A 72,089-nucleotide genomic window follows, 5' to 3' on the forward strand; every position below is an offset into this window, starting at 1 on the left:
GCAGGGGCAGCCTCCACCAGGCCCCCACCCATGTCTCCCACCACCCCCACCCCCCCGCCACCAGGGGCAGCCTCCACCAGGCCCCCGCCCATGTCTCCCACCACCCCCACCCTCCCGCCACCAGGGGCAGCCTCCACCAGGCCCCCACCCATGCCTCCCACCACCCCCAACCCCCAGCAGTGCAGGGGCAGCCTCCACCAGGCCCCCACCCATGTCTCCCACCACCCCCACCCCCCCGCCACCAGGGGCACTCTCCACCAGGCCCCCACCCATGTCTCCCACCACCCCCACCCTCCCGCCACCAGGGGCAGCCTCCACCAGGCCCCCACCCATGCCTCCCACCACCCCCAACCCCCAGCAGTGCAGGGGCAGCCTCCACCAGGCCCCCACCCATGCCTCCCACCACCCCCAACCCCCAGCAGTGCAGGGGCAGCCTCCACCAGGCCCCCACCCATGTCTCCCACCACCCCCACCCCCCCGCCACCAGGGGCACTCTCCACCAGGCCCCCGCCCATGTCTCCCACCACCCCCACCCTCCCGCCACCAGGGGCAGCCTCCACCAGGCCCCCACCCATGCCTCCCACCACCCCCAACCCCCAGCAGTGCAGGGGCAGCCTCCACCAGGCCCCCACCCATGCCTCCCACCACCCCCACCCCCCCGCCACCAGGGGCACTCTCCACCAGGCCCCCACCCATGTCTCCCACCACCCCCACCTCCCCCCCGCCACCAGGGGCAGCCTCCACCAGGCCCCCACCCATGCCTCCCACCACCCCCAGCGCCCACCATCCAGGGGCACCCTCCACCAGGCCCCCACTCATGTCTCCCACCACCCCCACCCCCCCGCCACCAGGGGCACTCTCCACCAGGCCCCCACCCATGTCTCCCACCACCCCCACCCCCCCCCGCCACCAGGGGCTGCCTCCCCCCGTGCCCTTTCCCCTCCCATGCGCAGCGGCTGTGCATGTGGTTGGGGATGTGGGGCCACCACCATGTCCACGGCCAGGCCCCGGCGTGTTGCAACGTTGTGCAGGACACATGCTGCCACTATGATCCTGCACACTACTGGGGGAGCGTATAACAGCTGCCCGCCAGAACGGTCAAGGGAGCGAAAGCGTGACTTTAGCACTCCGAATGTGCGCTCCACTATGCCCCTGGTTGTAATGTGGGCTGTGTTATATCTTACCTGGGGTGGCGTGGTGGGGTTCCGAATTGGCGTCATCATGTGGGGGCTGAGAGGGTAGGCACTGTCCCCTGTGGAGGTGGTGATTGGTATCATTGGTGGGGTTGTGACCTTGCTCAGTATCCAACATGCATGCATGTGCAGTGGCATACATACTCACCAAGCAGCCATGTATCGCCATGCCGCCCAGCATCTATGTCCCGGCATAGGGTGGACATTCGGTAAATGAAGCTGTCGTGGGTGGACCCGGGATAGTTGGCATATACTGAGGTGATGATTCCCTTGGCATTACATACTACCTGCACGTTGATGGAATGCCAGTGCTTGCGGTTCCTATAGATGTGCTCTGATGCCCTGGGGGGACGTAGAGCCACATGGGTGCAGTCGATGGCACCTAGCACTTTGGGGAATCGTGCCACTCCGTAAAAATCCAGGGCGGCAGCATGCCTTTCTGCAGGTGTTCTGGGCAGGTATATGTGCCTGCGGACTGATGGGCGTGCAGTCATGATGTTCAAGACCTGGTGTAGGCAGCGTGACTGGGTGGCCTGTGACACCCCACCCACTATGGCACTTGTCCGCTGAAATGATCCAGTGGCTAAGAAGTGCAGTACATTGAGGACCTTCTCCAGGGGGCTGAGTGCTTGGGAGCACAGGGTGGGTGATGTGAGGTCATCCTCCCACTCAGTCACCAGGTCCAGTATGATGTGTGGTGGAAACCTGTACCTCCCATACACCTGGTCATCAGGCATCCCGAAAAGGCTGGTTCTGGGTGTGAATATTCTGGCCCTGACTATCCTCCTCCTCCTCCTTTGGTAGCCCACTGCCACTGCTGCTAGGAACGGTATGTTCATCCTGGCGTCTGAGCTTGTTATTGTTAAAGTCCGCAATGTTATGCTTTGCGCGTGTTCTAGGCGAGCGTGTGACCCGCGCACCCCTGGAATCCAGTTCCCAGTCCAATAGCGTGTGGAAATTCACACGCACCACGGGATACAGCGTGTGACCCGCGCACCCCTGGAATCCAGTTCCCAGTCCAATAGCGTGTGGAAATTCACACGCACCACGGGATACAGGTTCGCTGACGTACTTGCGTGTGTAAGTGGCCGCGCACCCATTAAATACACGTACATAGGCCAATCGCGTGTACGCGCACTTTTGTCCAATTACACGCAATGAAATACACGTACATAGGCCAATCACGCGATGACACTCTGACGTGCAGTATTTCCACGTGTGTTCCGTCATCACGTGCTGAGTGGGGAACGCCCGTGCGGGTCACGTCAGACGCGCTTACGCGCTGAGGGACTCTGGTCCAATAGAATCGCTTATGCGTGCTGACGCGCTTACGCGCTAAGGGCCTTTCCTCGGATTTCACGCTGACGTGCAGGATTTTCACGTGCCAAATCACTCCGTATCAAGCTGGCCACCCGAAAACACACGGAACACCACGCTCCTGCCCAGAAGGCCGAGTTACTGCCCCCCAGTGCCCCGAGCAGCCTCCCACGTGCTATCTGCTGCTGCCTGCCTGCCTGCCTGCCTGCTGCCACCGTGCCCTGCCATTTGGTGCCTGCACATCAGCCATCTGCAGGGGTCCAGTTGCTGTGTCCACCCCTGCTGGAACTGAAGACTCCCAACTGGGATTACATCGCTCCACAGCCCAGCCCCAGGACCCAGTTGCCCACCCACACCTGCCTCTGGGGTTGCCATGTCGGGCACTTCCACATCTGGCACCAGTGGCAACCCCAGGCCAGAGGGGCACCAGCTTCACTGCCACCGAAGTTGGTGTCCTGGTGGAGCATGTCCTGGGGCAGTATGATGCCCTCTTTGGATCGTCCCGCGCCAGCAAGGAAGGACGGGAGAGGATCTGGGCCGACTGTGTGGTTGCCATCAACGCGGAGGGGGTGGCAACCCGCAACGTCCAGAAGATCAAGAAGCGCTGGGAGGACTTGAGGTCCAGGACCCTTGTGAAGGCCCGGCCCCTCGTGGAGGGGGGCCGGGGCCGCATGAGTTCCATCCAGAAGAGGGTCCTGGAACGCGTACGCCCAGCGCTCCACGCCCAGGTCCTTGAGAGGGAGGCCCGTCTGGAGTTGAGCGGTATGTGTCCAAGCATTACTGTGTGAGACAGGGCATGTTGCGGTGTGCTGGTTCTATGATACTTGCCTGTATGTGTGCCATGGGCCATGTATGCATGTATGTGTGCAGGGACATCATGGTAATGCATGTGCGACCAGTGATGTGTGACCCACATGGTTGTTGCATGTGTTGAAATGCGGCATGGGGAGCCCTATGCAGATTTTGGACATGAGAGCATGCCAGTCTCTGTACCTGGACATGGATGGGGGTGAAGGATGGGTGCTGATGCCAGGTACATATATGGTAGCCATGTCTGTGTGCCTGACCTGCGTGTCTGTGACTTGTGCATGCCATGGATGCATGACACATGTGTGTGACAATGCACAGATTCAGTGACGCACCCAACTTACCCTTGTTTCGCCTGTGTTCGGTGTGTTTGGGGCCAGATGGATGTGACTGAGGTGAAGTGTGTGCATGTGATATGCATGAGCCATGATGCATGTGAGTTACATATCATTGAATGTTTCTAGAGTCCATTGGACATGCATGGAAATGTCCATGGCATGCACCATGCCTGTTACTGTGTGTGTTTTGCCTGGACTGACCCATGTGTTGTGGAGGGACATGATGGAAGTGTACTTTGACAGTGGTGCTCATCTGCTATTGCTTCCTGTCTAGGGGACCATTGTACAGTAGCCTGATGCTTGTGTCCTTTGTCTCCCTCTACGCAGCGGCTAGTGAAGAAGAGGGCGGAGACGGCGCTGTGGAGCAAGGCGGCGGGGATGCCCCCACGGCTGCAGCGGAAGGGGTGGGTGAGCCCCCACAGGGGCCTGCTACGGCGGGAGACGGTGAGGAGCCATCCAGGTTGGTGGTTTGCACAGAGGAGGAGGAGGCCGACACTGGTGCACACATGGGGCCTGGTGGGAGCATCCCTGCTGGTGCAAGTGGTGCAGTCCAGGGCCAGGGGCAGGAGGCAGCACAGGTCACCGTGGAGGGGCCTGTGCATGTCACTGTCCCTGACCCTGTGAGTGCACCACCATGCACCAGCAGGGATGCCCCGTCCCAGGCCCGTCCGCAGGTAGAGGGGATGTCCATGTCACCTGACTCCCCTCCACCTGCGGACGTGGTAACCCCTGGCCGCGTGGAGAAGGTCCTGATTGGGGTCGCGATGCGCACGGCTGTGATTCGTGATGACGTGCGTGCTTCCCGGGAGGAGCACGCACGTCATCACGAAGTGCACCGTGCCGACGTGGCCCAATTGGGATCGGCCATGTTCGGGGGGTTCCTGCATGTGTTGGCCAATCTGACGGCCCTCTCCTCCTCTGTGCAGGCTATCCACCGGTCGTTCTCCTTGCCGTCTTCCGGCCCAGATGCCACCATGGCCCCCTGTGGACCTGCCCCGACCAATGCAGCCAGCTCGGTGGGGATCCCATCCCTGCCACAGTTGGGAGTCGGAGGTCCAGCAGGGGTGGACGACACAGCAAGTGGACCCCAGCAGATGGAAGATGTGCCGGCATCATCGGGCAGGGCACGTGCACGACGGCGTCGGTGGTTACCATCAGCCTGGATGCCGTCGTGCTGGCAGAGGCAGTGGCGTCGGAGGCAGCAGCGGGCTCGACGTGGGAGGCATCATGGCTCAGGGCCATCAAGATCAGAGGGGCAGGCATCGGCCGGAGGGCAGGGCAACCCTGGCATGGCGGTGTGTTCCGTGTGGGAGGAGTTTGGCCAGCGGATAGGTGCGGAGCGGCAGCGGGCGGAAGAGGAGCGGCTCGCCATGGCCAGGGCGGAGATCTCCATGCATCGGGCATTGAGGCGGGCTGAGTGCCTCGAGGAGGCTCGCAGGGATTTTGGTGAGCACATGGGGTTGTCCCTGCGAGACCTCGGGGCCAGGACAGAGTCCCGCCTCCAGGACATTGACATGGAGTTCGAGGATGCCCTGGCCAGCATCACCAAGTGAGCCGCAGGACTAGCCCGCTGCCTTTGTATATAGTTTTGTAGTTAGTTAGTGCTAGGTTTCCTTTATTTATTTTTATTATTTTGGACCGCTCGGACAATGGCCACTTTTTTGTACATATTTATTTTATTAGTTAGTATTAGGTTTCATTTGTGCTGTTGGGCTCATGGACCCTGGAACATTCCTGTATATATTGATATATTTTGGGAGATACATTTTTTTATTTTTTTATTGTTTACACCATGACGTAATGGTTTTTCTTTGATTTCCTACTACATGGTTTTGCTTTGGACAAATTCTATTGATTTTTTAATCCTTTGTTTTTTGGTTTATCATTTTTGTTCTCGGACATGGACCTTTTATTTACTTTGCCACATAGTTGTATGTTTTATTGGTTTACTTGATTTGTGTTTTTAATACATTTTTATATTATCTTACACTTGTGTTATTTTCTCTTTGGTTTCTTACATGTCATGATATGGGTTTTGACATTCACTTGCACCCATTGTGTATGTGTGTGTGACGGACATGTGTTCTTTTGCATACTTGGCATTGGGGTTGTGTCATGTGATTGCATTCACTATGTGGGTGGATGCAATCCTTGCCTGGGTGTTTGTGCTGGGTATGCTGGCCATTACTGCCATGATTGTGTATCGTCAGGACCTGGGGCCAGGGGGACATGTGTGGGGACCTGCTGGCAGGTTCCCCACAGTGCTGGGGGGTGGGGGTGGTGGGAGACATGAGTGGGGGCCTGGTGGAGGGTGCCCCTGCACTGCTGGGGGGTGGGGGTGGTGGGAGACATGAGTGGGGGCCTGGTGGAGGGTGCCCCTGGTGACTGGGGGGGTGGGGGTGGTGGGAGACATGAGTGGGGGCCTGGTGGAGGGTGCCCCTGCACTGCTGGGGGGTGGGGGTGGTGGGAGACATGAGTGGGGGCCTGGTGGAGGGTGCCCCTGGTGACTGGGGGGGTGGGGGTGGTGGGTGACATGAGTGGGGGCCTGGTGGAGGGTGCCCCTGGTGACTGGGGGGGTGGGGGTGGTGGGTGACATGAGTGGGGGCCTGGTGGAGGGTGCCCCTGGTGACTGGGGGGGTGGGGGTGGTGGGTGACATGAGTGGGGGCCTGGTGGAGGGTGCCCCTGGTGACTGGGGGGGTGGGGGTGGTGGGAGACATGAGTGTGGGCCTGGTGGAGGCTGCCCCTGCACTGCTGGGGGGTGGGGGTGGTGGGAGACATGAGTGGGGGCCTGGTGGAGGGTGCCCCTGGTGACTGGGGGGGTGGGGGTGGTGGGTGACATGAGCGGGGGCCTGGTGGAGGGTGCCCCTGGTGACTGGGGGCGTGGGGGTGGTGGGTGACATGAGTGGGGGCCTGGTGGAGGGTGCCCCTGGTGACTGGGGGGGTGGGGGTGGTGGGTGACATGAGTGGGGGCCTGGTGGAGGGTGCCCCTGGATGGTGGGGGGTGGGGGTGGTGGGAGACATGAGTGTGGGCCTGGTGGAGGCTGCCCCTGCACTGCTGGGGGGTGGGGGTGGTGGGAGACATGAGTGGGGGCCTGGTGGAGGGTGCCCCTGGTGACTGGGGGGGTGGGGGTGGTGGGTGACATGAGTGGGGGCCTGGTGGAGGGTGCCCCTGGTGACTGGGGGGGTGGGGGTGGTGGGTGACATGAGTGGGGGCCTGGTGGAGGGTGCCCCTGGATGGTGGGGGGTGGGGGTGGTGGGAGACATGAGTGGGGGCCTGGTGGAGGGTGCCCCTGGATGGTGGGGGGTGGGGGTGGTGGGAGACATGGTTGGGGGCCTGGTGGAGGGTGCCCCTGGTGACTGGGGGGGTGGGGGTGGTGGGAGACATGGTTGGGGGCCTGGTGGAGGGTGCCCCTGGTGACTGGGGGGGTGGGGGTGGTGGGAGACATGAGTGGGGGCCTGGTGGAGGGTACCCCTGGTGACTGGGGGGGTGGGGGTGGTGGGAGACATGAGCAGGTGTGCAGGGTAGTCCCCTGTTTTGTGGGCTGCCTGCAGGGGCCGTCGAGGGTGACAGGACCCACCCAGCCTAATCGCGTGTGTAACTTCGCACGCACCCCTGTAATACACGTACCAAGCCAAATCGCGTGTGATAATTCCCGCGCACCCCTGAAATACACGCGCCCAGCATATTCGCGTGTGGAAATTCCCGCGCACCCCTGAAATACACGCGCCCAGGCTATTCGCGTGTGGAACTTCCCGCGCACCCCTGAAATACACGCGCCCAGGCTATTCGCGTGTGGAACTTCCTGCGCACCCCTGAAATACACGCGCCCAGCCTATTCGCGTGTGGAAATTCCGCGCACCCCTGAAATACACGTGCCCAGGCTATTCGCGTGTGGAACTTCCCGCGCACCCCTGAAATACACGCGCCCAGCCTATTCGCGTGTGGAAATTCCCGCGCACCCCTGAAATACACGCGCCCAGGCTATTCGCGTGTGGAACTTCCCGCGCACCCCTGAAATACACGCGCCCAGGCTATTCGCGTGTGGAACTTCCCGCGCACCCCTGAAATACACGCGCCCAGCCTATTCGCGTGTGGAAATTCCCGCGCACCCCTGAAATACACGCGCCCAGCCTATTCGCGTGTGGAAATTCCCGCGCACCCCTGAAATACACGCGCCCAGGCTATTCGCGTGTGGAACTTCCCGCGCACCCCTGAAATACACGCGCCCAGGCTATTCGCGTGTAGAACTTCCCGCGCACCCCTGAAATACACGCGCCCAGCCTATTCGCGTGTGGAAATTCCCGCGCACCCCTGAAATACACGCGCCCAGGCTATTCGCGTGTGGAACTTCCCGCGCACCCCTGAAATACACGCGCACAGGCTATTCGCGTGTAGAACTTCCCGCGCACCCCTGAAATACACGCGCCCAGCCTATTCGCGTGTGGAACTTCCCGCGCACCCCTGAAATACACGCGGCCAGGCTATTCGCGTGTGGAACTTCCCGCGCACCCCTGAAATACACGTACCCTGCTGTAATCGCGTTTGGGACTTCCCGCGCACCCCTGTAAATGACGTACCCTAGTTTTTCGCGTGTAGGATTTCACGCACACCCCTGGAATTCCCGTAGCCTAGCTTTTCGCGTGTGAAACTTCCCGCGCACCCCTGTAAATGACGTACCCTGGCTTTTCGCGTGTGGAACTTCACACGCACCCCTGGTATCGACGTGGCCAGGGCAATCGCGTGTGGGACTTCCCCGCACCCCGGGATACACGTACCCAGGGCAATCGCGCGAGTGACTTCTCGCGCAACCCGTTGTACACACACGCGCGAATTTTTGAACAGTGGGTGTCCGTGTAAATGGCGTACACCTTTGCACATCATTAGTCCTTTGGGGTCACGGTATGGCCCATTGCTGTATGTGGGTGGTATTTGTTGGCGCAGGTTTTGGCGCACTTTCGTTGAGTGCGTCGGGACGCTACCGCCTGCTTACTTGTGGCGTACGTTTTTGGGCCTGTGCGCTGGTTTGATCGAGCGCTGTTTTGCCCTGTTCGAATCCATGAATACGTGTTGCCGGAGAGCGTGTGGGCGTTCCACGCACTTGCCTCCTGTACTTCCCCGTGTCGCCCACATTCTTCCCCATTCCGAGTGTTGTGCCCCATTTTATTCCCCATTCCGAGTGTCCCGCCCTGTGTTCCGCCTACTTTAGAGCTGTGCGCTGCGCTCGGAGTGATAGCGCAGTGGCCGTGGCGCACGCCGTTGGTTGACCTGTGCGGCGGCGTGCGCCGCGCACTTTTTCAGCGCACGTCCTATGCTTTTCTTACGCACGGACTTCCATGAATCGACGTGCGCTGGTTTCCCTGCGCTTTTCGCTATTTTTCGGCGCAGCGCACGTATAGGCCCCTCTGCGCCGGAATTTTCGGCGCACATTTATTCCATGAATCGGCCTGACAATGTCAACCATTACCACCTTTGAAGATATACCATTCAACAACACTGAGGAGATTCTTGTCAGTTTGGACATCAAGGCCCTTTATACCAATATTCCTCAAGGACAGGCCCTCGAATGTGCCAGGCACTACCCCACCCATCACATGTTCCAAAGGAGGGTCCTGGTTAACTTTAATATTGAGCTCCTGGAGCTAGCCTTAACCAAGAACTATTTCACATTTGATGTGACCTTTTATTTCCAGACCAGCGGCACAACAATGGGGGCCGTGTTTGCTCCCAGCCTTGCCATCATTTACATTGCAGAATTTGAAAGGGCACATGTTCTGAATATGACCAACACGTTCTACAACAACATCAAAACATGGCGGAGGTACATAGATGACATCATCTTCATTTGGAAAGGATCTGCCCAGGAACATCTTGATTTCTATGCTTGGTTGAACACCAGGTCCACAGCAATACAATTCACCATCTCTAGCAGTCCTGCAGCAATCAATTTCCTAGACTTTACCATCAAGGTACAAGATGCCAAATTAACCAGCACTCTATTCAAAAAGGACACTGATCGGAATACATTACTTCACTACAGAAGCAGTCATCCGAAGAACCTGAAGGATAACTTACCCTTTTGATAATTCCTTAGGCTTAGAAGAAATTGTTCAGAGGTGCAACAATATCGGCAACATGCCCAACAATTGGAGTCAAGATTACTAGCCCGAGGCTATCCCAGGAAGCTTGTGAGGAACAATCACAAGAGAGCATTATGTACTGTTGGGAAGGAGCTAGCGCCTTCCTTCATTCCCAAGCACTTTAGAATTAGGCAAGACTTCTTTTAACTGTTTCTAGGCATTGCAAAGAGACCATAGGGGAGGAGGGGCACTAACAAGAAGGCAATTATTATTTAAATATAAGGTGTAAATAACTATTTGCTGAATACATTTGTAAATGTTAAATTCTATTTAGTTTTAAAATCTCAACGCACTACAGAAGCAGCCTCTCTGGCAAAAGGAATGTGGCCTGCGCTGAAAATAGATTGCAGAGCTCATGCAGTGTTGCGTCACTGAGTAGCTCTGGCAGAGCACACGAAGTAGCTCACCAGCTGTCGGCTGTCTGTCAAAAAGCCCATGCAGGCTAAGGCTTGATGCACACAATGCAGAATTATGGAAAACAAGGTTTAAGGGGAATAACTGGACCAGATACAAATATGAGGAGAATGAATGAAATAGGGAGAGCAAGACGGGAAAATGTTTTTATATATGCATTTTCATAATGTAGCAAAAGTATGAAAAACAGGACCTATAGTGTATTCTTGCATAGGCTAGCAGTATGTTAAGTAGTATGTCCTAAACGGAAATCCGACCATGAAGGAAGGAAGACTACAGCACCCCTTGTAGGGAAGAAGGACCGTTTTGGATGGAGCCATGCCATATCCAGAGATGCCATTACATCAAGTTAAGAATATAGAGCTCCTGCCTAGCTCCACTCTGCAGGAGAATGAGACGGTTGAGGGACAGAGACGGTTCAGGCAGCTCCTATCCTCATCTCTGCAAAGAATACATTTGGTAGCCTTGCAAGATAGGCTTGTGGCCTTAATTCCCTAGAGGAGTGAACTTTAATCTTGTATGAGTGTGATTAGGAGTACCCATATAATTAAGGGGTACCCCTGTAATTAGGGCCTACCTTACAGTACTCCCCAGGATACACTTCTTCAACCCAGGATCAGAAGTCCCGGACAGGACAATATCACATGCGTCACCACTTTTAGCCCAGAAACAAATAAGATCAAGCGAATAATCAAACAGTTTTGGCCACTGGTCCAAGTGTCCTTACCTGATGAACCTCTTCCCAGGATGGCACTCAAGCACCCCAAGGATTTCAGCGAATTCCTCACACATGCCAGACTGCCAAAGAAAACAATAAGACCCACGCTTTGGAACCTCAGAGAAATATCAGGACTCCACTCCTGCGGTACCTGCACTGTCTGCAGGTTCGCAAGCAAAATCCAAACCTTCAAAGTGGCTGAGAAAGACTGGACTATCAAACATTTTTTGAATTGTAAAACCACGAATGTCATTTGTCATTGAATGCCCGTGCAGGCTTAGGTATGTAGGTCAGACCAAGAGACCGGTCAATAGATTGGGGAACACCGTTCCAGGATTCGGTGCAGGGTACTTACCGCTCCCTTGGCACCCCACTTCATTGAGTCCCAGCAAAGTCAAGATGAACTCAAATGGTGGGTACTGGATAGAGTGGAAGACAATACCAACGTCAGCAATGACCTGAATTTCAAAGAGGCCCGATGGATGTTCAAACTTCAATCTATATCACTGGGTCTCAATGAAGCCCAGCCAACGGGCCCGTTTGGCTGAGTGGGTCTGCACCACCTCGCTTAACTTCATAACACACATGCATCCCTCGCAGCACATTCCATTTATTGAGCTCCCCATTTAGGATGGCCCTCTTATAACTTCCAAGTTTGAGTGTGACAGCGCCCACTGAGCCCCAGCCTTTGTAGAGCCCCAGCGCCCACTGAGCCCCATCACTTTTCTCTCATGACTTCACCGGTACATGCAACTCTTACAGCACATTCCATTGCTTGTACCCCCAGATACTACAATGTGGGTTCCTACCTCCAACCTCAAGGTGCCATATTTTTCAACCCAGGAGTACTTGGATGGGCCCCCCTCGATTCCCCTGGACCAGGGATACAAAGCAGTCTTCCCATGTGTGCAGCGCGATGTCACCCTGCCCCACTTCATACATACCTGTAAACACCATTAGGGCTTTATCCAGACACGACTTTATGTACATGCCCACTTTTTCATTACACCTTATGCTGAGTATCATGTGTCTCTCTCTGCTTCTAGAATCAGAGCAGTCCGGTCTGTGTAATCAGCGGGAGGCCCAGCCTTGCTCTCACTGAAACCAAGTTTCAGTGAGAGCAAATACGTCAAGGTCAGTGTCTTCAAGGGGAAGGCAGATGTCAGCAGAGTGTTTGATGGCTGAGCGTGAGTTGAGGGTTGCCAGGTGGAAACGATCACTGCCTTTGAAGGTTTTTTGGGGCGGGCTATAGGGGCGTGTGGCTTTCGTTGGGAGTGGTGGAGTAGAGAAGGTAGAAGGGGGAGATGCAGGGGAAGGAAGGAAATTGATGAGAGATGGCAGGATCCGGTCAAAGAAAAGGAGGTTGGCCTGAGGGCCTTGGACCAGGACTGTGCCCGTGAGGTAGGCATTGATGCAGCAGCGAGATGAGAAGAAAACAGCCAAGAGGATTTCCCACTTGGTGCCGCCATTGATGGACGTGGAAGAGTAAGGTGGGTGGGTGGCACTGAGGTGAGAGGTCCATAGGTCAGGAGATGGGACAGAGAAGAGGATACCAGTGAAGAGTTCTCTTGAGGATGCAGTGACATAGGTGTCTGCAATTGGGAGGCCAGGGTTTGCAGCAAGGATGTCATTTTTATGCTTTTTCTGTCCAGATTGTGTGAGCGGGGGAGGATAGGTGATACTGTAGCAGTTGGACTAGATTGGGGAGAAGGAGAGTGCCATCTTGGAGCGACAGGAGGAAGTGAGAGGCAGAGAGAAAGCGAGAGGGGGAGTGGGAGGTGTGAATGCTGCAATACACAGTTCTGAACCAGATACACAGTTGGCCAAGTGGGTATTAATAGTACAAAGAAAACAATGCAGGATGAGGGCACATATACATGTGTTTTTTACACTAACAGACACATACAATGCAGGCTGAACGCACATATACATGTGATCTTTACACTTACAGACACATACAATGCAGGCTGAATGCACATATACATGTGATCTTTACACTAACAGACACATACAATGCAGGCTGAATGCACATATACATGTGATTTTTATACTAACAGACACATACAATGCAGGATGAACGCACATATACATGTGATTTTTACACTAACAGACACATACAATGCAGGCCGAACGCACATATACATGTGATTTTTATACTAACAGACATACAATGCAGGCCGAACGCACATATATATGTGATTTTTACACTAACAGACACATACAATGCAGGATGAACGCACATATACATTAGATTTCTACACTAACAGACACATACAATGCAGGCTGAACGCACATATACATGTGATTTTTACACTAACAGACACATACAATGCAGGCTGAACGCACATATACATGTGATTTTACACTAACAGACACATACAATGCAGGCCGAACGCACATATACATGTGATCTTTACACTAACAGACACATACAATGCAGGCCGAACGCACATATACATGTGATTTTTACACTAACAGACACATACAATGCAGGATGAACGCACATATACATGTGATTTCTACACTAACAGACACATACAATGCAGGATGAACGCAAACCTAAACAATGCAGAGATGGAGTCAGAGGAAATGTAACTCAGGGAGTGGAAAACAGAGTGAAGTTTCACTATAGTACAAGGGACATCTGAAATGTGAGTGTCTGGAGAGGCAAAAGGAGCAATTCAAGTAGAGGCGAAGAAGCCAACAAGCGATAGTCAATACTCAAGTGGTGGCAAGAGGGGGGATGTCACAGTCCATAGGTGCGTGGAAGGAGTAACCAACATGAGGGAGCATCTTAGGCTATAGATGTAAGAAGAGTGGGGCCCCGACAGGAGCAGACAGGGCCTTACTGTGGGGGCCTCAATGGTGTGGGGCTGGCTAACGCCTGCCGGTGGCTGCTGATTGGTTAAAAGGACCACAAGCTGCTCAATCAGGGAGGCAGCAAGCTCAGCAAAGGGTTTACCACAGCCACGCTAATGTGGTGGCCATTTTTGTAGAAAAACGTTTTCGTTTTTTAAATGTATTTGTAGTGTTAGATGCATGTACTGCAATTGAGTTCCTCCTCTAGCCAAAAAACAGAGTAGAAAGACTGTGATTCCACCTCCAATTCAGACCACTTCGCCTTCAATTATCAATATACATTACCTTCAGTGTGAATATAATATTAGTTTAGTGGGGCAATAATCGACTTTCTATTTCTGTTCTCAATATTCAAATACTTTTGAGAACCCTGAAGAGTGTACATCCTGATCTTAGCTATTTAACTTTTATCTCATAGTTTCTAGTATTAAAATCCATTTCTAGGTTATGTTTGAAGTTTACTTGTGATTCCATTTAAGCCCCCATGTAAGGACTTTACAATCTTTTTCTTCAAACTCTTTCTTACTTGCAATATAACTTATCAAATGCACCTGTGGAGTCACATTTATCACATTTCAAACCGTCAAGAGACAGCATTTATTCTGAAACCTTAGCTCTTTCCACCTGTGCTGAATCTATAAGCACCGCCTGAGAATGGTTGGAATTCAGTTCACTGATGTTCAAGAAACAGTATTGATTGGATATTTGGCCTTCTTAAAGAAGATTGCAATGTCATCATGGGCTCAGGTTATGGTATGCTCCCCCACGACCCATATGTATGCAGAGTAAATGTGCTGTGCAACGTCTTCCATGACATAAGCTTCTGTTGCTGCCTACTGCTTCTTCTATTTGAGGGCTAACTCACGTAGATGAGGATGGAAAACCCTGCATGTAACATGAATAGGATGGTAGCTTAGATGGGGTTGGGTAGTATCTACATTACATGGAAAACTGAAGTAATTCCCTGAGGAAGCCCCACAGAGCATGCTCAAATGCAGTGGCTGACCGACATGAAGCTCAACAAATTCATGCTTGAGTCCCACCCACTGCAAAATCTCTCGGCTTTATCGTAGACTGTGTCCTCTTATTCAAAACACACATGGCCAAGAAGAGCCACGCAGTTTGGTACCAGCTTGCGCTACTCCTCAAAGTCAAGTCTTTCATCCCTACCCTGAGTTTCAGGGCAGTTGTTTAAGCCCTGGTCTTACCCACCTGCACAGTGGCAATGCCCTACTCGCAGGACTTCCAGATGCAACCTTGCCCGCTCTGCAAGCCGTGCAGCACACGTCATCACAGGACAATTCGATCGCATCACTCCCATCCTCAAGGAGATGCACTGGCTGCCTCTTGAAATAGGCAACATTTTCAAGTCAGCCTGCATTGCATACAGAGCAGTCACAACTAAGACACTGCTCTACATGGCAGTGACACGGATTATCTCTGGAAGACCCATTCAAGTGCATGCTCTGGCGGGCATCGTCTTCAACATTTAATCGCGCCTGTTTCCAACTGCAAAGAATATTTTAGAAGCGTAATAATCCAGTCTATCAGTCAGCTTATTTTCTCTGGATTTACTTTAGGGCACGAGGAGTGCTTTCTGGAGTGCTTTCTTTTGGAGTGCTTTCTTTTGGAGTGCTTTCTCGAGACTTTGTGCTGTGTAACTCACCTGGCCAGAACTCTTTTCGGCTTCTATTTTCACAGTTCAAGTTTTGATAGTATTGGTATCCAAAGTTATACAGATTTAGGGCAGGCCTTTGCTTTATGATTATACTTTTAATGTATATTGAAAGGCACTTCCTTTGATGACTTATTTTTCAAATGTGTGTTTTCTCTTTAGAAAATACATACAGTTCATTTATTTAACTACACCTTTAAAAAAGTATACCGATTCTTTGACCACTACCATTTCATTTATGTTCTCCGTGTCCATTTGCAGTTACAGGGTTGTACACCCTTTTGACTTATTGAAACATTGCTTTTTTAACATTTTCTTTCTTCAAATCCACAGTCTCACTATCTTTTCTAATTTCTCTTTCAAAAAATGGCCGGTGTAATACATACTACAACACTAATGTAGTTGTCACTGACAAATTGACTTTTCAACCATTTATGCCATTTTTCTCAATGTATAACACAACAGGGTTAAACGTCACTATTCGAGTTAGTTTGCAAGTTATTTTCCACCAAAAAAGTCCGCTTTTTTGCACAACCTATTCTCCTTGTGCGTCGACGTGTGAAAGGCACAGAATTAGTTGATGAGGCTGCCTGTGCGTCTGTGGTGGGTGCAGCACCACCGCCGCGTTGGATGTCCTTGCGGCATTCACATTCTTGGCTCTGGCTTTTTGTGGAAGAATTGACAACGTTGTTCAAGAGTAAGCCGAGTGTAAGGTTGTGATTGTTAATAGACTCTGCCAAAGACTTCACACAGTTCACGGTGCTCTCAAATAATTTTCTGTTTTCTTCTTGATTAGTTCTCAGAAGTTTGACCACTGCACCGTGATATCGACTTAAAGCACTAATAGACCTCGCCCCGCCCTTCATGAGACCATGGAGTTTTTCAGACGAGTTGCACATATTTGTATTTAATCTTTGCACTTTGACATTTAGACGTTTCAGTTGTCTACTTTGTTGAGAAGTCTGAAGCAACACTTCTTTTTGAACATGTAACATTTCACTTGTGGAGTTTGGAGCTGCCACATTCTCCTCTGCGAGTGTCTGGGCTGTGTCAGAGGTTTCGGAGATGGCTTCATTTTCTGGCAGATGCTGAAAGTTTAATATTTGAGCATCATCAGGGCAGAAGAGGTCTACATTTGGGTTCTGTTGCTTATCAAACTCTTCCTCATAGTAAAATTCATCTTCAGTTTGTTGCAACGGTTGAGTTTCTGGAGGAAGAGTCTTTTCTCGCACATCGACAATGCCTTGTGATTCTATTGCAGAAAGAAAAACATTTTCACATTGAATTATGGTAAATCAATGATTTTCAACAGTCTGGTGCAATGAAGGTGGTACACATTTTACTCTTAAATTAAATGGAAAACTTTTGCAGCTACTGTTATGCAACTGTTGTAGTGACCCAAATAAAAACAGCAATCCAAACCATAAAAAACAATTTGGTGGTACATTTAAAAAAAATCTTTTTCCAATTTCAAATATGTTCCGCAAGCTTGGTGAAACATGCAGCCAACATTTTACACAAATAAACTCTCTTGAACTGCATTTATTGCTAAAGACGTTCAGTGTCAGAAGTCTGAATACATGTCATTTGTGAAAAAGAAACTTAAATACTCACTTGATAAACACGTGTCCGCCCCAGGACCACCTTCCAAGCTGGCCATATCCATTGTGCTGTATACTTTTTCCTGAACTTTTGAGAGGATAAGTGGTTTTGGTGGTCCAGTAGCTTTGGAGTGTTCAAGGTATCGTTCACGAACCCTGCGTCGCAGATCGTGCCATCGCTTCTTGATTTCACGAATGGATCTGACAACAGGTGATACGGCATTCAGCTTCTTCAGAATGTCCCTCCATATTCCGCTTTTTATCGACAAGGGAGTGCGACAAGCGCTGACCCCGAAGAGTCTTGCATAATTCTCTATGATGCCGTCCACGATGATGTTCAGTTCATCGTCTGTAAACTTGGCTTTCCGTTTACGGAATTCTCCTGGAGCCATTCTTCTAGACCTACTAAACAAAAAAAAGGTTAATCACAAACTTGACTTACAGAGGGGGGATAAACAATAGCGTGATAACCCCTGTGTATGGGGGTTCACTAGGCAAGCAACATCCTGCCAGTCTGAGCCTAAGGTAGGGCCTGTTGGCCCTTGGACATGGGGGCTACTGTCATTAGCATCCCGGTCTTTCACCTAATCTACTAGCACATTTACTTTTTTTTCCGGCTCATGTGCCCAATTTCCCTAAAAAAATTGAAGACATGTTGGCCGACACCCCAAATACATTTCTTCTTATGGGCTTGATTAACCCAATAGTGATGGGATCGATTTCTTTTTTTAGCAGACCCCCCACTGGGGAATAGACAGCTACAACTGAAATAAAGTGAGGCGTGCACATGGGAATCCTACACACAATTACACTTTATTACCAGTGCGGAGCACATGTTCTTATCAAGTCACGAGACGTGTCATTTGAAGCATGTGTATTATCACCCAGTGTTTGGGATACAGGTTTCCACTATCCGTTTATTTAGATTCATACTGATTGAAGTATATTTGATAAAGTATGAAGGATTCAGGGCCCAGGCTCATTACAATGGGCCTCATTACAACCGACCCGGTATGGAAACAACGGTAGCGGTAAACACGCCGCCACTGTTGTTTCCATGCCGGGTGATCACAACTCCTGCAGGTGGAGGCGTCAAACCCACCAGGTCTGACCTGGCAGGTTTAACACTGCCCGCCGGCAGGCAGACGAGGAAACACTGGCACCATCACGAGATGGTGCCGGTGTTTCCATGATCCCCATTCCCATTGAGTCCTAAGGGACTCAATGGGAATGGGGATTACCACCATTCCGCCTCCGGAATTCCCGGGTCACCGGGGTTGTAATGCCCCGGTAATTCCGGGCATCACAGAGGCGGAATGGTAATATGAGTCCGGTGGTAACCAGGTGGTTTTACCGCCTCGGTTACCGCCAGACTCGTAATGAGGCCCAATGTCTGTTTACTTTAATTCTATGTAACGCTCATCTGTGCCCCAACAATGGCCCTTAATGGTATGTGTCTCTTTATGATTTCTTTTGATTATGTATCTTAATATGGTTAAATAATGTTAATTTGCTTGTACTTTAGATTGCAGTTATTTTGTGGTTTTGGTGAATACCCTAATTTTCTCTTTCTTTTGTTTTCTCTGATAATGTTCACTACACTGATTTCAATCGTGGATTATGAATTGCTTTAATACTGTCATGGGCGATGTTGTGTTTTAACAAAAAATGTGTCCTTGGGAACTTTTATATTTTATTTAAATTTTTTTGTGGATACTTTTCACTGTTATTTTTCTAAACTATCATGGTCATGAAACTCATTACGCAGCCTTGAGAACGACTGTATGCTCGAAACACATGCCTGCTGTCAGTTAAATTAAAGGATTTTGATTAACTGTAAAAGAATAGTGATTGATTTACAATAGGCGCTTTACAAAGCTGCATTTAAGTTCAGTAGGCTGAGCGCAACTTGCGGCACCCCATATTGCGTTAAACCCTTTGATTTGGGTGGTTGAGGCTATATCACTCCATGACCGCAACGCAGCTGGCTTCATGATCATAGTTTGGGGCGGAGCGCACTAACCCTGAAGTCCTTAAACCCTTGATGTCTATTTACTAAAACAACACTATTGCCAATCCTTACAACTAAATACAAATGGACTGTGGGATAGTGTTCACAAGAAGGAAAGACGTGTTCACAAATGATACTTCAGGATGATATAGCAAGGGGCTTCCTTCCCCACGTATTGAGCATGGGACAAGGCAAGACTCCTGAGCACAGCACACTCTCGAGCATTCCCAGCTCAAGACTACAGTTCTGTTGTCAGGTATCAGGATCTTCAGTGGTTATGTCTCTTTTCTACAAAAAAGTACCTTACCTCCGACGATCTGATGGGTTCAAAATAACAAAATGAAAAGTTCCTTTCTGTATGTACAGTGGGGGATGGCTTTTCACCCCTGAATCCCCCTCTTCCGGGCTCTGATCCTACTCGAATAGCAGCCTCTGTCGGGTTCACTATTTCTTTTATTCACAAAATCTCATCTATTTTGTAATGTTGGTTGATGGGTTTCACCTCTGGGTCCCGCTCTCGAATGTCAGCCTCCCTCTGCCGGCTTCACTATGGCCTTTATTCACAAGATTTCACCTGCTCCATTCACGAGTCATTGAGTGATGGCTTTTCACCTTGGATCCCCCTCTTCCGGGTTCAGACCCTTCTCGAATGTAGTATACAAAAGATTTTGCCTGTGGTATTCACTTGTCGTTGGGCGATAGCTTTTCACCCCTGTATCCCCCTCTTCTGGGTTCAGACCCTTCTCAAATGTAGTATTCAAAAGATGTTGCCTGTGGTATTCACTTGTCGTTGGGCGATGGCTTTTCACCCCTGGATCCCCCTCTTCCGGGCTCAGATCTTTCTCGAATAGCAGCCTCCCTCTGTCGAGTTCACTACGGCTTTTATTCACAAGTCTTAATGTCTCTTTAAAAAATCCACAGTGGACATCCCTCCGTCGGGTTCACTCTTGTCAACACAATGTTTACTGGGGCAACATGCTTTGCCCCGTTCTGTCAACATCCCTCTGTCGGGTTCACTCTTGCCAAACACACAGTTCCTTCCCCTTATTCATTATGCAAGATTCGTCTCCCTTAGCTTTCCAGTTACGTGCCGGTCAAAGTCTTTCGACTGTACTGGGGTTTTTGCTAGACCCCTGTATGAGCACTTTTACCTTTTCCTTGCAGCTCTCGGAGGGCCTTCTGGTATCTGTAGTTCTAACAATAGGGGAATCAACCATGGTCTATCGAGTGAGCACTCATGTGGTGCCGGACTCCTCTGCAGCTGGGTTTCCCCTTAATTTGCCATTTGTACCTTTCGTTCAACATAGTTTGGTTTCTTATTAGTCCTCCCTTCGACTCACCGGCTGTGATGAACCACTTGGCTTTTCTTGTCTCTGGAGTCAAGGACGATACCACGGTAGCAAGCGTTTCTCCCTGCTCTAATTATCAGTGTAGGAGGGTTCCATGTACCGTTGACATCTGCTGCAACACACGCAGGCTATTGTTCGCGGTCTTATGATTCCTTTCACAGAGGATTTGTGGATGGGTTGATAATGGCAAGGTCGCTTCTCTCCTTGTCACTCCTTTGGTTCTCGCTGCTTTTCTCCTCCTCTTGAACTGCCGCCCTGGGAAGGGAGACTATCATTTGGGAACACTTCTTTCTTTCTTGTGAACACTATCCCACACTCTTTTTGTATTTAGTAGTAAGAATTGGCATTTTTAGACGCAGCGCCAGCGAGCAAGGGTACAACATTAGACTCAAACTTTCTGCCTATTCTTCTGCTCTGCGTGTTCACTCAGACAGATGTTTATTTTGGGTATACTTATAAAGCTTTGGCCACATGTATGTGTGTGCCCCCGCTCTATGCTCTATTGGTCATTGGAGCATTTATTTACACCAAAGGATTGTGCTGGTCTGTTTCATACTGACTTTCCCATTGTCCACCTCTCTCTCTTCAAGGAGTGCTGGAGAAGCTTGTCTTTGCCCATCCTTGTCAGCGCCTTCACTTGGAGAGCTGGCATGCCATCTTCTGTATGTCTCCTCTTGTACCTCTGCTTGTATCCGTTACCTGTTAGAATAAATGTAAGAGCAGACATAACTTTCTTTTTCTATTAGTAAAAAACAGAAACAGGGAGCAGCCCGACACTAGTGTGTGTCACTGTCATGGAGTGTACACGCATTAAATCTATTGATATTTGATATTGATATTTTATTTGTATTGCGCTCATACACATGTGTTTCAGAGCGCGACGAGGCAAGGGAGGGGAACAAGCGAGAACAAAAACAACAATCTTGGTAGACCCAGTGACAGCGAGAACACGCAAGCTTTGGCGAGAGGGAAGGGGAGAAGAGCAAGGGGGGAGGGGGAAATCTATGAGGAATTCTGGCACAATCAGTTACAAGACAAAACACAGTGGAAAATAGGAACTTTAACCCTTCTTCTGAGACTGGCAATATTTTATAAAGGGCAGTGAAGAAGGGGGAGCAAGTATTTTAAGGGACTGTACATTTTTTATTGAAATGTTCAAAAGGTTGACACGTCGAGTTTCCCTTTCCCTCAAATAAAAATGCCATTGGGAAGGTGGAAACGCACAGAAACTTACATACAACATACTACCAGAGTTATTCCCACTGTATTTGACCAAAGCCTGAATTGGGTAGATGGTAAAACCATGTCAAATACTGCCGATTGTACAGCCAACTCTGAATGACCCCCATAAACCATGTCACGGAGTAGGGAATAGCAACAGACTTAATCCTGCCTGGTTCCCAACTGGGAGCTCAAGGGTTTTGGTTCACCTTATTGTTGCTGCGCCTTGACCAGCCAAATGACTCCAGGAGGCTTGCATCACTAGGGAAATTCCTATGCTTGGAGAAGATACTTTCCCCTTTAAACCAGGCAACCGCCAAGTCAGGACAGTAGAAAGAGCTGGGCCTTCGAGTGCCATTCCCAGGTGTAGAAAAGAGGGTCTTGGCTGGTCCTTTAATACGGGAATTCATAGCTACTGACCCTTTAAGAAATTCTCCCCTGCAAGAGAAAGCAACTTTGTAGCAAAGGGAATAAATATTGTTACCATGGAAAGTCAGACATGTTCAGAGGCCCCAGTCTGTTGCGCAACTCTCGGCCTATGAGTGCTAGAATGAATGTTCCTCGGTTGAGTACATTACCGTGAACGCTGCCGGCACTAATGGCTGTGACATTGTGAACTAAGTCATGCAGAAGTATTGTTACCATCACTGGGATGGAGGAAGTAGAACACACTTGCATTTGGATGGCACACCCCTGCTGGAGCGCGATGAATATCCCTGTGAGGTCTTATAGGTGACTAGCCCGTCTGCATTTAGGACGGCTGAGGGCCAATGATGAGGGCTTGAGCATAGCCCAGGGAGGTCTTACAGGTGACTAGCCCATCTGAATTTAGGAGGGCTGAGGGTAAAAGGTGAGGGTTTGAGCATAACCCAGTGAGGTCTTACAGGTGACTAGCCCCTCTGCATTTGGGAGGGCTGATGCCCAATGATGGGGGCTTGAGCATAACCCTGGGAGGTCTTACAGGTGAGAAGCCCGTCTGCATTTAGGAGAGCTGAGGGTAAAAGGTGAGGGTTTGAGCATAACCCCGGGAGGTCTTAAAGGTGACTAGCCCATCTGCATTTAGGAGGGCTGTGGGCCAATGATGAGGGCTTGACCATAACCCAAGGAGGTCTTACAGGTGACTAGCCGTCTGCATTTAGGAGGGCTGAGGGCCAATGATGAGGGCTTGAGCATAACTCAGGGAGGTTTTACAGGTGACTAGCCGTCTGCATTTAGGAGGGCTGAGGGCCAATGATGGGGGCTTGAGCATAACCCTGGGAGGTCTTACAGGTGAGAAGCCCGTCTGCATTTAGGAGGGCTGAGTGTAAAAGGTGAGGGTTTGAGCATAACCTCGGGAGGTCTTAAAGGTGACTAGCCCATCTGCATTTAGGAGGGCTGTGGGCCAATGATGAGGGCTTGAGCATAACCCAGGGAGGCCTTACAGGTGACTAGCCCGTCTGCATTTAGGAGGGCTGAGGGTAAAAGGTGAGGGTTCGAGCATAACCCAGTGAGGTCTTACAGGTGACTAGCCCCTCTGCATTTAGGAGGGCTGATGCCCAATGATAGGGGCTTGAGCATAACCCTGGGAGGTCTTACAGGTGACAAGCCCGTCTGCATTTAGGAGGGCTGAGGGTAAAAGGTGAGGGTTTGAGCATAACCCAGAGAGGTCTTACAGGTGACTAGCCCATCTGCATTTAGGAGGGCTGTGGGCCAATGATAAGGGCTTGACCATAACCCAAGGAGGTCTTACAGGTGACTAGCCGTCTGCATTTAGGAGGGCTGAGGGCCAATGGTGAGGGCTTGACTATAACCCAGAGAGGTCTTACAGGTGACTAGCCCATCTGCATTTAGGAGGGCTGTGGCCCAATGATGAGGGCTTGAGCATAACCCAGGGAGGTCTTACAGGTGATTAGCCCATCTGCATTTAGGAGGGATGACGGCCAATGATGAGGGCTTGAGCATAACCCAGGGGGGTCTTAAAGGTGACTAGCCCGTCTGCATTCAGGAGGGCTGTGGCCCAATGATGAGGGCTTGAGCATAACCCAGGGAGGTCTTACAGGTGATTAGCCCATCTGCATTTAGGAGGGATGACGGCCAATGATGAGGGCTTGAGCATAACCCAGGGGGGTCTTAAAGGTGACTAGCGCGTCTGCATTTAGGAGGGCTGAGGCCCAATGATGAGGGCTTGAGCATAAACGAGGGAGGTCTTACAGGTGACTAGCCCGTCTGCATTTAGGAGGGCTGAGGGTCAATGATGAGGGCTTGAGCATTACCCAGGGAGGTCTTACAGGTGACTAGCCCGTCTGCATTTAGGAGGGCTGAGGGCAAATGATGAGGGCTTGAGCATGACTAACCGTCTGCATTTAGGAGGACTGAGGGCCAATGCTGAGGGCTTGAGCATAACCCTGAGAGGTCTTACAGGTGACTAGCCCATCTGCATTTAGGAGGGCTGAGGGCCAATGATGAGGGCTTGAGCATAACCAAAGGAGGTCTTACAGGTGACTAGCACATCTGCATTTATGAGTGCTGAGGGCCAATCATGAGGGCTTGAGCATAACAAGGGAGGTCTGACAGGTGACTAGCTTGTCTGCATTTAACAGGGCTGAGGGCCAAGGATAATGGCTTGAGCATAACCCAGGTAGGTCTTACAGGTGACTAGCCCGTCTGCATTTAGGAGGGCGGAGTGCCAATGATGAGGGCTTGAGCATAACCCAGGGAGGTCTTACAGGTGACTAGCCCGTCTGCATTTAGGAGGGCTGAGGGTAAATGATGAGGGCTTGAGCATAACCCAGGGAGGTCTTACAGGTGACTAGCCCGTCTGCATTTGGGAGGGCTGAGGGCCGATGATGAGGGCTTGAGCATTACCCAGGGACGTCTTACAGGTGACTAGCCCGTCTGCATTTAGGAGGGCTCATGGCCAATGATGAGGGCTTGAGCATAACCCAGGGAGGTCTTCCAGGTGACTTGCCCGTCTGCATTTAGGAGGGCCGAGGGCCAATGATGAGGGCTTGAGCATAACCCAGGGAGGTCTTACAGGTGACTAACCCGTCTGCATTTAGGAGGGCTGAGGGCCAATGTTGAGGGCTTGAACATAACCCAGGGAGGTCTTACAGGTGACTAGCCCGTCTGCATTTAGGAGGGCTCATGGCCAATGATGAGGGCTTGAGCATAACCCAGGGAGGTCTTCCAGGTGACTAACCCGTCTGCATTTAGGAGGGCTGAGGGCCAATGATGAGGGCTTGAGCATAACCCAGGGAGGTCTTACAGGTGACTAGCCCGTCTGAATTTAGGAGGGCTGAGGCCCAATGATGAGGGCTTGAGCATAACCCAGGGAGGTCTTACAGGTGACTAGCCCGTCTGCATTTAGGAGGGCGGAGGGCCAATGATGAGGGCTTGAGCATAACCCAGGGAGGTCTTCCAGGTGACTAGCCCGTCTGCATTTAGGAGGGCTGAGGCAAATGATGAGGGCTTGAGCATGACTAACCGTCTGCATTTAGGAGGACTGGGGGCCAATGATGAGGGCTTCAGCATAACCCAGGGAGGTCTTACAGGTGACTAACCCATCTGCATTTAGGACGGCTGAGGGCCAATTCTGAGGGCTTGAGCATAACCCTCAATGGTCTTACAGGTGACTAGCCCATCTGCATTTAGGAGGGCTGAGGGCCAATGATGAGGGCTTGAGCATAACCAAAGGAGGTCTTACAGGTGACTAGCACATCTGCATTTATGAGTGCTGAGGGCCAATCATGAGGGCTTGAGCATAACAAGGGAGGTCTGACAGGTGACTAGCTTGTCTGCATTTAACAGGGCTGAGGGCCAAGGATAATGGCTTGAGCATAACCCAGGTAGGTCTTACAGGTGACTAGCCCGTCTGCATTTAGGAGGGCGGAGGGCCAATGATGAGGGCTTGAGCATAACCCAGGGAGGTCTTACAGGTAACTAGCCCGTCTGCATTTAGGAGGGCTGAGGGTAAATGATGAGGGCTTGAGCATAACCCAGGGAGGTCTTACAGGTGACTAACCCGTCTGCATTTAGGAGGGCTGAGGGCCAATGATGAGGGCTTGAGCATAACCCAGGGAGGTCTTACAGGTGACTAGCCCGTCTGCATTTGGGAGGGCTGAGGGCCGATGATGAGGGCTTGAGCATTACCAAGGGAGGTCTTACAGGTGACTAGCCCGTCTGCATTTAGGAGGGCTCATGGCCAATGATGAGGGCTTGAGCATAACCCAGGGAGGTCTTCCAGGTGACTAGCCCGTCTGCATTTAGGAGGGCCGAGGGCCAATGATGAGGGCTTGAGCATAGCCCAGGGAGGTCTTACAGGTGACTAACCCGTCTGCATTTAGGAGGGCTGAGGTCAAATGATGAGGGCTTGAGCATAACCCAGGGAGGTCTTACAGGTGACTAGCCCGTCTGCATTTAGGAGGGCTGAGGGCCAATGATGAGGGCTTGAACATAACCCAGGGAGGTCTTACAGGTGACTAGCCCGTCTGCATATAGGAGGGCTCATGGCCAATGACGAGGGCTTGAGCATAACCCAGGGAGGTCTTACAGGTGACTAACCCGTCTGCATTTAGGAGGGCTGAGGGCCAATGATGAGGGTTTGAGCATAACCCAGGGAGGTCTTCCAGGTGACTAGCCCGTCTGCTTTTAGGAGAGCTGAGGCCCAATGATGAGGGCTTGAACATAACCCAGGGAGGTCTTGCAGGTGACTAGCCGGTCTGCATTGAGGAGGGCTGAGGGCCAATGATGAGGGCTTGAGCATAACCCAGTGAGGTCTTACAGGTGACTAGCCCATCTGCATTTAGGAGGGCTGAGGGTAAAAGGTGAGGGTTTGAGCATAACCCAGGTAGGTCTTACAGGTGACTAGCCCGTCTGCATTTAGGAGGGATGAGGGCCAATGATGAGGGCTTGAGCATAACCCAGGGAGGTCTTACAGGTGACTAGCCTGTCTGCATTTAGGAGGGCTGAGGGCCGATGATGAGGGCTTGAGCATTACCCAGGGACGTCTTACAGGTGACTAGCCCGTCTGCATTTAGGAGGGCTCATGGCCAATGATGAGGGCTTGAGCATAACCCAGGGAGGTCTTCCAGGTGACTTGCCCGTCTGCATTTAGGAGGGCCGAGGGCCAATGATGAGGGCTTGAGCATAACCCAGGGAGGTCTTACAGGTGACTAACCCGTCTGCATTTAGGAGGGCTGAGGGCCAATGTTGAGGGCTTGAACATAACCCAGGGAGGTCTTACAGGTGACTAGCCCGTCTGCATTTAGGAGGGCTCATGGCCAATGATGAGGGCTTGAGCATAACCCAGGGAGGTCTTCCAGGTGACTAACCCGTCTGCATTTAGAAGGGCTGAGGGCCAATGATGAGGGCTTGAGCATAACCCAGGGAGGTTTTACAGGTGACTAGCCCGTCTGAATTTAGGAGGGCTGAGGCCCAATGATGAGGGCTTGAGCATAACCCAGGGAGGTCTTACAGGTGACTAGCCCGTCTGCATTTAGGAGGGCGGAGGGCCAATGATGAGGGCTTGAGCATAACCCAGGGAGGTCTTACAGGTGACTAGCCCGTCTGCATTTAGGAGGGCTGAGGGTAAATAATGAGGGCTTGAGCATAACCCAGGGAGGTCTTACAGGTGACTAACCCGTCTGCATTTAGGAGGGCTGAGGGCCAATGATGAGGGCTTGAGCATAACCCAGGGAGGTTTTACAGGTGACTAGCCCGTCTGCATTTGGGAGGGCTGAGGGCCGATGATGAGGGCTTGAGCATTACCCAGGGAGGTCTTACAGGTGACTAGCCCGTCTGCATTTAGGAGGGCTCATGGCCAATGATGAGGGCTTGAGAATAACCCAGGGAGGTCTTCCAGGTGACTAGCCCGTCTGCATTTAGGAGGGCCGAGGGCCAATGATGAGGGCTTGAGCATAACCCAGGGAGGTCTTACAGGTGACAAGCCTGTCTGCATTTAGGAGGGCTGAGGGTAAAAGGTGAGGGTTTGAGCATAACCCAGGAAGGTCTTAAAGGTGACTAGCCCGTCTGCATTTAGGAGGGCTGTGGGCCAATGATGAGGGCTTGACCATAACCCAAGGAGGTCTTACAGGTGACTAGCTGTCTGCATTTAGGAGGGCTGAGGGCCAATGGTGAGGGCTTGACTATAACCCAGAGAGGTCTTACAGGTGACTAGCCCATCTGCATTTAGGAGGGCTGTGACCCAATGATGAGGGCTTGAGCATAACCCAGGGAGGTCTTACAGGTGATTAGGCCATCTGCATTTAGGAGGGATGACGGCCAATGATGAGGGCTTGAGCATAACCCAGGGGGGTCTTAAAGGTGACTAGCCCGTCTGCATTCAGGAGGGCTGTGGCCCAATGATGAGGGCTTGAGCATAACCCAGGGAGGTCTTACAGGTGATTAGCCCATCTGCATTTAGGAGGGATGACGGCCAATGATGAGGGCTTGAGCATAACCCAGGGGGGTCTTAAAGGTGACTAGCGCGTCTGCATTTAGGAGGGCTGAGGCCCAATGATGAGGGCTTGAGCATAAACGAGGGAGGTCTTACAGGTGTCTAGCCCGTCTGCATTTAGGAGGGCTGAGGGTCAATGATGAGGGCTTGAGCATTACCCAGGGAGGTCTTACAGGTGACTAGCCCGTCTGCATTTAGGAGGGCTGAGGGCAAAGGATGAGGGCTTGAGCATGACTAACCGTCTGCATTTAGGAGGACTGAGGGCCAATGCTGAGGGCTTGAGCATAACCCTGAGAGGTCTTACAGGTGACTAGCCCATCTGCATTTAGGAGGGCTGAGGGCCAATGATGAGGGCTTGAGCATAACCCAGGGAGGTCTTACAGGTGATTAGCCCATCTGCATTTAGGAGGGATGACGGCCAATGATGAGGGCTTGAGCATTACCCAGGGAGGTCTTACAGGTGACTAGCCCGTCTGCATTTAGGAGGGCTGAGGGCAAATGATGAGGGCTTGAGCATGACTAACCGTCTGCATTTAGGAGGACTGAGGGCCAATGCTGAGGGCTTGAGCATAACCCTGAGAGGTCTTACAAGTGACTAGCCCATCTGCATTTAGGAGGGCTGAGGGCCAATGATGAGGGCTTGAGCATAACCAAAAGGAGGTCTTACAGGTGACTAGCACATCTGCATTTATGAGTGCTGAGGGCCAATCATGAGGGCTTGAGCATAACAAGGGAGGTCTGACAGGTGACTAGCTTGTCTGCATTTAACAGGGCTGAGGGCCAAGGATAATGGCTTGAGCATAACCCAGGTAGGTCTTACAGGTGACTAGCCCGTCTGCATTTAGGAGGGCGGAGGGCCAATGATGAGGGCTTGAGCATAACCCAGGGAGGTCTTACAGGTGACTAGCCTGTCTGCATTTGGGAGGGCTGAGGGCCGATGATGAGGGCTTGAGCATTACCCAGGGACGTCTTACAGGTGACTAGCCCGTCTGCATTTAGGAGGGCCGAGGGCCAATGATGAGGGCTTGAGCATAACCCAGGGAGGTCTTACAGGTGACTAACCCGTCTGCATTTAGGAGGGCTGAGGGCCAATGTTGAGGGCTTGAACATAACCCAGGGAGGTCTTACAGGTGACTAGCCAGTCTGCATTTAGGAGGGCTCATGGCCAATGATGAGGGCTTGAGCATAACCCAGGGAGGTCTTCCAGGTGACTAACCCGTCTGCATTTAGGAGGGCTGAGGGCCAATGGTGAGGGCTTGAGCATAACCCAGGGAGGTCTTACAGGTGACTAGCCCGTCTGAATTTAGGAGGGCTGAGGCCCAATGATGAGGGCTTGAGCATAACCCAGGGAGGTCTTACAGGTGACTAGCCCGTCTGCATTTAGGAGGGCGCCGAAATCGCCTCTTGGTCCGGGTTCCCAGAATGAGGAATTACCGGGCCATTCTAAGTTCGGAGGGCCCAGTAATTCCTCCCTCCAAGGACCCGGACCCGGACCTTCCCCATTCCCATTTCAGCCCCCATAGGGCTGAATGAGAATGGAAGAGGGAGCAAACAATGGGCCGATTACGAGTTGGCCCGTTGTTTGCTCCCTCTTCCCCTTGCGGGACCCGGTAAACACGCCTGGTTTTACCAGGCGTGCTTACCGTGTCCCGTGAGGGGACCTCGTAATGTGGCGGAACGGGTTTAACGGGTCCGCATCCTTTTGCGGCACCCGTTAATCCATTCCGCCAGGGTCGTAATGAGGCCACAACCGAGCTTAAAGGAGCTGTTGAACTGTGCAGGTGTATTTGTATTTATGGAGTATATATATATATATATAGCGCCTTAATCCAAAGCGCTTTTACATAGCAAATTTATCAAACAGTACAATCAAGCATGTAAGATTTGTCATAAGATCCACAAAATCAGTCTTGTTGGGACAGATGTAGATTCAATGCTTTACAAAAAAGGGGATAGGAAGTGATAGAGCGGATAGAAAGAGGAAGAAGATTCCAGTGCAAAGGAGCAAGATGTGCAAATGTACGAAAACTTGATTGTGTACAGGGAGAAGGAACTGTCAATCGAAACTGAGTATTAGAGCGGAGCGAACGAGAGGGAGTGTAGAACGAGACTAATGAGGTAAGAAAGTCGGGAGTTAGGCCACAGAGAGATTTGAAAATTAGGGAAAGAAAAGTGAACTTAAGTTGTGTGTGAAAGGAAAGCCAACCTAAAGTGTGGAGAGCAGGACAAATAGATTCACGTGGGGCCAAGCAAAAGAGTACCCTAATTGCAGCATTAAAGATGGATTTTAGAGGAAGGAGTGGAGATACCGGAAGACCAAAAAACGTGGAGGAGTAATAAAAAGAGGCGTGAAAATATGAGCGGGGATATGAGTAGTTTAGTTGAGTTGAAAGTTAGACAAGAGCAAACTTTTCGGATGTTAAATAAATTATACTGATGTTTAAAAGATAGGTCGGAATCCAAATAGAGCCCCAAGTTACGAGCAGTGGATGCAAAGAAGAGGTGAGGGTGAGGAAATGAAATAGAAGGAGGAGGAATAGGAGAAGGGATAGTAGTAGAGGGAGAAAAGAGGAATTCAGTTTTTGCAGTATAGCGAGTTAGATAATGGGCTTCATTATGACCCTGGCGGTAGCCATGCCGGTAAATACCGGCACGGCCGGAGTCATTGGACTCATTGGGAATGGGGAGGACGGATGCACAGGCACTGTGTGCGACGGATGCACAGGCACTGTGTGCGACGGATGCACAGGCACTGTGTGCGACGGATGCACAGGCACTGTGTGCGACGGATGCACAGGCACTGTGTGCAACAGTGCCAGCGCATCCGTCAAGGTCTCCGAGCGGGTGCCGTTCCGCAAACCAGGTCAGATCTGGTGGGCGGAAAGGCACCCGCTCGCAGAATTCGTAGTTTGCCGGTCCGGACACAACGATACCGGCACCGTTGTTTCCGGACCGGCAAACTAGTAATGAGGCCCAATGAGTAGCCATCCATGATATGATGGCCATTAAACATACGGAAAGCTGGGTGTGAATGTCAGAAGCGAAGGAGGAGAAAGACAGGAAGAGCTGAGAATCATCAGCATAAAACTGGCGACAAAGGCCAAAAGAGGAAATGATGTTTTCAAGGGGAGAAGTGTAGAGAGAAAAAAGGAAAGGTCCTAGAACCGACCCTTGTGGAACACCATGAGCAAGAGGGTAGGAATTAGAAGTCGTTCCACCCCAGGAAACAGAATGTTCGATGGGATAGATAAAATTTAAACAAAGAGAGGACAGAATCTGAAAAACCATAAGATGATAGGGAGGCTAGAAGAAGCTGGTGATCGACAGTATCAAAAGCAGAAGAAAGATCCAGTAGGACAAGAATAGAGGAATGTTTAGAATACTGATTTGTGAGTAATGAGTTAAGGACTGAGAGAAGGGCCATTTCAGTAGAGCGCATAGGTCGAAAGCCTGATTGGAAACAAGGAAGAATAGAATTATTAGAAACAAAAAAAGAGACTTGAAGATAGACAATGCGTTCAATCAATTTAGATAGTTAAGGAAGATGAGAAATGGGCCAAAAGTTAGAGGCAAGAGAGGAGGCATCAGCGGAAGGTTTCCTCAAGATGGGAAGGGTAGACCTTAGAGATAAGAGCCGGTGGAATAGGATCTGTGGGTGCAGCAGTGGGAAGGGCACGAGCCATCAGAAGGGAAAGAGCTGTGTCTTTAACAAGAGAAAAGTGTGATATGGAGGCAGCTGGAGGAAGGATAGGTGGAAAGAATGAACTATGAGAGGAGGATTGAGGTGAGCCAATCGCTCGGCAAAGAGAGGTCACCTTAGAAGAGAAGTAAGAAGCAATATCGGAGGCAGATAAAGACCAGTTAAGTGAAGGGTCCACAGTAGGAGAATGAAGGCGAGAGAAAGTTTGAAAAAGACATCACGGGTGAGTTGACTGAACATGAAGATCAGAGAAATAAGAGCGCTTAGCAGCTAAGAGATGGTTATCACATAAGATGTGGTATGAATATTAGGATTGGAAGTCCTTATCATGTCTGTGACGAAGCCATTGCCTTTCCAGTGGACGCAGAGCACGCCGCATTGACTGGAGATGACTGGTAAGCGATGGTTGGGAAAGTTTATGAGATAGAGTGAAAGGCGAAGCAGGATATAAAGTTTCAAGAGATGAGGAAAGTGAGATAAAAAGGGTTGAAGCTGCATCATCAGCAGGTAGAGCTGAGAAAGTAGAATGAGATGGTAGAGCAGCAGAACAGATGGAGACAAATAAAGAAGTATTGAAATTACGCAGATCTCGTAGAGAGAGTACACGAGGGAAGGTAGATACTGGAGATATAGGAACAACTGAAGTAAGAAGAAGATGTGATCAGAAAGATAGACAGGAAGAGATGACACACCTAAAATAGACAATGACGGAGAAACAAGGATTAAGCCGAGATGAGAACCAGAGACATGTGATGAGGGAGTGGTAATAGGAGAAATAAGATAGGGGTCCAGGATAGGAAGAAATGGACGTGGTGAGATGAAGATTAAAGTTGCCTAAGAGTCAAGAGGGACAGTGGAAGGAAGGATAGTAAAGAGGAGATTATCAATATCATCACAAGATGAGATGGTGTTACCAACAGGACAATAGATAAGTAGGAATTAAATGGGATAGGGTTTTGAGAAAGTAGTGAGTGAGTATTCAAATGAAGAAAATGCAGGAAGTATAGTTGCTGAAGTTACGACAGTTGCATAGTTGGGAGCGATACAAAATTCCTGTTCCTCCTCCACGGCCAGAAGGTCATGGAATGTGACAAAATGAAGTGTCAGCAGTGGTTAGGGAGGCAGTTGCAGTGGTATTAAATGGAGGAATCCATGTTTAAGTGAGACAAAGAAAGTGCAAATTAAGTCTCAGGAAAAGATCCAAGACTGAAGATGGTTTTGTTGCAAATAGATCGGGCGTTCCATAACCCTAGGTCAATTTGAAGCAAGTTTGCACTACGGGGGGGGGGGGGAGTAAATGAGATTAGAGTAATTCTGGGAAGAGGTAAAGCGCAAATTGTCCACATAGACTGTCAGCGGAATCAAAATGATTATATATGTAAGTGTTACCAGCATGCGATGGAAGCAGCCAGAGAATCCAGACTCCAGCGCTGGTTGTGCTGGTGATGTTAGGGCAAATAAAACTGCAATCAGCTGCATTTGAAGGGAGTAGGCGTTCGAGACAGAATTTTATATGATTCTCCATGGCCCGACGCAGACAGCCGCAGGCGTCCTTAACGGGTCCCGCGAGGAGACCTCGTAATGAGGCGGTAGTGGGTTAATGGGGCCGGCAGCTCTACCGGCCTCGTTAACCCCCTACCACCAGGCTCGTAATGACCCCCTTAGTCTTTCAACCCACTTCTGAGAACAAATTAATTTCAAAGTGACATGGTCCATATGAAATATTAGAGTAAATCAGAGCTTGCAATTATATAGTAGCCAAACCGAACCAATGCCAGAAGACGCACCTCAATCACGTTAACCTTCTGAAGGAGTGGAGGGAAGATTCACAATCCTCTCGCTCCCCTATTCTCGCTTGCCTAGGTCCAAAAAAACCTAGATGAAGTAGAATTTATACCACAAAATCTCCCCAAGGATAAACAGGAAAATCTGACCGATCTCGTTGCCACATCTCCAGATCTGTTCATGAGAAACTAGGGAGGGTACAGGGAGCGTATCATTATATACAAACTGCACCAGGGAAGGTGATACATTTAAAACCCTACAGGCTCCCAGAGCCTAGGAAGAAAATTGTCATTACTGAGGTTAAAAACATGTTACAAGCCAATGTTATCAAACCCTCTTCAAGTCTGTGGTCATCCCAAATTGTGTAGGTAACTAAACCTGACCAAGCATGGAGATTCTGCATAGACTTCAGGCAAGTTAACATATCTGCATTTGATGCCTACCCAATGCCAAGAATATATGACCTGATTGATAAATTGTGGAATGCAGTATACCTGTCAACACTAGACTTAACCAATGGATATTGGCAAGTACTTCTACGCGGTCCAGACAAAGAGAAAACAGCCTATTGAACACCTATTGGTCCCTTTAAATTTAGGGTACTGCCATTTGGTTTGCACGGTGCTCCAGCGACTTTTCAAAGATTAATGGATGGCCTCCTACAACCCTATTCTGACTTTTGTGGGGCATACATAGATGATATTATCAACTACAGTAAAACATGAGAAGACCATTTGTTTCACCTCTATACGATTATGAGAACCTTAAGAAAAGCCGGGCTAACGGCTAACATTAGAAAATGTAAACTTGCCCAGTCAGCTGTGAAATACTTGGGGTTGTTTGTAGGGAATGGAAATGTAGAACCACAACAACAAAAGACATCTTAAATGCACCTGCACCTAAGACCAAACGTGACCTATGACCTTAGAGCATTCTTAGAGCTGATTGGGTATTACTGCATGATGTTTATCCCTAATTATTCAGAAATAACATTTTGACTGATTGACAAATTAAGAAACGACACACCTTAATAAATTCATTGGACAGACAAAGACGATATTTGTTACAATAGTTTGAAACATCTTCTCTGCCAAAGTCCCATTCTGAAGGTGGCCGATGTCTCAAAGGAATTCATATTACAAACCGACGCCTCTTTGACTGGACTAGGAGCTGCGTTATCCCAAATTCATGATGACCTAGAACATCCCGTATTATTTGCTAGCCGCAAGTTGTTTCCCCAAGAGAAAAATTATTACTCAGTATTGGAATTAGAAGCATTAGCTATAACAGGGTTCGAAATTAAGATTTGATGAGCAGGAGCTAAAACCAGCTCCTGGATGTCAGGCATCACCATTTGGGTAGGAGCTGAAACCAGTCCCTGGGTGTCGGGCATCACCATGTAGGCAGGAGCTGCAACCAGCTCCTGGGAGTCGGGTATCACGGTGTAGGCAGGAGCTGAAACCAGCTCCTGGGTGTCGGGCATCACCCTGTAGGCAGGAGCTGAAACCAGCTCCTGGGTGTCGGGCATCACCATGTAGGCTGGAGCTATCGCAGGGGAGCCAGAGATGCTCCTTTAACATTTTGTCCATTTCGTATTAACTATTTTGTTTAAATGTATATTCGATGTGTTCTAATTCTTGTTTATTAACATTCTCAAACACTCAAGGTTAATGTCACATTTACATGTTTAGAAGGCACAAGTTGGCCCTAGGAGCCAAAAGTAGCTTCTGGTAGCTGTTTCAAGCTAACCAGGCTCTACTATGCTAGAAGCAGGAGCTAAATAGCTCCCAGCTTGTCTCAATTTCGAACACTGCTATTAAGTGGGACATCCTCTACCTTAAATATTTCTTGTTGGGAAGAAAATGTGCTCTAATCACTGACCACCCTCCCTAGGCAGAGGAATTCCGTTCAAATAATGGGATAGTTCTGTGTTGGTGCATTTGTCTGCATTGGTGTAAAAGGTCTCATAGTATCGGTAGAATTCACCATTGATCTCTTCGTGTGTACTTAGTATGCTGCCTGACTGCCCCTTAATCCCAGTAATGTATTGTGTCCCTCTTTCTCCTTGGATTGCTCCCGCTAGGAAGCGTCCCGGTCTGCCTGCCTCCCCGTATTGCCATGACTGGGTCGCCTGGCTCATGAGGTGGATCGCTCTATCAGCCAGGTCTCTAAATTTTGATACGTTCTCATGGAGGAGTCCCAGCAATGGCCTGTCGCATATGATGCCATATTCGTTTTCAAGTTGTCTCAAGTCAGTTTATACTGCTCTCAACTCTTTTCTTATTTCCTTCAGGCTACCGGCAGTCATTGAGATCACTTCTCCCCTGACAGTGGAATAACACAATACAGACCCCTTATTCCTCTGGAAGAAACCTTCAATCTTATCCTGTAATTGCTCCAGAATGTTCGGATCAAGCAAGCATGAAGATGGCATTCTCCACGATGGACGAGAAGTGCCAGGGTCGTGCCATTGGATTAATAATGATACCAGTGAGTGATCTGAAATGCTTCTTGGGTGTATTGCACTATTGTGGAATAGTGTCATGCTTCCTGCGGGGATCAACCAATAATCAATTCTGGACTGCGCATCATGAACTGACGAGTAGTAAGTATACTCACGCACACTGGAATTACGCACTCTCCATACATCCACCAGCTCCGTTTTTGTAGCATAATTTGTCTAACCATGCGACCAGTATTAGTTAAATCTCATTGGGTATTTCTCATTCGGTTCAGTGCACAATCCAGGATGGTATTGAATTCACCCCCCCCAGATAATCGGGGAGGCAGGCCCTCTGTGCAGACTAGTACGTACGTGTTGACTAGTTGTACATCGACCCCGGAGAACTTTGCCTAACCTCCTGAAAGCACAGTGAACGCTGTATCAGGGTCATCACCCACCCCCCCCCCTCGCTTGAGTTGAGTAATCAGTGTACCCACGTTGAGACCCCTAGTTAGATACAAACCCCTTATTGAGTTTCACTTGGGCATGAGTCTGCTCTAGCATCACTATTTGGGGTTATTTAGTCCACGGACATTCCACGTTAGAAAGGAGATTTGATCACCCATTGTACCCGGGCAGTCTCACAAAATATACAAGCTTCACATATATATGCTGCAAAGGATTCTATTTTCATATCTGTCAGGCAACATGTCTGCACTTTTCCAAGATAACAGAGTACATCTACATTTCCATTCAATATCTCAAATTTTTGATAACTGATTCCGTCTCTGACCCAAACTTGACGGATATCCCCCCACACTCCCTCCTAATCACCCCTATCTGATGATGTAACCTAAACAGAACTATGGAGACCTCCTGGGGAGCATTGCGAATAGTTGTTGCAACTTTTCAGCAGATCACTGGGAGAGTGACCGATCTCAAATTATATGTACGTTGCATGCCAATTTATATTCTCTTGGTGATCAGGTTCAGTCCAATGTCCATATGATTCAGTCACCAACTTTGGCATACATCTCGTTATTGCGTGGTGGAGGACTGCAGTTCCTACTGCGGTCCTGCTGTGGGATAGGGATAGACGCCAACACGTATGCAGTGGCCTTGGATGGGTTTTCAAAGAAATGTGCACTATCTCCATGTTGGATCCTGAACTTGGCCGGAAACATAAGGGCATACAGAATATGTCTAATCCGGAGCAGTTTCTTTACTGGATCGTATGATTTCCGCAATGCCTGTACATTCGCTGCAAAATTTGGATAGATGTGGATATCTTGAGCTTCATAGAGAAGCGTGCCTTGCACTCTGGACATCCGTAAAAAGGCGGTCTCTGTCCCTGTAATTAAGTAATCTTGCAATAATGGTGCATGTGGGAGCTACCGTTTTAGGGGTAGGTGCCAATGCATGGTGAGCTCGCTCCACCAGGTAGTGCGTGGACATTTTTTTTGTAGGGTCAGACAATGTTTTCAACTGGTTTCCACAAATGTTTCCATGGGACACTTGCATGCCGCCCAGGTATTACGATTATGCACATTTTATTTTACGTTGAGCTTGAATCATGATCATCGCCATTTGTTGCCGACCTTGCTCATTTTCAGTTGTAGATTTATTATGTTGTGGTTGTGTCTGTTGGCTTTGTCCTCTGTCCCCCGAGTCTGGTCTCTACATCGTTGATACGGCCACTTTGTTTCTCCAATTTGGATTTCAATGAGCCCATGGTGGAGACTATATCGTCCAGTTTTGTGTTCACGGCCATGAAGCCGCTCTGCATCACTGCCAGCAAGTGATCCTCGCGGGCATCTACAGATGTCGAGACGTGTTTCTCGCTGGTCACAGAATTCATAGGGCCAGGGGTCTTAGCTGGAGACCTTTCTTATTCCCACCAGCCCCTTTTGTCATATTTCCACTCTCATTGTAGATCCCGGCGGTGTCCCGAAGACCACAAGTTGGGCATGCAAGGTAACAGAGTTCCAGAGATGTCCTGTGTAGGTGGATATTATATTCAGGAGTTTGCGAGTGAGGTGGTTGCTTGATCCGTAAATAATGACTGAGACGGTGAGCCCGGCTGGAGGAGATCCAGCCCGGGGGCCACTGCCCTGTCCTGGCCTGCAATCAAGAGGAGGAATGTGTTTTGTACTGGTTGGATTCAATGCGGTCGGTCACAGCATTTTGTTCCTTCAGTTGTTAAGTTTGCCAAACTGCTGTGGATAGTGGTGCTTTGTGCGAGGCACCAGGCCTCTGGGGAGAGTTTTGCTAATTGTATTTATTTGTCAAGAAGAGTGAGCCTGTTATATCATTTGCAGAACTGGCATGTGATCTGATCACATGATGTATAGTTCAGGACAAGCCTGTGTTGTATTGGGTTTTCTGATGAGAGTTTATGGTCTGCATTATGAAATCCCTGGGGCTCTTGTTATGAACCACAAGGGCACGCTTGGTGTCAGGAGGAGCCACACAGGCCAGCCTGCTATTGTCATGGGGCCTGGTGCATGGCATCTCATCAGGCATTGTTACTGGTGTGCCACGGACTCGGGCCGTGCACCAGATGGGGTCGCCAGGTTCAGTAAATTCATCCACGAGGATATGGATGTTATTGTAGCACCAGTGGGACAGGGGGCCCGCTACTGGTGCCGGGTGCTATGAAGGGGTTGCGCACGTGTGCTTTGACACACGCAGCCAGCTTTATGCAGTGGGGCGCATCAGCGGGGTGATCTGATAAATGAAGGTATTTATGTGAATTTGGGTTCCCGCCCCACGCCCAGCTCACCGTGTGATATTCCAGCAAGGTGTCCTTGTAGACGGTCCGCACGAGTCAGCAGGCCGTTGCACTTGGAAGCGCCAACCGGCCGCTGCTCTTCCCCACTCCGCTGTGTCCCACCACCAGTCCTAGACTGGTCCCTGCAGGACAAAACAGCACGGATTTCAGGTCGTGGGTGCCTTGATCCAGCAGACACGCCTCGGGCAACGTGATTTTTGAAACAACGGAATGCAACAGGATTTATTTTATTACAGGATTTCAGTACGACCGGGGCTCAAATTCAAGCTGCCATCTTGCTTGCTGCTCAGCAGCGCCCACCTCTTTACACATTTCTGGTAAAATTCTATCATATCTAAAAATGTGCATAATTCTCCTTTTGATTTTGGTCTTTCCACTTCTTTATAGCATTCACCATACTACTCTTGGGTTTCACTCCAAGCGCCGACACCTCATGTCCAAGATACTCAACTTTGTTCACCTTAAATGTACACTTCTCCTACCTCAATTTTACTCCTCTAGATTCCAGAATCTTACCCCGCCATGTTAACTTTCCGATTCACCACACACCAGCATGTCATCTTGGAAACAAAACACACCTCTCATCCCTTGAAAAAGTCTGTCCATTATTTGCTGGGAAACCGAAGATGCCGACACAAGCCCAAAGGGCATCCTTCTAAACTGAAACAGTCCTTCATACGTTACAAACGCTGTTAACTTTCTGCATCCTTCCTCAAGTTCAACCTGATGGTAAACTGATGCCATGTCCAATTTAGAAAACACTTGCCCTTGGCCAACCATTGCCAACATTTCCCCATATTCAGTAACGGATGTCGATCAATCAACACACACGTATTCAACTCACGCAGATCTACGCACAATCGCAAATCACCTGATGATTTTTTTACGACCACTAAAGGCGATGTCCATTCCTGCTTTTGTATCCGGACATCAAAATCATACCTCTCCAAGATGGTACTTGTTTTGGGATTAAATTGCATTATTCAGTTCATTAGCACTATTGCCACCACCTTCCTTTGCTAGAGGGGGTAACGTGTCATATAGGCACTGGCCCTAATAGCCCAGGAAATGCATTAACAGTGAACGTTTTCTGTCATTTGAATAAGAGTTCCCACACGCAGCCTTAATATAATGTATGAAGCCTTTCTTCCGCTGTGCCTATTTCACTTTTGCAGGGAGCGGGATGCCTTCAAGACAGGCGGGCTAGTTACTCCTGGCATTGCCATTTTTCTGTGTTTGTGTGGTACCCGCACATATGCAAGACTGTTAACCTCCTTATTTCTTACTGTCTATTCGCTTTCTCCCTTCTGAGTGCCTCCCATTGCACTCATATGCTGAAACGTGTGTGGGGCACGTATCGGCTTTGGGAGCCCCTCACGGGGGAAACTTTAATTACAGCGTTTCACCGGAGCAGGCAGCCTTTGGGGTCAGGTGAGCAGCACTTACTTAGTGGGTGGGTAGGTTCCTCTGTGCTACCTTTCTCTGTTGGCCACATCAACGCCTGGGAGTGCGGAGTGGCTTCTTAGAGGGCGGATGGCACTCCTCCCTCTGCTTCCTAATTGACCGCAGCGGGTGCCCGGTTTCTCACAGCTTGCCACATTGACGCTTGAAAGAGCGACTGGCTGTTGGCTCTTCAGCTGCTCACCTCAGCTACACCCTTCCCTCGCTGGCCGCATCAACGCCCATTAACGCCAAGGTCAAAGCGGAGCAGCTGGTCCCTGCTATGTGGAGCTCTGTTGCTGTGCCAGGGGTCTGACCTTTTAAAATCTTCGACGCCAATGTTATGATATAAACCACAGACTCAATATGAGGTTAATATTAGGTTTATTTTAAGATGAATAGCAACTGACTCCTAGCACGGCTTCTCCTTGACCTTCTCCACAAACTGCTGTGCTTGGAACCCTCATAAAATAACCGTCTATATCGAGTGTTGCCTACATCACACTCCTTACACTAATTTCAAAGTACATCATAACAATTACCATCAGTTTTGGGAGAGGTAGGCGATGTTTCCCTTTTTTCCAATAGGACATGCGTGGACGGAATGGAAGAGGAGGGTAGGAAAGCTGAATGGGAAGACAGAAAGGCATACATTTCTGAAAAGTAGACAAGAGTCTAAGTTTAGGAAGGGGTCATTTGTGCAGGACAGGAACTCACTATGTAGGTAAAATTCCCATATTTTGCAGAACAATTTGAAAAATGACTGAAAAAAAGATATCTATTGGACATGTTTGGACCTGTAAGGTGCTGGCTTCTGTGAATATTGAGAAAAGTAATGCCCTGCTACATTTCCACGACTCTTCTAATCACACATTTTTTGTAATGTTTCACAAAACAAGCAATACCACAAGCCAAAAACTGGAGGGAAGACAGTTCGGAGATGATTGAATTGAATTGGGTTGATATTTTATTTCTATTGCGCTCATACAAAAGTGTTTCAGAGTGCGACAAGGCAAGGGAGGGGAACAAGGGAGAACAAAAACAACGATCTTACTAGGCACAGTGACATTAGGAACGCACAAGTGCATGGGGAGGGAGAGGAAAAATGCAAGGATGGGGAGAGGTGGAAAGTGCGGAGCAAAAGGAGAACAGAATAAATAATAATAAATAAATAATAAAAAATACAAAAGTGGTAGTGCAGCCAGCAAGTGGCAAGTGCTGAGTTTAAAGCAGACAGGGTAGGTCTGATAAGTGCAGGAAGAAAAAAAAAGAAAAAAAGAAAAAGGGGGCTTTATGGGTACAGATTCAGACCCCAGTGCAAAGGGTTGCCCAGAGGCAGTGTGGAAGGCAGGGTGAGCAGGAACCTGGGCCTGTAGGACAGAGGGTGGCCAGTTACACAGTGCCAAGAGAGAACAGATCAGCAGGAGAGAGGGGGGCAAAGGCAGAAGCAAAGAGGAAGGTCTTGAGGTGCTTCCAGAACCGGAGATGGTTCTCCTCAAGTTTTAGAGTGGCAGGGAGGCTGCTCCAGAGGGAGGCCCCAGAGCCGAAGACAGAGATCTACCCCCAGCTCGTTTCTTTGAATTAACGACTGACCCTAAGGGAGTTAGAGGTAGAGGAGCAAAGAGCTCGAGAAGGGAGGTATTTGTGGACGGATAACTGAAGGTATTTTGGACCCAGGCCCCAGAAAGCCTTGTGGACAATGCAGATGGTTTTGAGTTTAATCCTCGCATCCACTGGGAGCCAATGGAGAGATTTCAGAGCTGGAGAGATACGATCCCTGGGCTTGAGGCCAAGGACAAGTCTTAAAGTCCTTTTCTGGATTAGTTGCAGAGGGCAGAGAGTAGAGGCAGGTAGGCTTAGAAAGAGGCTGTTACAATAGTCCAACCCAGAGAGTACCAGAGCTTGGGAGACAGTGAATTTCTGGGGGAAAGAGAGAAAAGGCAGAGTACCTCTGAGGCGGTGCAGAAGGAAGTTTGACTTTTTAGAGACTTCAGAGATGTGGGCGGAGAAGGAAAGTGTGGAATCAAAGATGACCCCGAGGTTCTTAGCCTCACAGGTGGGGGATTAGGTCAAGGATGTTACCTTTCTCATGAGTTGGGTCTTTCGTGTGCTGTGTGAGGCTGAGGGTGTTGAGAAGGCTGAGGAGAGCTTCCTTCATCGGTTTGGTGGCCTTGTTGTCTGGGAGGTTGAAGTCCCCTAGGAAGATGTTGTTTGCGTGAGTTAGGGACATGGTAGTGGCCAGGTCGGTGAAGTCTCTGATAAAGGCAGTGTTGGGTTTGGGTGGTCTGAAGAAGTGATGAAGGTAACTGTGTCCGTCAGGGAGATAGGGAAGTGGCAGTAGAGGACTTCGAAGGAGCCAATGTCGTTGATGTCAGGTCTGGTGCAGGGCCACAAGGTCTTGTGTATGACTGCTAGGCCTATGTTGGTCTTGTTCGTACGGTCTCTCTGTTGGATGCTATAGCCGTCGGGGAAAAGGACGTCTAGGATATGGGTGGAGGAGGTGTCAGCCAGGTCTCTGTGATGAAGATGGCAGCAAGGTCCTGTGGAGTGATGAGGTCGGCGAGGCCTGCTGCATGGGTGATAGCTGAGCGGACATTGGCGCGCATCAACCTCCGTGTTGTGGATTGTGAGGGGGTGTTAATGGGCATGAGGCTGATGTGAGGTTGCTGCATTGCGGAGTCCATGCCTTAGAGGAGGGGCCATGTCGCTGCCGTTGCCTGGTGATGGTGTGTATTGCCTGTGGGGACAGAGCGGGAAAACCCTGGGTCCTGCCGGTCCGAACAGGTCCAAACAGGAATTGTCCTTTTTCTTTACTTTGGATGTCCAGGTGAGATACGCCCTTGATCTAAGAGTTAAGACCCGAAAGGAAGAAGCATGGCCAAGAAGGTGGGTGGGGCTTAGACAATGTGACCTAGATCCACTTGCACCTGCTCACCGACTGCAAAGAAAAAAGGCTGGAGGACTCCTTAAGTAGGGAAAAAGGACAGGAAAACAGGAAAGCGCCAACAGTCAATCTAAGTGCAATACATTTCCTACCCCCAACGATGCAACTGAGTGTGACACATTTCATACCCTAGCAATTAACGTATTATCAACATTAGCAACAGCCTAGCTTGTCCGCAGTCAGCGGATGAATTAGTTGTGTGGATAGTGGTCTCTGGTTGCCAGTTTGCAAGGCGGGCCGCTGTGATATCGAGACGGCCTGGGGTGTCAAGTCATGCCCCTGACAAGTTTTGCACTGTCTGTGTTAGGTTAATGGAGGTGGCCTAGCCAATACGGGTTATGCTACACCTTGCACGGTGACGATTTTGGATAGGAACGCGGCTGTGGCTGGAAGAGTGTTAATGTCGTGATGGGGGAGGGACTCCTTTCCACTACACGTTTCAGGATGCCACTAGAAATAGACACTTTTTAGGTCCTTTTTGAAGGAGAGGTAGCGTTTGCTGCGGCAGATGTGTAGTGGAAGGGAGTTCCAGATGGAGGGGGCTTGGATAGAGAAGGGGAATCCATCATTCTGGCGGAGTTGTGGAGGGGATTACGAGAAGGAGTGGTGAGCCTGATAGACGAGATCTGGTCAGATGGTAGCGAGTGATCTTGTCCCGGAGGAATTCTGGTCCAGTGTGGTGGAGGGTGAGGTGAGTGATGCCTTAGGATGCATAAGCAGAAGTTGCATGTTCTGGACACAGAGTTGAGGTATTGGGAGAGGGATAGCTCAGAGTACATAGTGCATCCCAGATTTTTTACAGAGGTGCAAACTGCCGGTGGGGTTCCTAGGGCATGTGGCCAGGGTATTGGTTGGGGGATGAGGGCGGTATTGCTGCATAGTAGTATTTCAGTTTTGCCTGGGTTGAGGAGAAGGTGGTTGGCCGTCATCCATTGGTCGATTGCAGAGAGGCAGGAGGAGAGGTCGAGTCGGGAGAATGTTGGTGTTTTGGGGATCTTGAAAATGATCTGGGTGTCCTCTGCACAGTTATAGCATGAGAGGTTGTGAAAGCGGATGGATGCCAGCAGAGGGCTGAGAAAGAGATTGAAGAGGAGGGGTGACAGGGAGGCTCCCAGAGGGACCCATATCGGGTCAGGCAAAGGGCGGAGGTGAATGGTGGAGGGAGTATGATTTGTGATCGATTAGAAAGGAATGTGAGATCCATTTTTAGAACGGAGTCTCTGATGCCTTGTGTGTGAAGCCTGTCCATGAGTATTCCGTGGTCAATGGTGTCAGAAGCGGAAGCTAGATCGAGCAGGATGAGTGCCGCGCGTCGATCCGATGCTGCAGGTCCTTTTACTGTCCCAGATGAACACAAGAGCAGATTTGGTAAGGGTCGGACGCCAGATTGGGCTGGGTCAAGGAGCATGTTGGCTTCTGTGAGTTGCTTGTAAGCCGTGAGGTCAAAGAGTTCAGCCATGAAGCGGGTGTTGAAGATGGGTCTGGAGTTTGAAGGAAATAGGGGGTCGAGAGAGGTTGTTTTTTAGAAGGGGTTTGACATATGAGATTTTGAAGACTTACGGGAAGACACCAGATGAGAGAGTTGTCAATAATGGCCCGAGCATCATTGCCAGCACATGTTGTAGTAAGGATGTTTTTAAGAAGTGTAGCGGGACAGGGATCTCCAGGGAAGTCTGAAGGCCGGATTAGTACTAGGAGTTTGAGGAAGACTGGGCAAGTGGGCCAGGGAGGGTTATGGCAGGAGCAAGACAGGTGGGGGGGAACAAAGCTAGTTTGGAGAGGATAAGGCAATGGGGGTCATTACAACCTGGGCGCAAAGGGATCCCGGGCACCGGTAATGACACCGGTGCTGGTAATCCCTTTGCGCCCTATTCCGAGTACCCTTAGCGGGTCCCTTCCTTAACGCCTGGTTTTGCCAGGCGTTAAGGACAGGACCCGCAAAGGGATACCGCGGTCAATAACCGTACCGCAATTTACGGTACCGTTATTGACGCCTTCCCCCTTCCCATTGAGCTCTATGGGGGCTCAAATGGGAATGGCTTTTCAAATGGGGACTTACCGGTCCCGCCAAGATCGGACTGGACCGGTAAATCCTCATTCCACCAAGTCGGTGGCGGTACCGGTATTGGTGCTAGTCATGGCACCAACCTCGGAATGAGGGCCAGTGTCTTTCAATGGCTATGTTGTGAAAGTCACAACAGGCTTTCTTGTGTATGTTTTGCTTTTGAGTCTCCATAGGCCTGGGAGCTATACCCACATGTGCCAGAAGCGATAAAAGAATAAGAAAAGACATAAAAAGAAGAGAGGATAAAGACGGAACACACCGAATTTCCCACTCCAGGTAGTGCTCCTCCCATTACACCGATGTTGCGAACGTAGTCAGATAGTGTGTCGCAGAAAGCTTGGGTGCGGTGAGTGACGGTCAAGTAGCTTGGGGTCTAGAATTCAGTGATGATTTTGTGTAATCCCTGCTCGGGTTTTTGGAGTTAGAAATACGGTTTCCATGGATGTTTTTTTGGGCTTTTCTTATTTCGGTCAGGTAGGCCTTATATAATCTTGCAAAAGCAATTTTGTTTTGAGAGGTGCAGTTTGTCCTCCAAGTTCGCTCCAGGCAATGCTTGATGGTTTTAAGGGATTTGAGGGAGGGCGTGTACCACTTCAGAATGGGGCCTGATCTCTGAGAGGTGCCTGTGGTCAGTGTCAGGGGGATTAGGGTGCTGGTGAGCCAAGGATCGAAAAGGTTGGACGGGTAGTGGGAGGACTGGAAGGGAGTTTAGTAGGGAATAAGCCAGAACAGGGTGTATGATGACTTTACTCCGAAGGGTACCACAGGGATGGGGACAGAGGAGGAATTAGCAGGGAGGGGGATGGGAGAAGGGTGTACGAGGGAGAAGAATATAGCGTAGTAATCCATCCAGATTAGTGAGCGGGTGGGAGAATGGTTAGTTGGTCTGATGTGCCCTGCTGTGTGAGTTGGGAGGGAGAGCAGCTGAGTAAAGTTGAGAGTTTCCAAGTTGTCAGTTAGTGAATGGGTCATCGGGTTGGTGGGGATGTCAAACCAAATGTTGAAATCTCCTAATATAGTGAGGGATGGAAAAAGGATTAGGGTGGCTGAGGCAGTCGGCAAAGTTCCTGTAATCAGTGGGAGGCCTATTTATGAGTAGGAAGCTCTGGGTGAGGGAGGAGGCGAAGTTCCTGTAATCGATGGGAGGCCTATATACGAGTAGGAAGCTGTGGGTGAGGGAGGGAGGAGGCGAAGTTCCTGTACTCGCTGGGAGGCCTATATACGAGTAGGAAGCATCGGGTGAGGGAGGGAGGAGGCGAGTTCTTGTAATCGCTGGGAGGCCTATACACAAGTAGGAAGGGTCGGGTGAGGGAGGGAGGAGGCAAAGTTCCTGTAATAGCTGGGAGTCCTATATACGAGTAGGAAGCTGTGGGTGAGGGAGGAGGCGAAGTTCCTGTAATCGATGAGAGGCCTATATACGAGTAGGAAGCGTCGGGTGAGGGAGGAGGAGGCGAAGTTCCTGTAATCGCTGGGAGGCCTATATACGAGTAGGAAGCGGTGGGTGAGGGAGGGAGAAGGAGAAGTTCCTATAATCGCTGGGACGCCTATATACGAGTAGGAAGCTGTGGGTGAGGGAGGGAGGAGGCGGAGTTCCTTTAATCACTGGGAGGCCTATATACGAGTAGGAAGCTGTGGGTGAGGTAGGAGGCAGAGTTCCTGTAATCGCTGGGAGGCCTATATACGAGTAGGAAGCTGTGGGTGAGGGAGGGAGGAGGCGGAGTCCCTGTAATCGCTGGGAGGCCTATATACGAGTAGGAAGCTGTGGGTGATGGAGGGGGGTAGGCAAAGTTCCTGTAATCGCTTGGAGGCCTATATACGAGTAAGAAGCTGCGGGTGAGGGAGAGAGTCGCTGAGGGAGAAGTTCCTGTAATCGCTGGGAGGCCTATATACGAGTAGGAAGCTCCGGGTGAGGGAGAGAGTCACGAGGGAGAAGTTACGGTAATCGATGGGAGGCCTATTTACGAGTAGGAAGCTGTGGGTGAGGGAGGTAGTCGGCAGAGTTCCTGTAATCGCTGGGAGGCCTATTTACCAGTTGGAAACTGTGGGTGAGGGAGGGAGTCGGCGGAGTTCCTGTAATCGCTGGGAGACCTATATACGAGTAGGAAGCTGTGGGTGAGGGAGAGAGTCGCTGAGGGAGAAGTTCCTGTAATCGCTGGGAGGCCTATATAAGCATAGGATGCTGTGGGTGAGGGAGGGAGGAGGCAGATCTTGACTAGTAGTGATTTGCATTCTGTGTTACGGGGTAGATTCTCAGCAGATATGACTGAGAGGTGTTGCTTGTGGAGGATGGATAGTCCTCCTAATCAGCGGGGCCTATTTTGTATGATGTGAGAAACCTGAAGGTGTCACGCTTACTGGTCCACAGGGCCTGTCCTCCAGGTAGCCAGGACACGGCCATCACTATTGGATCCTTTTCCTGGGGGTGGACCAGTGAGGGAGAATCACCTGGATGGGGGGTCCTCGGGTGTGGAAGTGGGACACCAACGGAGAGACGCGGTATCCCCCTTCTTCCAACATCTTTTCCCCATCCTACCACGTAGGACATTCGGAAACATTGCCCCCCCTTTCCACACAAACACTTTAATGCATCACGCAAGACAACGGACTAACACCAGAGCCGTTTACCTGACATGTCCAAATGCAAGGGTCAGGCAGAGTCAGGCAATTGGCCCAAATCAAACACACTTGGCGGCCCTTTACCTTCCCCACAGGGATAAAAGTGGAGCACAGTACAAGCAAGGCGGACAGCACAACGAGACAGCTATTGCGATACGCCAATTCAGGAGGAGGAGAAAGACGGCACAAATCGAGAGGGTAACAAGGAGGGAAGCGACCTTGCCCTTTCTGAGCGCAGCCCGTGAAACCTCTGCAGAAGGAGTCATAAGACCACGTACAATAGCTCAAGTATGTTGCAACAGATGTCAACGGTACACAGAGCATGCACACGCTGATAAACAGGACCAGGGAAGACGCCTGCTACTGTGGTACCATCCTTGCCTGCAGGTAGAAGCAAAGCCAAGTGGTTCATCACAGCCGGTGAGTTGAGGGGATAGCCGATAAGAGACCTAGCTATGTTGAATAAAAGTCGCAAAATGGCACTTTGAGATGGGTCCGTAGTCATCAGTGAACCATGTTTCAGTGATAAATAGAATATCAGGATATTCATTGGAAATAAGGTTTATTGAGACGGATCTGGCATTAGTGAGGATGCAGGAAAGCTAGTGTGGCTTCTGGTGTGGGGTCTGATAAGGGATGGCAGGGAAGGGTGGTGTGGGGGTGGCGTATAAGGGTGACAGGGAGGGAGGATGGCCTAAGGGAGATCAGAGTGGTGATCATTTGTGGTGCTGTAGGTGGGAGATGGGGAAGTGGTTGGCGGCACGTTGGTGTTTCTTGGGGGTGGGCTATGAGGGGGCATGTGGGCTGCTGGCGGGGAAAAGGGGTTTTAGCAGGGAGGTGAAGAGACCCAGGAGGACACGGTTGGGGGTGGGAGGAAAGGGTTGGGAGGAGTAAATAGGTGGTGTAGGGTGGGATCTTGGGTGGAGCTGAGGAGAGGACTGAGGTTGTGAAGTCCTTTGGTGGAAGAGGCTCGTGGCTATAGGGGTAGTTTGGGGGGCATAGAATGTCAAGAGTTGGAGGAGATGTTGAGCAAGGTGTGCTAGCCAGGGCAGCCAGTGCTGAACTTAGGGAGGTGAAGCTCAAGATGGTGTACATGAACTGAGAGCAGATACAATTCTTCCCGGCTCCTGGGCGGTGTTGAGAGGCTGTGGGCCGGTGCCTGGAGGTGGTCTCTGATGTGGGATAAGGGGCGCAGAGATCGCCCGTCCGTGCGCTGAGACTTTGAGGAAAGCCCTGGGGGCCATTGGAGCAGTCTTGAAGTTCCTGTTTCAGCAGCGCACCTCCGGACAGCAAGCCGGAATTCCCGAGGCCTCTCATACATGGGGACCCAGTGTATACACACCTGTGGACTAGTGAGGAGGACCTCACCCACACCGACTGAATTTTGAGGTGTGAAATCTGAGGGCCACACAGCCCTGCTTCACCACCGGATCTACAGCCATTCCTGATAGTCTACAGCAAAGGCCCCAGGTCTGCAACCCTGACACTACCTTGGTTGACACCCCGCAAGGGGGGAAACCACCCACCTGGACCCAATAATTCTTCTCAGGCCGGTGAGATTTGTGAGTGAGCACCGTCAGACGAGCTGGCCTGTCTCAGCATGGGTTACTGGGAGGAGGTCACCCTTTTCCTCATAATAGGTTGACCCACCTACTAAAGTCCTTCCAACCTCATCTCGGATCACGACCCTTGCCTTACTTGGATTTGTTCTGGGGTGCTGCTCTGGCCATGACTGGGGACATGTACAAGACCACAAAGAAATTTAAGAGTAGCGACATCAAGGTGCTCTGACAGGTGCAGGAAATGGCTCTGAAACACCCGCAGGGAGCTGAGACGATGGTGCACACAGACCGCCATCAGAAGACGGTGAGGACCTAGCCACGAAATAAGACAAGGCTTCTCCTGAAAGAGCTCAAAGAGGACGCTATAGGTAGCACAGACAGCCTGGCCAAATCAATCGCAGAGCTTGAGGGCATATTTTCGGCTGTGGAGAGGCATTTAGATGAGGTGGAAAGCACGTTATGTTATCAAGCCATGACGGCAAGGTGGATTGATGCCCTGGAGAAACAGATGGAAACCCCGATTACTAAAGAGGCAGAAGCAGTGAAACGGTCGTGCAGAAACAATGTGCGTCTAAGGGGTATACCGACACAAACCTAAGACCGAGTTTAGAGTCATATGTTCAGTCTCTCTTTCGCCAGATCCTGAAGTTACCGCAAGATGCCGAGCTGGTCCTGGACAGCACCCATCGGGTATATAACACGTTCCGAAAGAACAGATGCCTCATCCCAGATGTTCTGATGAGGGTACACTTTTTTCAAGTGAAAGAAGAAATAATGTTGTTGACACTTGGTCCAAAAACCTTCCACGAGGCAAATATCCATTTATTCCAGGACCTCTCTCAGATGACACTGGCTAAGAGACAGAGGCTGAATGTGGTTACATCACATCTCAGAGAATACAACGTCAGATTGGGCACCTTTGCAAGCTCATAATAGCATTCGAGAATCAGCAACACAGCATAACCTCAGAGGCCGAAGCTGAGAAACTGATGGGGAGAGATCAACAGGCCCGGAGCCAACGATGGATGTGGGAGAAGGCCCAAGAAGGGAACATCAACACAAGAGGGTCAGTGGAAACGAGAACTGGAGCCCCCAACAGGGGCACCCACCTGAACCCCGTTCAAACTCTGATCTTTGGATTTCAGGTTACTCCTGTTAAACAAAATTGATGGTTGCTCCAGAATGGATCTATGGGGTAGGGAGGACTATTGACATTATACGCAGGCTAGCTTTTGCTTGGGGGACGGGTTCGGGCCATTCAAGATTGCTCCCCGTAATGTTGGTGATAAAATGGAGGGGTTACTCAGGACAGATCCTCCCAAAGCTAGCTCTTAAATTCTGTTACTTTTGGGATTTGTTTTTTCTCCTATTAGCTTTCCCCAATTCCCTAGTGTTTTCCGTTCCCCTTTTCCAACGGCTGGTGCATTGTCTTGGGGGTAGAGTTAGTGTCAGATGGAGGGGGCGCAGAAGCTGTTATTGCTCCAGATGTTGGGGTGTGATACTCCCAGGCTTAAACTGTTGACTCTGAATGTCAGGGACCTCAACTCCCCAATCAAACGCAAATCTGTACTGACTCTAGGCTCCAAACCATGAGAGCATCAATCGTGTTTCTTCAAGAAGATGTGAAGAAGCTTACTAATAAACGATTTAAAAGCCAATATCTTGCATCGAGCAGTACCAAAAAAGTCCATAAATGTCTTGTTGATGTGAAAGTAATGTGAAACAACTGTAAACAACTGAATTAAAACTAAATTACTTGTTACTCACTAAACAGTGTGCAATAGCGAATTATTGCCAAATAGGAGGGTACAGTTAACGTATAGACAAATGTGCAGAGGTCTACATAGAAAAGCACTATCTTTATCCTAAAATTAACCAGCCAACAGGTGGAGGTTGGTCTCGATGTAGCCATGCAGCCAATGGCCACCACGTAGCGTGGGTACAGTCATAAAGCAAACAATAGACTACAAAAGACAAAAGCAAAAAACAAGGGGGTACAGCATACAGACTCGTGTCATTCACCCAACCCAAAACCTTATCTTATCACGCTTTATGCAGAGATAGACTAATACTCAAGTTATGAGTCTTCACTTCTCACCTGTGGAAAATGGGCGTGTATCTTCCAACTGATCCCATTTCTGTAAGTGCTGAGGTTTTGCTCCAGACGTTTTCTCCCCTCCTTCAATCTTCACCTGAGATCCAGGCTCTTGAGAATCTCTGGCAGACAGCCCGTCCACTGCTTCCACTTTCACAGGGTGAATGGGGACCGGGCAAAGCTGCGCAGATGGACCCTCCCACTCTTCCGTCTTCATCAGGACTGGAGAGCCTTGAGGTGCCTTACCCAAAGGCTCCTCAGTATCAATGTTTGCCCAGCTCCTGGAATCCAGGCACTCCCTAACAGAAGGATTGTCCAATTCTTCAACCATGAACACACCAATGGGGAGCTGCCGATCTGGGTTATAATGTTCCTCTTCTTTAACCTCCAGCTGGTTCACCGAGTCCTGGCAATGACCCATCGATGGTTGCCTTTCTGCTTCAATGCTCTTACCATCCATGAAGTCCTCAAACTCCCTGGCAGAACCTTTCTCCACCGCACTGCCAAACTCCCTTGCAGAACCTTCCTCTACTGCGTCGGTCTTCACTTGATCCATTGGTATTGCGATCTCGTCACAGCTGAGTGAGGACCCTCTTCAGTATTCACTCCGTGGGGCGTCCTGTTTTCCTGTTGGATGACTTCTCATTAGTTCATAGCTCAAAGCCTTGCATCAGTCTTTTCTCAAGTTTTGCAAAATTGGAACACCCTAATCAGAGGGAAAGAGGAAAATAAAACAGGACATTTTAGAATCTAGACCCACGTATGTTCAACTTCCAGTCTATTGCAAATCCTGCCCTCCCTGCTGGAGGAATATGGGCAAACAACAAACTAACAAACATATTACATGGGAGACTGGGAACCTTGTGCTTTCTGAATAGATACAGGTTCATCTCATGGCCAGTATAGAAAGGTACTAACAAGCATATTGCATGGGAGACTGGGAACCTTGTTCTTTCTGAAAAGATACAGGTTCATCTCATGGCCAGTATAGAAAGTTACCAACAAGCATATTACATGGGAGACGGGGAACCTTGTGCTTTCTGAATAGACACGGGTTCATCTCATGACCAGTATAGAAAGGTACTAACAAGCATATTACATGGGAGACTGGGAACCTAGTGCTTTCTGAATAGACACAGGTTCATCTCATGACCAGTATAGAAAGGTACTAACAAGCCTATTACATGGGAGACTGGGAACCTTGTGCTTTCCAAATAGATACAGGTTCATCCCATGACCAGTATAGAAAGGTACTAACAAGCATATAAGATGGGAGACTGGGGACCTTGTTCTTTCTGAAAAGATACAGGTTCATCTCATGGCCAGTATAGAAAGTTACCAACAAGCATATTACATGGGAGACTGGGAACCTTGTGCTTTCTGAATAGATACAGGCTCATCTCATAACCTGTATAGAAAGGTACTAACAAGCATATTAAATGGGAGACTCGGAACCTTGTGCTTTCTAAATAGATACAGGCTCATCTCATAACCTGTACAGAAAGGTACTAACACGCATATTACATGGGAGACTGGGAACCTTGTGCTTTCTGAATAGATACAGGTTCATCTCATGACCAGTACAGAAAGGTACTAACAAGCATACTACATGGGAGACTGGGAACCTTGTGCTTTCTGAATAGATGCAGGTTCATCTCATGACCAGTATAGAAAGATACTAACAAGCATATTACATGGGAGACTGGGGACCTTGTGCTTTCTGAATAGATACAGGTTCATCTCATGACCAGTACAGAAAGGTACTAACAAGCATATTACATGGGAGACTGGGAACCTTGTGCTTTCTGAATAGATACAGGCTCATCTCATAACCTGTATAGAAAGGTACTAACAAGCATATTAAATGGGAGACTCGGAACCTTGTGCTTTCTAAATAGATACAGGCTCATCTCATAACCTGTACAGAAAGGTACTAACACGCATATTACATGGGAGACTGGGAACCTCGTGCTTTCTGAATAAAGATACAGGTGGAGAGCATTTCCACAAAACCCCTGTGGCTTCATGAACTGCACACATGTTTCTGCTTGGTCTACGTGACATGAGGTCATATCAAAACACTTTGTTGTCGCTGACTAAATTGGCTGAAATACAAAACATATGTGAACAGAATCAATAAAACAAGAGATATTCACCATAACAAATCAGAAAAGGAAACTGAAAAGTATACAAATGCACCTGTACACCAAAGGGTAAAACACAAACCATTATAATCCTCATGTCCTATTATTATATAGCTCCAAAATATGAAAACAACTGGTTCAGCTAGTTCCCCTCCACCTGAGGACTTCAGGTCCAAGTATCAGGTCTGTCCCCGTACTCCTCGGGTACCAGTTGTATGTATTACAGTGACACGTGATTGCATCAGTGCCAATCTGTATAAACCATGGATGTGGACTACTGGGTTCCCAGTGCTCTATAAAAATGGCAAAGAGGAATTTGCATTTGCAAGTCACAGGAGCAAGTGGCGGTGACCAAGGTGCAGCTAAAGATATAAAAGCCTATCAGAGAACAGCAAATATATGCAAGATAATGGGCCTCATTAGGACCCAGGCGGTAGGGGGTTAACGGCGCTGGTATAGCTGCCGGTGTCGTTAACCCCCTACCGCCTCATTACGAGGTCTGCTTGCTGGACCCGCTAAGGACACCCGGTAAAACCATGAGTCATTAGTGGGTCCCGCTAGCAGACCAGGGGGGTCATTACGACCCTGGCTTTAAGGGTTTAACGGCGCCGTAAAAGGTGTCGGTGCCGTTAAACCCTTAACGCCTGATTACGAGGTCCCTTTGCGTGACCCGACCTTAACGGCTGGTTTTACCAGCCTTTAAAGTAGGGTGTCGCAAAGGGACCTTGGTGCTAATTATGATACCGCAATTTGTGGTACCGTACTTAGCGCCTTCCCCAGTCACATTGAGCCCTATGGGCCGAAAATGGGAATGGGGAAGGGCCATGGTGAAATGGGGAAATACCACCCCGCCAACCTTGGAATGGGGCGGTATTTCCCCATTCCACCATGGCGGACTCGTTACAACACCGGCACCAACCATGGTGCTAATAGCGCCATGGTTTAGCACCGGTGTTGTAATGAGGGCCCAGGATGCTAACAACGTTGTTAGCATCCTCCCCATTCCTATTGAGCTCTATGCATCAGCATCAGGGAAACAACACACTGCACAGCATCAGGGAAACACATTGCACAGCATCAGGGAAACACACTGCACAGCATCAGGGAAACAACACAATGCACAGCATCAGGGAAACATGCTGCACCAGCATCAGGGAAACACGCTGCACAGCATCAAGGAAACACGCTGCACAGCATCAGGGAAACACGCTGCACAGCATCAGGGAAACATGCTGCACAGCATCAGGGAAACACGCTGCACAGCATCAGGGAAACACGCTGCACAGCATCAGGGAAACAACACGCTGCACAGCATCAGGGAAACACACTGCACAGCATCAGGGAAACACGCTGCACAGCATCAGGGAAACACGCTGCACAGCATCAGGGAAACATGCTGCACAGCATCAGGGAAACACGCTGCACAGCATCAGGGAAACACGCTGCACAGCATCAGGGAAACAACACACTGCACAGCATCAGGAAAACACACTGCACAGCATCAGGGAAACACACTGCACAGCATCAGGGAAACAACACACTGCACAGCATCAGGAAAACACACTGCACAGCATCAGGGAAACACACTGCACAGCATCAGGGAAACACGCTGCAAAGCATCAGGGAAACAACACACTGCACAGCATCAGGAAAACACACTGCACAGCATCAGGGAAACACACTGCACAGCATCAGGGAAACACGCTGCAAAGCATCAGGGAAACAACACACTGCACAGCATCAGGAAAACACACTGCACAGCATCAGGGAAACACACTGCACAGCATCAGGGAAACAACACACTGCACAGCATCAGGAAAACACACTGCACAGCATCAGGAAAACACACTGCACAGCATCAGGGAAACACACTGCACAGCATCAGGGAAACACGCTGCAAAGCATCAGGGAAACACGCTGCACAGCATCAGGGAAACACGCTGCACAGCATCAGGGAAACACACTGCACAGCATCAGGGAAACGCTGCACAGCATCAGGGAAACACGCTGCACAGCATCAGGGAAACACACTGCACAGCATCAGGGAAACATGCTGCACAGCATCAGGGAAACATGCTGCACAGCATCAGGGAAACACACTGCACAGCATCAGGGCCACTGGATTGACAGGGCTGGGCTAGGGAAGTGCAGAGGGTCAGGGGTCAGAGCACTTCCGCCTTGGGCACTGTCTGCAGCTGGGCCGCCCCCCCATCCCCCAGGAGATGCCTCACCTAGCTCACACCTGGCTGGGGAGCTCCATCCATCCATCCATCCCTGGCTGCAGGGTGTGGGATGCTCACTCTAGAATGCACCAGTGCACAGGGGGTGCACCCATGCAGGCTCTGCTAGAAGGGGGGCCCTGGGATCCACTGCAGAGAGAAGGATCCTGAGGTCACATCAGATCCCAAACTCCCAGGACTGAGAGAAGGGAGAAGAGCAGGGGCAGTGACAGCGAAGAAGGACTCGCGAGCAGCCCCCCCCCACCCACCCAGGGGGGGGCGAGATTGCGAGCGTGGCCCCAACAACTATGAACTGGAAAAGAAAGACCTGGCGGCAAGGAATGACCCCCCTCCCTTTGCCCCCCCCATGATGAGGGCCGGAGGAAGGGGGGGCCCGGGGCCTGGCCGGCGGGGGGGGGGCTGGCGGTTATTCCCCATTCCAGGGGGCGCCCGCGATTGGGCGTCATAGCTCACGTGACGGGCTCCAGCCAATGGGCGTGCGGCGGAGGTTGCTCCCCATTGCAGGACGCCACCACCAGGGCGGCCGGGGGTATTCCCCATTTCCATGGCTGCGGCCACCCGGGGCTCGGTGCCCCGGGGTTATGCCCCGTTTCCTGCTCCTGGGCCTACGTCCTCGGAGCTGCAGTCCTGGGGTTATGCCCCGGGGTTATGCCCCGTTTCCTGCTCCTAGGCCTCTGTCCTCGGAGCTGCAGTCCTGGGGTTATGCCCCGTTTCCTGCTCCTGGGCCTCCGTCCTAGGAGCTGCAGTCCTGGGGTTATGCCCCGTTTCCTGCTCCTGGGCCTCCGTCCTCGGAGCTGCAGTCCTGGGGTTATGCCCCGTTTCCTGCTCCTGGGCCTCCGTCCTAGGAGCTGCAGTCCTGGGGTTATGCCCCGTTTCCTGCTCCTGGGCCTCCGTCCTCGGAGCTGCAGTCCTGGGGTTATGCCCCGTTTCCTGCTCCTGGGCCTCCGTCCTAGGAGCTGCAGTCCTGGGGTTATGCCCCGGGGTTATGCCCCGTTTCCTGCTCCTAGGCCTCCGTCCTCGGAGCTGCAGTCCTGGGGTTATGCCCCGTTTCCTGCTCCTAGGCCTCTGTCCTAGGAGCTGCAGTCCTGGGGTTATGCCCCGTTTCCTGCTCCTGGGCCTCCGTCCTCGGAGCTGCAGTCCTGGGGTTATGCCCCGTTTCCTGCTCCTGGGCCTCCGTCCTAGGAGCTGCAGTCCTGGGGTTATGCCCCGTTTCCTGCTCCTGGGCCTCCGTCCTCGGAGCTGCAGTCCTGGGGTTATGCCCCGTTTCCTGCTCCTGGGCCTCCGTCCTAGGAGCTGCAGTCCTGGGGTTATGCCCCGGGGTTATGCCCCGTTTCCTGCTCCTAGGCCTCCGTCCTCGGAGCTGCAGTCCTGGGGTTATGCCCCGTTTCCTGCTCCTAGGCCTCCGTCCTAGGAGCTGCAGTCCTGGGGTTATGCCCCGTTTCCTGCTCCTGGGCCTCCGTCCTAGGAGCTGCAGTCCTGGGGTTATGCCCCGTTTCCTGCTCCTAGGCCTCCGTCCTAGGAGCTGCAGTCCTGGGGTTATGCCCCGTTTCCTGCTCCTAGGTGTTGGGGGCTGCTCCGGGTCACCGGGCAGCCCCATACTCATGTCAGGGGCACCCAATGGGATCCAACAGGGGCGGCGTTCACGCCGCGGACACAAAGGGTGGGGGTCACCCCACCCGATCCCGATCACCGGATCTCCGCACATGGCCGGGTGGCAACCGGCTTACCACAACCCCGGCTCTGGGGGCACCCAGGCCGGGGTCGCCTCGCCAACCCACCTCACATGGTTGGGGGACCCACAGGGACGGCGTTGCCCGGCAGGGGCACCGTCCGGACGCCTTTGCCCGGCAGGGGCACCGTCCTCAAGCTGGGGCCCGTCCTTGGGCCCAACACACGTGGCGAGGCACCATCCTGGGACCAGCACAACACAGACACGCGGAGTCAGGTTCACTCGTGACTGACGAGCCGGAAGCGGCTCGTTCACTTTATTAGCTTGGTCACGTGGTTCCCCACGTGACCACATCAACACACTTGGGCGATACCATGCCTCCCAACAGGGGAGACACGTAACACTCCTCCTTTTTCATAACAATAAAACAAAACCCCAAAGTCCCCACATAACCACCACTACTACTACTTGAGTCACTCTACTGCTTTACACACCCTTTATTAACCTCCGTGAGTGGCTCTCACGTCACTAAAAGGCACCACTGAAAGCTACTGGCACAACAGAAAGCATTTTATATGTGCAGATGTATATCACATAATATTGTCCGCCCTCTGGGCCATTTTTCCCCGGCCCACCTCTGCAGGCCCGGAGTGTGTATTGAGGACATGGGCAACGACCTCCATCTTCCGCACTTTCGTGCCTGGAAACCGTCTGTGTCCTCACTCACGCTCACCAGAGTCACAAGAAGGGCCGGCAAAGCCGCACCTGGGGAGGCCCAGGGGCCACATCGGCAGAGTCCACAGTCTTTGGAGGCAACCCACGGCAGGGCACTGGTGACGGGGAATAGGCCACTCCTCACACTTCCCCCCTGTTCTTGATGCTGGTGCCTCTCCCTCCTGATAGTAGAAGGAGCAGGTACCAGATAACATGGGCTGGGCACCTGCTGTCCTCCCGTGGATGGGGAAGGGGGCCTCAGCTGCTTGGCGGCCCGAACTTCTCCCATGGTGCGGCGGGGAAAACACTGCAAACCAGTTCTTTTTCTTTTGTCCATGCGGGCCCAGTTGTAATTGGGCCCGCCTCGTTTATTCTGCCCCTCGCGGGTCCTATAGGGGCAGCCATGGTGTGGTGGGCGGCCGGTGGTGCCTGCGGGCATGCTGGGGAAGAGGCAGCTCACCTTGTCGCTGCTGCCTGCACCTCCTCGGGGGAAGACGCACCCCTCCTCCCGTTGCGGGCTGCCACGCCGAACATCCTCCTCGCAACGGGGAGGGGCAGCGCCCGTTCAAGGTGTCACAGGCCGGGGCAGCGCATCTCTTCTCCCGAGGCGGGGACCCCGCAGCGTCCGAGGCCAATGCCGCCTTTCTTTCTTCATGCACCCACGCCGCAGCACCACCCTCACAGCACGGCCGAGACGCCGCAGTTCACTTCTCCTCCACACGGGTGGGGGAGCGGCTCCTTGTTGCCATTGCGGGCCCAGTGGAGTTGGGCCCGCATCGTAGTTTTTCATTCGGCGAGGTTGGTCGCTCTTTGTTCCCGCAGCGTGCGGGCGGGGGAGGGGCAGTGGCTCCCCTCCTGCGGCCGACGCCGCGGATACTCTCTCCTCCGCCTGGGACAGTCCTCCCCCGGATGGGAGAGGGGGTAGCCACCGCCGCACATCCTCCTCCCCACGGGGGAAAACCCGCAGCTTCTCCTTCTCGCGGGCCCTGTTGGAGGCGGGCCCTCCACACCTCCGGCTCCCATGCGGGCACCAGGCGCCCCACATCTACAAACGCAGGCCCTGGGCCACCCGCAGAGCTATCTCCTCACCAGCGGCCGACGCCGCTCTGCGCACGCGGGCTCCAGCCCTCGTCGCCATTGTTGGGGGCTATTCCGGGTCACCAGGCAGCCCCATACTCATGTCGGGGGCACCCGACGGGATCCAACAGGGGCGGCGTTCACGCCGCGGACACAAAGTGTGGGGGTCACCCCACCCGATCCGGATCACCGGATCTCCGCACATGGCCGGGTGGCAACCGGCTTACCACAACCCCGGCTCTGGGGGCACCCAGGCCGGGGTCGCCTCGCCAACCCACCTCACATGGTTGGGGGACCCACAGGGACGGCGTTGCCCGGCAGGGGCACCGTCCGGACGGCGTTGCCCGGCAGGGGCACCGTCCTCAAGCTGGGGCCCGTCCTTGGGCCCAACACACGTGGCGAGGCACCATCCTGGCACCAGCACAACACACACACGCGGAGTCAGGTTCACTTGTGACTGACGAGCTGGAAGCGGCTCGATCACTTTATTAGCTTGGTCACGTGGTTCCCCACGTGACCACATCAACACACTTGGGCGATACCATGCCTCCCAACAGGGGAGACACGTAACACGAGGCCTCCGTCCTAGAAGCTGCAGTCCTGGGGTTATGCCCCGTTTCCTGCTCCTAGGCCTCCGTCCTAGGAGCTGCAGTCCTGGGGTCATGCCCCGTTTCCTGCTCCTGGGCCTCCGTCCTCGGAGCTGCAGTCCTGGGGTTATGCCCCGGGGTTATGCCCCGTTTCCTGCTCCTGGGCCTACGTCCTCGGAGCTGCAGTCCTGGGGTTATGCCCCGTTTCCTGCTCCTGGGCCTCCGTCCTAGGAGCTGCAGTCCTGGGGTTATGCCCCGTTTCCTGCTCCTAGGCCTCCGTCCTAGGAGCTGCAGTCCTGGGGTTATGCCCCGTTTCCTGCTCCTGGGCCTCCGTCCTAGGAGCTGCAGTCCTGTGGTTATGCCCCGTTTCCTGCTCCTAGGCCTCCGTCCTAGGAGCTGCAGTCCTGGGGTTATGCCCCGTTTCCTGCTCCTAGGTGTTGGGGGCTGCTCCGGGTCACCGGGCAGCCCCATACTCATGTCAGGGGCACCCAATGGGATCCAACAGGGGCGGCGTTCACGCCGCGGACACAAAGGGTGGGGGTCACCCCACCCGATCCCGATCACCGGATCTCCGCACATGGCCGGGTGGCAACCGGCTTACCACAACCCCGGCTCTGGGGGCACCCAGGCCGGGGTCGCCTCGCCAACCCACCTCACATGGTTGGGGGATCCACAGGGACGGCGTTGCCCGGCAGGGGCACCGTCCGGATGCCGTTGCCCGGCAGGGGCACCGTCCTCAAGCTGGGGCCCGTCCTTGGGCCCAACACACGTGGCGAGGCACCATCCTGGGACCAGCACAACACAGACACGCGGAGTCAGGTTCACTCGTGACTGACGAGCCGGAAGCGGCTCGTTCACTTTATTAGCTTGGTCACGTGGTTCCCCACGTGACCACATCAACACACTTGGGCGATACCATGCCTCCCAACAGGGGAGACACGTAACACTCCTCCTTTTTCATAACAATAAAACAAAACCCCAAAGTCCCCACATAACCACCACTACTACTACTTGAGTCACTCTACTGCTTTACACACCCTTTATTAACCTCGGTGAGTGGCTCTCACGTCACTAAAAGGCACCACTGAAAGCTACTGGCACAACAGAAAGCATTTTATATGTGCAGATGTATATCACATAATATTGTCCGCCCTCTGGGCCATTTTGCCCCGGCCCACCTCTGCAGGCCCGGAGTGTGTATTGAGGACATGGGCAACGACCTCCATCTTCCGCACTTTCGTGCCTGGAAACCGTCTGTGTCCTCACTCACGCTCACCAGAGTCACAAGAAGGGCCGGCAAAGCCGCACCTGGGGAGGCAACAGGGGCCGGCAAAGCCGCACCTGGGGAGGCCCAGGGGCCACATCGGCAGAGTCCACAGTCTTTGGAGGCAACCCACGGCAGGGCACTGGTGACGGGGAATAGGCCACTCCTCACACTTCCCCCCTGTTCTTGATGCTGGTGCCTCTCCCTCCTGATAGTAGAAGGAGCAGGTACCAGATAACATGGGCTGGGCACCTGCTGTCCTCCCGTGGATGGGGAAGGGGGCCTCAGCTGCTTGGCGGCCCGAACTTCTCCCATGGTGCGGCGGGGAAAACACTGCAAACCAGTTCTTTTTCTTTTGTCCATGCGGGCCCAGTTGTAATTGGGCCCGCCTCGTTTATTCTGCCCCTCGCGGGTCCTATAGGGGCAGCCATGGTGTGGTGGGCGGCCGGTGGTGCCTGCGGGCATGCTGGGGAAGAGGCAGCTCACCTTGTCGCTGCTGCCTGCACCTCCTCGGGGGAAGACGCACCCCTCCTCCCGTTGCGGGCTGCCACGCCGAACATCCTCCTCGCAACGGGGAGGGGCAGCGCCCGTTCAAGGTGTCACGGGCCGGGGCAGCGCATCTCTTCTCCCGAGGCGGGGACCCCGCAGCGTCCGAGGCCAATGCCGCCTTTCTTTCTTCATGCACCCACGCCGCAGCACCACCCTCACAGCACGGCCGAGACGCCGCAGTTCACTTCTCCTCCACACGGGTGGGGGAGCGGCTCCTTGTTGCCATTGCGGGCCCAGTGGAGTTGGGCCCGCATCGTAGTTTTTCATTCGGCGAGGTTGGTCGCTCTTTGTTCCCGCAGCGTGCGGGCGGGGGAGGGGCAGTGGCTCCCCTCCTGCGGCCGACGCCGCGGATACTCTCTCCTCCGCCTGGGACAGTCCTCCCCCGGATGGGAGAGGGGGTAGCCCCCGCGGCCACCGCCGCACATCCTCCTCCCCACGGGGGAAAACCCGCAGCTTCTCCTTCTCGCGGGCCCTGTTGGAGGCGGGCCCTCCACACCTCCGGCTCCCATGCGGGCACCAGGCGCCCCACATCTACAAACGCAGGCCCTGGGCCACCCGCAGAGCTATCTCCTCACCAGCGGCCGACGCCGCTCTGCGCACACGGGCTCCAGCCCTCGTCGCCATTGTTGGGGGCTATTCCGGGTCACCAGGCAGCCCCATACTCATGTCGGGGGCACCCGACGGGATCCAACAGGGGCGGCGTTCACGCCGCGGACACAAAGTGTGGGGGTCACCCCACCCGATCCGGATCACCGGATCTCCGCTCATGGCCAGGTGGCAACCGGCTTACCACAACCCCGGCTCTGGGGGCACCCAGGCCGGGGTCGCCTCGCCAACCCACCTCACATGGTTGGGGGACCCACAGGGACGGCGTTGCCCGGCAGGGGCACCGTCCGGACGGCGTTGCCCGGCAGGGGCACCGTCCTCAAGCTGGGGCCCGTCCTTGGGCCCAACACACGTGGCGAGGCACCATCCTGGCACCAGCACAACACACACACGCGGAGTCAGGTTCACTTGTGACTGACGAGCCGGAAGCGGCTCGATCACTTTATTAGCTTGGTCACGTGGTTCCCCACGTGACCACATCAACACACTTGGGCGATACCATGCCTCCCAACAGGGGAGACACGTAACACTAGGCCTCCGTCCTAGAAGCTGCAGTCCTGGGGTTATGCCCCGTTTCCTGCTCCTAGGCCTCCGTCCTAGGAGCTGCAGTCCTGGGGTCATGCCCCGTTTCCTGCTCCTAGGCCTCCGTCCTAGGAGCTGCAGTCCTGGGGTTATGCCCCGTTTCCTGCTCCTAGGCCTCCGTCCTAGGAGCTGCAGTCCTGGGGGTATGCCCCGTTTCCTGCTCCTATTTATTTTTTCCACATTCTTTCTGCCAGAGACAAAAACTGCACTTCTCTTTTGTTGTTTTAAAATAATAAAGTGATGAGTAACGCATGGCGCGTGTGTGCTTGGTGTAATATTCTCTTTGCAGGACAATAAACCTCAGTGTTGCAGATGGGTTCAGCGCCACGATGCACTTGGGCTGATGTGCGCTTTAAGAATGCAAATAAATAAATAAATAAATATGATATGGCATTTATAACGCGCCTATTCACAAGTGTTTTAGGGGCGGGACTAACCCTTGAAATGTTGCGACAGGGGTTAACTGCAGAAACTGTGGAGGAGGGACAACCTTGCTGTGTGCGAGCATCTACCTAATTTACACATTCTAACGAGAACATTGTAGTACAGCTTCAATGTTACTGCAGTTAACTCCCCCTTCACTTCTCGAACCACGCTCTTAAGGACTGCTGCGAGAATGAGCGGCCTCCTCCACCCACCCACCCTTCCAATCACTCCCCTGATATGCAAGTACTAACACCCCACCCCATCACAATTTCAATTGCCTAAAAAATGTATGCATACAAATCAGTGGCACAGCCAGAGGAGGAGAAGAGAGGGCAAGGGGGTCACCGCCCCGGCACTGCACTGGTGCCCGGGGCGCCCCCTCTCCTCCCGCTAGCACCTTATTACCTGCCCCCTGTGATGTCTACATTCACTCATGTCACGTGGGGAGAGACATGGGGCAGCAGGAAGAGGAGGGGCAAAGGACCGTTATCTAGGCAGTTCGTTTGTATATGGAAAAATAAAGACATGTTGTACCCCACCTCCAGTCTCCGCTCCTATGTGGGTGAATGAGAGAGCATAGCAGACTCCAGAGAGTAAGGCGGTCCACAGAGAATATTACACTAGCGACGAGGCGTGTTACCTGAACTTAGCACGCGGAACCTAATTAGCACAACCATGCTCAAGGCAGCGTGAGGAGACGCCATGTAGGCCGCACGGTTGTCCACAGCTACGGTCGCTACTTGAGCAGTAGAAAGTTATCCCTACGGCATGTGGGTAAATTGAGCGGGTGTCAGCTCGAAGGCTCCCCGTCATTTAGGCCACGAGAAGGAACCTCCGGGGGGTCTGAGAGCTGTCTCCCACCAGCAGCTACACGCTGCAACAGCGGGTGGGAGCACAGAGGCTCCCCGCTGCAACGCGACATCAAAGCGGTAAGAGAGTGCATCTCCCGCCCACAAAAGACATCCACCAGCAGCGGGTGGAGCATGAAGACTCCCCGGTGCACCCGACACTCTGGGCGGCCGCAAGAAAATCCTCCCGCTAATGGCAACTTGTGGCCCGCCAACCCCAGCGCGAACGCTAATGAGGGGCTGAAACACACGCACACACTCAGAAAGTCAGCGCGTGTTGTGGGCCCCGCTACAAGAGCAAAAAGCACGCTGCGGGCGGTGGAGACACAGTTCTCCTGCTCTGCTCCACAACCCAACACTGACGGGTACGAAAGAGCGCAAACGCTCCCTGTGCCAGGCCAACCAGCATCCGGGCGGTCAGAGAGGATTCTCCCGCTCAAAGTCACACCCATGAGTCTCCCGTCTAAATAGGGAGAGTTGGCATGCATGCTCCTGGCAAGAATGTCTGACAGCCTGCTGACCTAACTACCCACCAACTTTGACCTCAGGGACACCAGCACTCTGGGACCACAGTGGAAGCGATGGTTGAGAGACTTCGAGGTATGCCTAAAAGCTGTTGGCCCAATCGATGATGACAAGAAACACAGTCTACTGACTCATGCAGTAGGAACAAATGTAAGAGACATTGTGGACAAACTCCCTGAAGGTGACACAGACACGTATTTAAACCTGAAGACAACCCTCACCGACTACTTCACACCCCACACAAACGTGGACTACGAGAGGCATGTTTTTCACACCACCAAGCAAACCAAAGGCAAAAGCATGGATGCTTTCGTAATGAGGTTAAGACTAAAGATGAAACATTGCGACTTCAATAAATACTCCAACGAAGAAGCACTACGTTCACAAATCATAGTCAGATGCGAGAGTGCCGATTTCAGGAAAAGACTACTACAAAAGCCACGAAACCTGGAAGAGATCCTGCGCCTGGCCCGCTCAGACGGAGCACTGGCGTCACAAGTTGAAGGACTTGAAGACATCAAAATCACTCATGGGAAACAGGAAAATCTGAACAAGCTTGAAGAGACCTCGAAAGGCAACAGCGACCCCTTTTGCTACAGATGTGGTCACGAGTATCCACATGAAGGACAGTGCCCTGCCATAGGCCAACAGTGCTCCTCGTGTGGGGGAGAAAACCACTACAAGGCAGTCTGTCTCATATTCCGCAGTAAGATGCATGGCGCTGGGAGAAGTGGACAACCAACACTGGACAGAGATCAAAGACAACAAAGTCCTCCCTGCATGGCAAGCCATCCACAGGATTCTGTCCGTCGCAGATACCGAGAGGACCAGCCCGAAAGATGGAAGGAAAGAACCTTGTGCGAATGGAGAGATAGCAAAAACCCAGCATCCAGGCACAGGAGGAGACCCTGAACATATGTTAGATATCTAGTAGAACATCACAGTCTGATAGTGCATCAAGTGTATCCTCAGAAGACAACACCGGAAGAAGTGAAGGGTCCAGGGAAGAACAACGAAAGAAGGGTTACTTGTACGCACTAGGCAACCCAATGGCGAAAGAGCACAGCCCGATCTTAGTCATCCAGGTCAACAAGACTGCAGCTGACTTTTTGGTGGACACGGGAGCCACTGTTCACGTAATCAGCGAGGAGGTATACAACAGCATACCACATGCCCCATGGCTGCAGCCTGCAAGAGCACTCATATTCCAGTACAGGGCAAAAATGCCCCTAGCTTGCAACGGTTTCTTCACAGCATCATTCAGCTACAAAGATCACTCCAAGGACAAACCAATGCATGTCCTAGAAGCTGCCACTGCTAGCGTATGCATCTTAAGCTACCAGGCGGCTATTGAAATGGGCCTTATTCACGTCCTTTATAGGCTCAGGATACACAAATATCTGGATCCCTCCGTCAATATTGAACAAGTATTTCCAGCACTGTTTAAAGGACTAGGAAAACTGAGAGGACGTCAAACAGAACTACACATTGGGGATCATTACAAGGTTGGAGGTAGCCATGCCGCTATTAGCGGCATGGCCACCCCCTTACTGGGTACCGGACCGGGTCCGGGTTCCTTAAATGTGGAATGACCGGGCCATTCCAACCTTGGAGGACCCGGTAATTCCTCATTTAAGGAACCCGGACCCGGTACCTCCCCATTCCCATTCGAGCCCCCATAGGGCTCAATGAGAATGGGGAGGGTGCTAACAACGGGCCTGTTAATAACGGGCCCGTTGTTAGCACCCTGGCCTGCTCGTGGGACCCGCTAAGGGTAAACCCAGGCGCCCTTACCGGGTCCCGCAAGCAGACCTCGTAATGTGGCAGTAGGGGTTTAATGGGGCCAGCTGCTCTACCGGCCCCGCTAAACCCCTACCGCCAACCTTGTAATGACCCCCATTGACTCCAACATCACTCCTGTAGCTCAACATTACAGAGGGATCCCCATTAATATACAAAAACAGGTGGAGAACAAATGAATCAAATTATTGGAAGCCGACATCATTGAACCAGCGGATGGCCCTACACCGTGGGTGTCCCCCATAGTACCCGTACCCAAAAGAGACTCATCCGACATCCGCATGTGCATGGACACGCGACGGCTGAATGAGGCCATCATGACAGAACGTCACCAAGCCCCACGCATCACTGACATGGTGCACCTCTTAAACGGAGCTACAATCTTCTCAAAACCGGACCTCAATGAAGGGTACCATCAATTAGAGCTCAGCCAACGGTCCAGATACATCACAACGTTTGCAACCCACATAGGCTTATATCGATACAAACGGCTTAGTTTCAGAGTCTCATCGGCGGCAGAACATTTTCAATCAGACATCCACATTGTGATCAATCACGTGCCAAATTGTCTCAACTACAGTGACAACCTTTTGGTATTTGGCCAAACACAAGAACAACATGACGACACACTAATGCAAGTATGCATGTCCCTTGAGGAAGCGCAACTCACCCTGAACAAAAACAAGCGCGAATTCCGAAAGAGAACACTTCAGTTTTTCATCCACATCTTCTCTGCACAGGGAGTGACACCTGACCCTGAAAAAGCCAGTGCGCTTACCGAAACAGAACCGCCCAGCTCTACATCCAATCTCAGGTCTTTTCTAGGACTAGCAAGCTATTGTACGCAATATATTAAAGACTTCACATCTGTCAGTGAACCCCTCGGGGCTCTCACCAAGATCAACTCAGAGGTCAGGTGACCAGAGAAGTGCCAAGAAGCGTTCCAAATCATAAAAAATTGCATAGCCGATGCCAAAAACATGGCACAATTCGACCCCAGGAAACATACAGAACTAATTGTGGATGCAAGTCCAGTAGGCGTCGGTCCCGTCCTGACCCAACTAGACGAGAAAGACGGACATTCCAAACATATCGTATCATACGCAAGCAGGAGTTTATCAAAGACAGAGCAAGCATACTCGCAAGCGGAGAATGAAGGCCTTGCAGTGGTGTGGGCTTGCAAGCATTTTCATTTGTTCCTATCCCGGTGAAACCTTTTACAGTCATCACAGGCCACCAGGCATTACTGTTCATCTACTGCAACCCACAGGCCAAAATGCCACCAAGAATAGCAAGATGGGCTCTACGACTGCAAGAATATCAATTCAACATAGTTCACAGGCCTGGAAAGGAGCAAAATCCCACAGACTTGTTATCCAGGCATCCGAACAAGGAGAGTGCGGCTAACCCGTCCATAGCGGACCAATACATCCGATACATATTTCAAGGAAGCACACCACAGGGCCTCGACGCAGACCAAATAGCTTGTGAATCAAAGGCAGATTAAGGACTGCAGATCATCTTGAGGTGCCTGGAAACAGGTCACTGGAAGCAAGCAAGGCACCTAAAAGAAGAAGTGGGGGAGGACACAAAACAGGACATCGCATGCCTGCTGGCCGTAAAAGAAGAACTTGCCAAATCAGACGAATGACTACTACTAAAGGGCAACAAGCTTGTAATCCCTCGCAGCCTAAGACAGAAGGTTCTTGAGCTAGCACACGAGGAACACTGAGGTATAGTCTCCACAAAAAGGATGATGAGACAGAAACTGTGGTTCCCTCACCTCGACACTCAAGTGGAGGAACTGCTCAAAAACTGCCCCACTTGTGCAATCATAAGCCCGCACACCAGACCGGAGCCCCTGTGCATGACTGCGCTACCTGAAGGAGCGTGGGAGGAAATCGCGGTAGACTATTTTGGGCCACTTGAAGGAGGCGAACACATCCTAGTAGTGGTTGACGAATACTCGTGATTCCCTGACATGCAGATCGTGCCATCCACCTCGGCATACCACGCCATTCCAGTTCTGGACAGAATGTTTGCCACCTATGACATTCCCAAAATCGTAAAAACAGACAACGGGCCCCCATTCACAGGGCAGGACTTCAAAACATTCTCATAGTACATGGAGTTTCATCATTGTAAAATAACACCTTTATGGCCCCAGGCTTAGTTTCAGAGTCTCATCGGCGGCAGAACATTTTCAATCAGACATCCACATTGTGATCAATCACGTGCCAAATTGTCTCAACTACAGTGACAACCTTTTGGTATTTGGCCAAACACAAGAACAACATGACGACACACTAATGCAAGTATGCATGTCCCTTGAGGAAGCGCAACTCACCCTGAACAAAAACAAGCGCGAATTCCGAAAGAGAACACTTCAGTTTTTCGTCCACATCTTCTCTGCACAGGGAGTGACACCTGACCCTGAAAAAGCCAGTGCACTTACCGAAACAGAACCGCCCAGCTCTACATCCAATCTCAGGTCTTTTCTAGGACTAGCAAGCTATTGTACGCAATATATTAAAGACTTCACATCTGTCAGTGAACCCCTCGGGGCTCTCACCAAGATCAACTCAGAGGTCAGGTGACCAGAGAAGTGCCAAGAAGCGTTCCAAATCATAAAAAATTGCATAGCCGATGCCAAAAACATGGCACAATTCGACCCCAGGAAACATACAGAACTAATTGTGGATGCAAGTCCAGTAGGCGTCGGTCCCGTCCTGACCCAACTAGACGAGAAAGACGGACATTCCAAACATATCGTATCATACGCAAGCAGGAGTTTATCAAAGACAGAGCAAGCATACTCACAAGCGGAGAATGAAGGCCTTGCAGTGGTGTGGGCTTGCAAGCATTTTCATTTGTTCCTATCCCGGTGAAACCTTTTACAGTCATCACAGGCCACCAGGCATTACTGTTCATCTACTGCAACCCACAGGCCAAAATGCCACCAAGAATAGCAAGATGGGCTCTACGTCTGCAAGAATATCAATTCAACATAGTTCACAGGCCTGGAAAGGAGCAAAATCCCACAGACTTGTTATCCAGGCATCCGAACAAGGAGAGTGCGGCTAACCCGTCCATAGCGGACCAATACATCCGATACATATTTCAAGGAAGCACACCACAGGGCCTCGACGCAGACCAAATAGCTTGTGAATCAAAGGCAGATTAAGGACTGCAGATCATCTTGAGGTGCCTGGAAACAGGTCACTGGAAGCAAGCAAGGCACCTAAAAGAAGAAGTGGGGGAGGACACAAAACAGGACATCGCATGCCTGCTGGCCGTAAAAGAAGAACTTGCCAAATCAGACGAATGACTACTACTAAAGGGCAACAAGCTTGTAATCCCTCGCAGCCTAAGACAGAAGGTTCTTGAGCTAGCACACGAGGAACACTGAGGTATAGTCTCCACAAAAAGGATGATGAGACAGAAACTGTGGTTCCCTCACCTCGACACTCAAGTGGAGGAACTGCTCAAAAACTGCCCCACTTGTGCAATCATAAGCCCGCACACCAGACCGGAGCCCCTGTGCATGACTGCGCTACCTGAAGGAGCGTGGGAGGAAATCGCGGTAGACTACTTTGGGCCACTTGAAGGAGGCGAACACATCCTAGTAGTGGTTGACGAATACTCGTGATTCCCTGACATGCAGATCGTGCCATCCACCTCGGCATACCACGCCATTCCAGTTCTGGACAGAATGTTTGCCACCTATGACATTCCCAAAGTCGTAAAAACAGACAACGGGCCCCCATTCACAGGGCAGGACTTCAAAACGTTCTCATAGTACATGGAGTTTCATCATTGTAAAATAACACCTTTATGGCCCCAGGCAAATGGCACCATAGAACGATTCATGTGCAATATCAAACGCACCACTCAAATTGCTCGACTCACCGGGGAGCCTGTGGAAAAGTTATTGTGTCAACTGATGAGAGACTACAGGAACACCCCACACAGTACCACAGGAAAAACACCATCAGAAGTGATGTTTGGGAGAAGCATGCAAACCCGACTTCCCCACATCATGCCACAAGAGGACACATACAAGGGCAACCAAGAGATGCGAGAGCACGACGCTCAGAAAAAAGCGGACATGAAGAGAACAGCGACGGAAAGAGGCGAGCCAAAGAAAACGATCTGGAGCTGGGAGACGTGGTCATTGTGAAACAACACCAAGGCCGCAAGAGCAAGGCCACTTTCAATGAAGAACCCCTCACCGTTGTCAAAGTGAAAGGATCTCTCATCGCTGCTGAGGGTGACAGGAAGACAACAACACAAAACTCGTCACACCTCAGAAATAAGCCCGGGGTAGTGCCAGTTGCAACTCCTAGCTCGCCAGGCCTTTCCAGCGAATGGGATGCACCCTATGAAGGAGACAAAGAAGATTCCGGCACTGAAATGCCACTTAGGGAGTCACCAAGACATTCAGAACAGACAGACCAACGGCCCCAAAGAACTCAGAAAAAGCCTCACTGGCTCATTCAAGAAATTAAGTGAAGTAGGACTTCATGTTAAGTATTAGAGGGTGTGATGCCTTCACTCACTCATGTCACATGGGGAGGGACATGGGGCAGCAGGAAGAGGAGGGGCAAAGGACCGTTATCTAGGCAGTTCCTGTTTGTATATGGAAGAATAAAGACGTGTTGTACCCCGCCTCCAGTCTCTGCTCCGATGTGTGTGAATGAGGGAGCGCAGCAGGCTCCAGAGGGTAAGGTGGTCCACAGAGAATATTACACCCCTCAGCACCAAAAGCTGCCTCCGCCACTGATACAAATACAGGTGCTAACAATGGTCCTCATTACGACTTTGGAGGTAGCCATGCCCTCAATAAGGGCATGGCTACCTCCAAACTCGGGTCTGGGTCCGGATCCCGCAAAAGGGGACTTACCAGGCCATTCCGAACTTGGAGGGCCCAGTAATTCTCTTTCGCGGGACCCGGACCCAGTACGTCCCCATTCCCATTTGAGCCTCCATAGGGCTCAATGGAAATGGGGAGGATGGCAACAACGGCCCCGTTAATAACGGGGCCGGTGCTGACATCCGGTACTGCTCGCGGGTGCCGCTCTGCTTACCTGGTCTGACCAGGTGTTCCAGAGCGGAACCCGCGAGCATACTCGGAATGTTGCGACGAGGTAACAACGGCGCCGGTAGCACTACCGGCGCCGTTGTTGCCTTTCCGCAACATCGTAATGAGGCCCAATGTAATGCTTTACATTAGTAATGGCTCGGCAATGGCTCGGCTACAGCCACAGGCACCGTTTATATTGTCTGTGTCCTGTCTTGGTCTACCACGGCTCTGTAGGTCAGCCAGGTCAAGTTAACATAACCCAACATTTCTGGCCGGGTTGGGGCGAGGGAGGCTGAGGTGTGGTGAAGGTTGAACTGAAGCCCAATGGTTGTTGATAGCAGATGTGTGATAGCCCAGGGCTTTAAATGGCCTGGGGCAAGCCAGGGGTAGCACCAGCAGTCTCCCAATACTTCAAACAAGTTAGGGTCCTGCCAGGGCTCCCTCCACTCCCACCACCAC

The 72,089-nt window shown here is 51.4% G+C and overlaps 1 protein-coding gene across 2 annotated transcripts; it reads right to left on the reverse strand.

Annotated features, from left to right (window-relative positions):
• Positions 1–14,349: 14,349 nt before the first annotated feature.
• On the reverse strand, positions 14,350–56,136 carry LOC138564304 (uncharacterized). Of its 2 annotated transcripts, none has more exons than XM_069642899.1 (5): positions 55,892–56,136; positions 51,520–52,222; positions 20,982–21,120; positions 17,075–17,463; positions 14,350–16,712 (listed from the first exon to the last, which is right to left on the reverse strand). In XM_069642899.1, the coding sequence occupies exons 2-5, from the start codon at positions 52,070–52,072 to the stop codon at positions 15,928–15,930; spliced, it is 1,866 nt and encodes a 621-aa protein (XP_069499000.1). In that variant the 5' UTR covers positions 52,073–52,222; positions 55,892–56,136; the 3' UTR covers positions 14,350–15,927. The 2 variants fall into 2 exon arrangements, with proteins under 2 accessions (XP_069499000.1, XP_069498999.1); XM_069642898.1 differs by having other exon boundaries at positions 17,075–17,466.
• Between the last annotated feature and the right edge of the window lie 15,953 nt (positions 56,137–72,089).

This window comes from Ambystoma mexicanum, chromosome 1p (genome assembly GCF_040938575.1).
Source record: "Ambystoma mexicanum isolate Mex_15411 chromosome 1p, UKY_AmexF1_1, whole genome shotgun sequence".
In the NCBI taxonomy this organism is placed as follows: domain Eukaryota; kingdom Metazoa; phylum Chordata; class Amphibia; order Caudata; family Ambystomatidae; genus Ambystoma; species Ambystoma mexicanum.

Excerpts from the sequence above, each read along its gene's own strand:
- LOC138564304 (XM_069642898.1), bottom strand. The coding sequence starts at position 52,072 with ATGGATCAAGTGAAGACCGACGCAGTAGAGGAAGGTTCTGCAAGGGAG. Across the intron at positions 21,121-51,519 it reads TACACGCCCATTTTCCACAG|GTAACGGATACAAGCAGAGG; the intron begins GTGAGAAGTGAA and ends TTATTCTAACAG. Across the intron at positions 16,713-17,074 it reads GGCGGACACGTGTTTATCAA|AATCACAAGGCATTGTCGAT; the intron begins GTGAGTATTTAA and ends TTTCTGCAATAG.